The sequence below is a fragment of the Trichomycterus rosablanca genome, chromosome 2 (assembly GCF_030014385.1).
Source record: "Trichomycterus rosablanca isolate fTriRos1 chromosome 2, fTriRos1.hap1, whole genome shotgun sequence".
Classification (NCBI taxonomy): Eukaryota; Metazoa; Chordata; class Actinopteri; order Siluriformes; family Trichomycteridae; genus Trichomycterus; species Trichomycterus rosablanca.
Window position 1 is genome coordinate 23049219 of NC_085989.1, and position 67664 is coordinate 23116882.

At 37.6% G+C, this 67664-nt stretch overlaps 2 protein-coding genes and 1 long non-coding RNA gene across 3 annotated transcripts; 1 reads left to right on the forward strand and 2 right to left on the reverse strand.

The window, feature by feature from the left end:
• Positions 1–1975: 1975 nt before the first annotated feature.
• On the reverse strand, positions 1976–10704 carry fscn1a (fascin actin-bundling protein 1a). Its single transcript, XM_063012728.1, has 5 exons — positions 9746–10704; positions 6150–6306; positions 5662–5783; positions 5320–5487; positions 1976–4014 (listed from the first exon to the last, which is right to left on the reverse strand). The coding sequence occupies exons 1-5, from the start codon at positions 10566–10568 to the stop codon at positions 3809–3811; spliced, it is 1476 nt and encodes a 491-aa protein (XP_062868798.1). The 5' UTR covers positions 10569–10704; the 3' UTR covers positions 1976–3808.
• Positions 10705–13870: 3166 nt separating this feature from the next.
• Positions 13871–29460, reverse strand: LOC134306967 (uncharacterized). The gene is made up of 3 exons (XR_010009592.1): positions 29402–29460; positions 19608–19703; positions 13871–14022 (listed from the first exon to the last, which is right to left on the reverse strand). It is a non-coding gene; the product is annotated as an uncharacterized LOC134306967 (long non-coding RNA).
• A 13078-nt stretch (positions 29461–42538) lies between these two features.
• Positions 42539–46028, forward strand: actb2 (actin, beta 2). The gene is made up of 6 exons (XM_063012739.1): positions 42539–42616; positions 43747–43876; positions 43966–44205; positions 44529–44967; positions 45051–45232; positions 45312–46028. Exons 2-6 carry the CDS (start codon positions 43754–43756, stop codon positions 45453–45455), a joined length of 1128 nt encoding a protein of 375 aa, XP_062868809.1. The 5' UTR covers positions 42539–42616; positions 43747–43753; the 3' UTR covers positions 45456–46028.
• Positions 46029–67664: the final 21636 nt, after the last annotated feature.

Below are 67664 nucleotides of genomic sequence, written 5' to 3' on the forward strand. Positions count from 1 at the left end.
TAACCTTATATACCTACAATAATTGTATAATCAGTCTATCCATTAAGCTAATGGTCAGTGATATACATAGTGCATGTGTGGGGTGATCTGTGGACCACTAGAACCTTCATTTGTTGACATTGCTGCCATTTCCTGACCTGTTTTTGGCCTCCAAAATGACAAAAGTGAATTAAAGGCCTGCTCTGATGGATGGATTTTTATCAAGTTAGTCATCTCCTGGGGCAAAAAGGGGCCATGCCATGTGGACAAAAGAATTGTCTCAAAACTGGATTAAATAGAATTGTATTAACCAGTTTAAATGCTCATTGTTTTCTGGACTCTGGATTTCTTTGTGCATCTATCTGTGGCCACTAATATTCTTTATTTGCAGTAAATATACAGCAATTTGTGATTAGTCAGAGGTCCTCCCTCTTTCAAATGTGGTGGATGCGCATGAAAACTGCTGCTACAGCAATACTTCACCACAAAGGCCTCATTGATGAGAACAACAGTGGCCAGGAAAGGAAAAAGTGCTCTCAGGAGATATCTCAGTCCTGAATCCCTTCAAAAACACTTTTCACCACCCATTGGGCTTTGGTGGATAGATTTCCTAAATAAACTTTGAAATGTCCAGATAAAGCAGTTGTCAGTAAAATAACACTCTGAGCTTTAATTCTTGACCATCTATGTTTATAATGAATTATTTTAAATATTAGCATGCAGATGTATTTTTATTTTAATTGACAAAGACTTTTATCCAAAGCAACTTGCAATTTAGAAAGGATATAAACTAGTTTTCTACACCATATTATCAAGGAACAGAGGTACTGGACCAGTTACTTGGCTCTGAATCTTTTAATTGATACCTCCCATACTTTGTAGGCATCAATTAGCTCCATTTTTAGATCCCTGGTCAGCTGCTTAGAGAAGCCTATGGTATTTGAGCATAAGCACAATGTTTTCATTTAGAATTTATAATGCTCAAGAATTGTCAGCAGCTGAATTGTCAGAAGCAAGTCATGACCTGCCTAACAAATTATTTAAGGCCTAAATAAAACTGTGATTTTACAACTAAAAAGGAGTCCAAAATTTGGAAGATTACATAATTAGCATTTTTAATAATAAATAAATGTTGCATTTAGCATTAAGAACATCATACCAACAGTCAAACATGGCGGTGTGGGTGTGGTGGTGGGGGGGATACTTCGCTGCCTTACAGTCTGGGCAACTTGCCATAATTCTGCTTTCTAGCAGAAAGGGATAATGTCTAGTCATCAATCTGTGGTCTGAAGCTTAAGCACAAAAGCAAATTATTTGTTAAATGGCTCAAAAATGCTGAGTTTTGGAGATGTCTAGTAAAAGTCCTTTATTGAACCTTACTGAAATGCTGACAAAAAGTGAAATTGAAGCAATCCTGCAAAAAGTGGCCCAAAACGTCTCCACAACAATGTTAATGACTAGAAGTATAATGCATAATACCAGCTAAAGTGGGTGACTATCACTGTACACTTTGGCAACCCCCACTTCATTCATTAATAAAAAAAAAAAACCTATAGGACCCCCACTGTCCAACACACAGTTAAGTGTGTGGTACTGGTAGAAGCATGTAAGATAAAAGCTCTTTTCTTTTTTCATGCACAGACCGTTTTAATTGTCCCTTTGCAAATGAACAGTTTTGGTCACATGATGCTGGGTGCCTTATATTTAAGCACTATTTTTGGCATTGACACAGTTGTTTAAACAGTCCCAACAACACTGTTACCTGATGTCAACATCCTCTGGCATTTTTTGAGTATTTTAGATTGAATCCATTTGCAAAATGTAAAATTTGGCTAAAAATACAATATTAATAAACTAATTAATGCCCAAGAAGTATATACACCAATTTGCTTTAAAATCGGCAAAAGTTTGTTTAGTGTAAAGTGTAAAGGATGTCTTTTTTTAATTTGGAATATCACATAAAATGCCACAAGTAAATAACACTAACTTCAATCTCTTAACTGCTGAGCCAGTAAACTGCCAAATGTATTTATTTATTAGGATTTGAACGTCATGTTTTACACTCTTTGGTTACATTCATGACAGAAACGGTAGGTACTGGTTACACAAGATTCATCAGTTCACAAGTTCAATATCAATCACAGCCATGGACAATTTTGTATCTCCAATTCACCTCACTTGCATGTCTTTGGACTGTGGGAGGAAACTGGAGCCCCACTGCCAAATAAATGACCAAAAATAATGACACACTCATAATTTGTTTCATAATCAAATTTATGATATTTTCTTTGTACCCATGGCACATGAAAAAACAACCATAATATAAAAACAATATAAAAAGAGAGGCCAGTTAAGTTTTAAGAAGTACACCATGTCTTTCCAGTATAGCCATACTGTATTTTCCATGTAAGGCACAGTCATTACCACGCCCCTATAAGTAGGTGTATTCTCTGTAATGACAAACTAATGTGAGAGTGGAATATGTGATTTTTATACTTACTCTACAATGTATGTAAGGTTTGAGGCTGTAATGAACTATATTATGTTGACGTATGACCAGGCCGGTTTGATGTAAACCTGAAATTGATAAGCAGCACCTTTTACTGGAACAGTTTGTTCACTTTTTAGTAAAATGAGCAAGTGGTAGCAGCTTTGTGCATGTTTATATAACCACATATTATATATATCATGTCTTAGGGTTTATGATAATGTCTGTGCCTTATTTAAAAAAAACCTTTTTACATTTTCAAATTCATCTATGCCACTTTTACAATAAACACAGACCATCCTACACTAACCCAGTTTGATCAAGCAGAACTGAGGCCTTAATTAAGTATAAATAATGTTGACCTGCAACAACATACCAGATCAAACGGATCAGTTACATCACTCTCACATCTAAACAGCATTTTCATATGACATTGTAGTTACAGACATACATTTTAAACACTTTCCCCATTGGATTCAAGATCTGTCTTATAGCTGAGATGAAGCAATGTAATATGTCCAGTTCTTGTTGTTTTTGTTTATCAGGGAACAGGGAATCTAATGGCACAATCAGAAATCCAGTACACATTAACACTTTTTTCCAGCACATCCATTCTTCAAATTCAGAATCAAACATCAGTGCTGTAAACAGGACATTCCAGTGGTTAAAGAAAACACTTCATGATGGTGTTATATATGTCTGGACAGTCATAAATCAACATTCATTCAACTACACATCAATATTGCCATTCATTTTCTGGTCAGTGTGGTACTAATAATTGGCAATATGATAGTGAGGGTAAAGACCACACAGCTGAGATTTACAGGGTTTCTTTGCAAAGGCATTTGTTAGTGAACATTTTCTTAAATTGATACGCATCTAAAGAAAGCTCATGCACAACTGTGCAAACAAGAGGAATAGGGAAGGATTACAGATACCCCATCCAACAGTTCTCTCTGAGGAGACCCAGCAGACCTGTGAGAATGTGGCTCCCAACACACTGCATGTACACTCTTCCTCAGACCTACTGTTTAAAACTTTATTTTTAGTTAGATACCGACAAACCACAGCTTTATTGTTGCACTGTAACAAATTAGAGACCAGCTAAAACATCATTTTAAGCACTGGCAATGAGCCGTATTCTTTGTTTATAATCGCTAGTATTGTATGGCACTGGTGCTGGAATGTGTGCAAAGATATTCACTTTAAGAGAGTCCATCTAACCACCAAAAGGAAACCCTTACCCTCGTCTGCCCAATTGTGCTTGTGGTGAAAAATAATATTTAAAATGTAAAACAGAAGCAGAAATTGAAATAGAACATAGCGGTTATTCAAGTGCTTCTAATACTCCCACATAGTGGAGCTACAGAGGTCATCAGCATTGGCCTTCAGAACACCAGCATGGTCTCCCATCAGGTACTTTCCTTCACTTGACTTTATGGCCACCTTGTTGTAGTCGCAAAACTCCAAGAAGAAATCTACCGGGTCATCGCTGCTGCTCAGAACTGAAGACTCACTACCAATCATCCAGTACTTCCCAGTGGAATCTAAACAGAGACGGGAAATACAAGGTAAGAAGCTTGTTTACAACACTATGTTAAAATGGACAGTGACAACATTTCTATTATATTAAAATGCTGTTTAGTCAAAGTAGATGCTGTTTGGTGGTCAGTTGGACTGAGTAATAGAATGGCATCAATATTGTGATATATAAACATGATTGTTATTTTTGAGTCATTGCAATTTTTTCAGATGGGACACTTTTGGAGCAACATTCCCCTGTTGTTCTAAACTTCACTCTCTTTAAGAATTACCACCTTTGGATGTCATTAGTGTGCCTACAATTCCTCACACTTAACACTACATTCAAAACAACTTAATATGAGCCTCAGCCTACCCCACATCAGATGAACATTATTATTTCAAATATGTCAAAGGTACTCAAATGACATACTGGGCTAAATTTTGCTAAATGCAACCAACTGCACCATTCTACATCCCTCCAATGCAACAAGGTCATTTATTTTTGGGTGTAACTGAAATTAACATTTAACTATAAGTGGGTCAGATTGGAGATAACCTGCATATACATTCAGTGGATTACACAGTTGTGTTTGTACAAAAATGTAATTACAAGTATTTAGGATGGAATTAACTACTAATCCCAAAAACAATTTAAATGTACAGTAAGTCACATGTATAATGCCAATTGTTATTTCTTACAGAGTACAATGCAGCATAGACTGGTGCAAAGCATATCCATTTCCTTTGAAAGAATATGGTCAGCTATTATACAGACATTTAGCTAATCCAAATTTTATTTAATTTTATTTCTTATTTAAAAAAAAAATCACATTATAAAACTATCGTTGTGTAATCCATTCTTTGCTTCTTGTTTTTTTTACTAATATTTTATATTGAGCTATATTATGCTTTAGCTCTTTAGTCTAATCACTGACCAGACATCTGAGGAAACTTGACAGATTTTGGCTTATAAGTAGATGGAAATTCATTCTCATTAGAATAGAATCAAACTCTGTTTTATACTTGTCAACACTGTCCACTAGTCTTAGTTGTGGCTGTAAGCTATACCCCTTGTACTGGAGCCAAGCACTCTGGCCACATGACAATGTCTATCTATCATCATGAACACGGGAAATTAACCAACAAAGAATGAACATTAACAAAGAACCCACTGTCCTCAAACCTGCTGCAGTCACGACTGCAATTTTGCATAGACGCTTGCGTTACATGTCAAAATGTTGATATCAGGTATCCAATGATACACATAGCTCTGAGATGATCATTTAAGCATTACAAAATGTAAATTCTGCTAAAAGAACAAGCCTTACCTTGAAAGCTATAGGCTCCGTCACAGAACACAAGGCCAAAGACATCATAGGAAGAACGGTTGGAGTCGAGAGTACCAGTAACCTTTCTGCAGCCTATGAAGCCATGCTCTCCCCTTAGCACAATCAGAGGCCTGTTAATCAGCTTAATCAGGAACTCCTCAGTCTCTCCTAAACGTCAAAATAAAGAAATGCCATTTTTGATTCCATGTTTAAAGTTTTAAGAATTTTATTTTTTACATCACTTGTAAGGTGATCCATGCTATTTAGCATTCATTCAGATCTTAAACTTATTTTATTCAGTATAGGCTTTTAATCGTAAGCTTCATAATAGTTTGGCCTTACCTGCAGAATCAATGGTGGCAGCCAGCTGCCCATTCTTTTTGGCTGCCACATATTTTACATTGGAGGCACGGAGGGTAATTTTCTTGCCACGCCATTCAATGTCAAAATAGCAGTTTGCCGTCCTGATTGCAAGGGAATGATGAAAAAGAGAATATAAATATTAAAAACATAGAATTATTAATCATCCTCAGCTAATCCTTAAAGGCCTTATACACACTCTTATATACACACTGACCATAACTCACAAAGGTAAATAAGAGCATGACCACACACAAGCACACAAATAGCTAGTCCTTTTCTTAATAATGGTGGGGGGCTACACAAATACACAAATCGTTGTTGTAAAAACAGAAGAGCAAGGGAAATTGCTTAAGAACAACAATTGCAGAGTACCATAGCCTCCAAAATGTTTTATTAGCCTTCAGTAGGGACAGAAGGTCATTTATCACTTACATCATACAACAAGGAAATGTTGTACCCAAACTCACTTAGTAGAAGCAGTGCATTGCAGTCCACCATTAGCAGTAAGTGTCCAGTACTTTCCAGTGCAGGTCCTAAAAGCACACTTCTTTGTGTCTTTACTGATCTCCATCTGGAACGTCTCTTGATCACTTTCTTCATCCTGGTTGGCAGAGAGATCCATTCCTAACAGACAGAAAGGCATCACATTGTAAGCCTAATTGTAACGTTTAGTCCTATTTTTCAAACATAGGCAGTGTCCTTAACCACATATTATATTTAAAGCCATGTGATAGTTACAGAAGTGCTTCTGTAACAACTACAAATGTAATACTACCAAGCAAAACACCAGTGACACCTGGTTTGTTTTTTTCTCTATTTCCAGTATTTTTGCCTCTGAAAAAATAAAAGCTTATAAAATGTAAATGTCCCAAATCATGATAAACATTTTTTAAATAAGCCATTACTCAACTGAAGCACACTAGCAACCCTTCCTTCCTTTTATTTCCTCATACATAGGTGCAAACACACACTAATCCTACTGAGTTAATCCTTTTGTGGAATTGTACCACATTCACAAATGTTCAATGGGAGGCAACAGCTGTGACTCAATCTTTGAGAATGTATCCGTTTTACAGAAACCAAAGAAATGCAGACCACCATTTATCTGCTGACTCTGCACTTAATCATTAAAGGGCACTTACAGACCCACTAGCTAGAGTTTAGGTCTGGCAGTTACTGCAAACCCAGACATAGAGAAAGGCTGATGTCACCTTTTCCGATAAACAGCAAAATCAGTACACTTTTAAGAATTTAATTTTAAGGAAACATTTTCAGCAATGAATATACAGTATATGTTTCTGGTTTAGCAAGCAGACCTAAAATATTTGTCTGAAATTGTTAAGCATTACTGGACAATGCCTGGCCTCTTGGAAGTAAGATTACATTTCCACAGAAATATGCAAGCCTGAATGAGCAGGGAAAATAAATGGCCCCAATGAAAACCACATGGTTGCAAGGGAAAAATCTTTCAGGGAGAACCAAGCTTTAAAACTGCTGTTTGCCAAAGGAATATGTTCCTGATCATTCTAAGGCATTTGCAGTTAGCTTTTTCTGCTGCCATTTCATTGCCGTAGCTAAAACTTCCCTACCCCCAACACTAATTCACTCTCACAGATGCCCAGTTGATCCATCCACACCATTCCAACTGGAGCAGAAATGTAGGAATGTCACTCAGTGGGGGAAAACCATAGACCTCAAAGAGATGGCTTCCAGTGCCACCGATACATTTGCTGGTTGTGCAACAGATGGGCATGTTGGTTTAAACTACCCCAAACACATGGAGGGGACAATTGTCATAACAAGCCAAAAAAGCTAATCAGCTCACCATTTGTCTTGTCAGCAATGTAAACAGTGTTGGAGACACCAGAAATAAAAAGAACAAAAGCAGCGAGGAAATCATTTCCACATTTATGGTGGATTGCCAAAATGATCTGAAAAGCATTGTAAGAGAATGCAGCAGAACATGGCTGAGAGGAAACGCCTAATCCTTTTTCAGAGATGAGCTTAGAGACAAACTGCTCGAGCAAGCCATGGTTATTGTGTGATAGAAGGCTGCTTTCTGGAAAGACACCATTGTTCTGATGCCTACAAGGCCAAGCAGCTGGGGTGCATAGGCAACCAAGGTCTTTGTTCTCTCTCAGCCACACCACCCTCCACATGCCTTAGTGTTCTGCTAAAAAGAAAAAAAATCTCTGCCTCCTCTTTACACAAATCTGCAATCAAGCAAAAGCTGGAACCCTACACAAAGCATCACTGAGCAGTTAATCATCATGGCTAAGCACCTTTTAGTAGATTCATAAGCTCAAATGTCCATCTAGTGTCAAGTTTAAAAGAGAGAAGAATTTGAACCAAAGGACAGCGCAAGTATCCAGATAACCCTATAAAACTTGGGAATCCTAATTCAATCCAGATGTTTGAGAATGAACTCACAGCAATAAATCTCACTAAAGAAAGAAAAGGTTGTTTTTTCCAAGCAAATGCAGTTAAGCAGTTGGACATTACCAGCACAAAAGCTGCAGACCACGTGCTAGCCATGTTCTTTGCTTGGCACGCCTCCCTGCTACCAACCATCCTACCAACACTGAAGATCCAGTGCAAATTTTGCCCAGGACAAGAGATCTTTGTGTCAAAAACACATCCATTAAAGCTTTGTCCGGCATCCCCAGAATCAGCTGAGATACAGATGGAGTGAGGGGTCATCACATCAAAACATTATGACAACTTATCAAATGCTACAACACAATCAAATCCATTATTTCAGCCTTTCCGCTTCAAATCCACTCCTCTGGGTCCACTGTAATGGCTGCTCTCAGTCCTAATTTCATTACAAGAAAAGGAATCCTCCAGAATGCAGGCATTATGAAATTCCATGAGAAATGCGCATGCCCTAGCATTGATACTGCCCAACATTTTCAGAGAAGTGATAGTTTTTTTGCCCGTCATCACCATTTTAGGCAGAGAAAATACAAAATGGATGCTCTAACTGATATATTTTTAGAGGCACAAGAATTAATCCAAAACAAATGGACTGCATTAGAGGTGGAAGGTATACTGATATAAAAATATCACCAGTTTGACACTGTCCTTGAATAGATATCTTCAATACAGTGATCCTACTACATTTGAAAGTCTTTATATTAAAATATGTACAAGCTGATACATCCAACTAGTTACAATTTATAAAAAGTGTTCACCTTGTGTTGGTCTACATCAAGTTGATGTCAAGTGTGCAAACTGGTCACACATAGAAAGTGGGATATATTACATTAGCAAATCTTGCCATGTTACGATTGACATCAATTAAACTAACCAAAGAACCCAAAAGAGCAGTTTACCATTTACACACTTGTATATACACTTGTTTCTAAAAAATAAAATTGAAAGTTACCTACAACAACTGCTTAGAAAGAAAGGATATTGAGATGTACTTCAAGGGATATCCCAATCTAATTATTTCTAGTTTTAATCCAATTTTAATGCTGAGTATTGACTGATATTGATCCAATACTGACACCACAGTAACAGAAGTTGACCCTGCAAGGATTTAATGCATAATTGTAAATGCATGATGGAGTTAGCATCTGCATCATCTTAGTCAAATCTACTCGGTCACTACATAAATGTCCTACATGTCCTTTCTCATTTTAATTGAGTCAATCTAGCAATTTCGACCAGTTATCAAGACTTAGCTGGAATATCAATCATAACATTCATTTTTCTTTTTAAAATGTCAAGTGTGCTGTAGAATGGCTGAACCAGAGTGGACAAACATTGACTTTAGTTCATATCAGCCACTATTCTGCAGCTGCAGCCTTCCTTTGGCAGTGCCACCCATTCTTTTCAGTCACAGTGACCACCAATCATGACGCATGTCTATAATTAGACATTAAAATGTATATAATTATGAAAGAATAATGTTTCTGGGTAGTCTACTAAATGCAATTTTATTTGTATGGGTTACATTTGTCACTACTGCCTATTATATGCTATACTGATTTAGACATTGGAGGCACATATGAATTCACATATGAATAATAGGGAATCACTGAAGTGTCTGTCCTACCTTGCCTGGTAGACACATTCCTGTCGTTGGCAGCGGTTAGCACCACCTGAGGGTGGCTCTGTTCCAGGACAAACAGCTCATCCTTGCCCACCTTAGAGCTCTTGCCAGCTTTCATGGTGCCACTGGGCCCAGATGGGGCCAGATACTTTCCCTCTCCATCCCTAAAAGCGACCTTTCCAGATCGGAACTCCAGAGTGTACCCGGTGCTTTTGTCAGGTTTCTGCGCCAGGGTACCATCGTTCTTGAGGAATCGGTTATCACTGGTCTGCAGATGGTACTTCTGATCGTGAAAGACCAGAGTGATGAGGGAGTCGACACCCCAAGGCACGTCGCGGTCGATGGCCACCTCGTCATCCTTGGTGCTCAGGTGCGCGTACCTCTTGCGCGTAACGCTGAACAGATTGAGCTGCGGGTGCATGGCGATGTGCACGCTCCATTTCTCCGCATGGCCAGACGTCTGTGCGAAACATGTAATGCGGTCCTCGGTGCCGCCCAGGTAGCGCTTGTGTGGATCGGACTGCAGGGACCAGCGGCCATCGTCATGCGCAGTCACCACGAAGCGGCAGTCCTCGTTTGGCGTCTCGCTGTCTCCAGTCACGTTGCCGTCCTTATCTGCAGCAATGTAGCGGCCCAGATGGCTCTTCAGAAAGAACACGTTGGAGTCATCACCGTCCTGCTCCAGAGTCCAGATCTGCTTCTTTTTCATGCTCGTGGCTGAAGCGTTGATTATAAAACCAAACGCTTCAGCAGTCAGATATTTGTTTCCACAATTGATAAGTCCAAACTGGATAGTAAGCATCTCGCTGGTTCCATTGGCCGTCATGTTGGCTGCAGATTGTGGGAAGTTAGATTTGTTCTGGAGATGAACTCGGTATGATTTTTCTCTGCTGCAGCACCACTGATGCCCTGTGTGTGTGATTTATTTAGCTCTTTGTTTGGGCTGCACCGCGCGCTCTGATCTGTAGCCACTCAGCGCGCGCGTCCACGCGCAGCTGAAGCTTTTATACACGTGAGTGATGTCAGGCGCACAGCCCCGCCCCCTTCAGTCAAACTCCATCAACATCTGTACTCGATACTTTTAGACTAATACACTTACAATGCAAATGTTACATTAATGTTACAATGTTACATTTTCCATCACTGTTTCCATAATCACAATGGCATAAACTTATACTTGTTTTATTAACATACATTAAGATTTATTTACATTTTCAGCATTTAGCAGATGCTTTTATCCAAGCAACACACAATTGTGGCATTAATAGGAATTGTGGCAATTCGGCAGTGGATAGTGCTTGAGCCAACAACTGTCTGATCACTAATCCAGTACTTTAACCACTGTTCTACCTCAGCATTGGCTTGCATCTGCTAAAAGCTGTAAATGTAAGCTTTTGTAAATGTAAATGTAAGAAAAAATAAGCTGAATTCATCATGAGTTTAATTATCTTAATCTCATACAGAGCATATCAATCAAACCTTTATTTAAAATGCACTAATTCCTCAGAAAATAAAAACAACTTAAACGAAATTAGCTACAAATTATTGTCTTTTCTGCATTAAGTGTTTTGTACAGCCATTCTTTGCAAACATACCAGCATTAAGTCTTCTTTTACTAAGCTTAGGACTAGAAGTAAATAAAAATACAATGCAAGAAGAGCATTCCCCAATTAACAATCTCTTCAGATCCAGCAAGATTCTGGACTCACTTCCTTCACAAGTTTTTCGACTCAGTATATCATGCTTTCATTTGGGTTCTTTGGGTTTCATCTGGCATGGGACTGAGATGGCCACATTTTGTGATCAGACAGATTTGTGTGGATTTAGATGTATGTTTTACCTAACTAAGTCCATAATGTGAAGGCCTTTGAAGGCCAATATGTTGCTATATTTGAAGTTGCTATATGCCAACTTTGCAGCAATAGTTTAGGAAAGGCCCTTTCCTGTTCCGGCATGACTGTGCCTCAATGCACATAGCAAGGTCTATACAGACATAAAAAAAATCTTGGTCCAAAGAAACTCCAGTGGCCTGCACAGAGCCCTGACCTTAGCCTCAGTTAACAACTCTGAAATAAACTGAAACATCAATTGAGGCTTTCTTTACCAAACAACAGTGTTGTTTTACCAACATCAGTGCCAAACTCTACAAATGCTCTTTTCACTAAATGGGCACCGTCTGTTGTTTTACCTCAAAAAATTACATACAAGTCACTCTATTTTAATACCATCTGTTGTACTGGGATGTCTAACAAGCTTATGGTCAGATGTCGAAATACTTTTGGCCATATAGTGTATCACAAAGCCTCAACCATAGTTATCCGTGGGAATTAGGTTATTTTCTGTATTACCAGTATAAATATATAAGTATAAATACTTCCTAGCAGAATGTTATGCATATTATAACTTTAAAAAAATGCAAATTATGATACATTAAACACTTAAAAAATGTCTACTGTTTTATTCAGTTAGTTTTAAAGACATTGTTTGGTTTCAGTGTTTTATTTTAGATTTGAAAAATGTTGTTAATCTTTTGATAACTGCAGTAATAATACAAATATGTCAGTAACTCACTATATAAAAATGTTGGCTGTTATGGCAGCGTAAAACAAGTATAGTTTTATGCAAGAATTTGGGCACCACTGACCAACTAACCTGAAACTACAGAAGTAGGTTAGTATGCCTCCAGCGCACAATAAAAGTGCTTAGGTACACATTACAGCCTTCTGCTATATCAGTAAGAAATTGGACAATGTAATTTGTCTTGCATGTGTCTGCACAGCTACAAAAATGTAACAATTCTTGCACTGATATTGTTCAGATTATTCTGATATTGTTTCAGAGAGTTGTATGAGAAACAATATGGAATTTAATAATGAGTGGTGGAGATAAGGAAAGATGATTTTAACACTATATGTGCTTTAGCACTTGCCTGTCCTGTTCTGTGCTGCCATTTCACATTAAAGCAGAGCAAGTATTGCTCCTGTTGCCACTACCCATACGGATAACTGGGGCAGGTCTAGTAGGGTTGAAATTGTGTGAAAAAAAACTTGTTATTAGACCCATTGTAATGCCAAATAAACGTTGTAGTGTATCTTGTGTAGTCCTATTTGATTTCCAAAACAAGTATATGCACTACATGTGAATGCACAACTGGATACACAACAGGTGCCACGTAAATCTAAACTGATTGCTCTTTATATAGCTTGTATAGAGATTTACTAAGTATAGAAGTATACTAATTTTACTGTTATGTTACTGTTATTTACTATTATACCTAATTTTTAACCCACACTTCAATCCACCTCTGTGTCGAGGTTTTGTAGCAAGTTAAGCATGGTTAACTTTAATATCTCCTGAAATATTGGCAAGCAAGAGGAAACAAAACTCAGACTGTTCCTCTACACAAAGATCCATTCACAGCCTAGGCCTAATAGAGGGATCAGGAAGATCTAGTCAAATAAATAATGCTGGCAGGCATTCAGTCAACAATTACATGGAGCCAAACAAATTTACTTTTTTAATGTTTTACCACTGCTCTATCCTCATAAGGGTCTGGTTTACCTGAAATCACTGGGCGCAATGCACTTACATACCCCATACAGGATGCTAATCCATTGTGGGGCCTCGGCCACCCAACCCAGTTTCCTCCCACAAGTCCAAAGACATGCAGTCAGGTTAATTGGAGCTACTAAGATTGCCATCTGTTTGTGTTTGTGTGTGTATGAATGTGTGTGTGTTTGCCCTGTGATGTACTGGCAACCTGTCTGGTTTCCTACCTTTCGCAGTCAATCAGATTCACTGTAAAACTGAATAGGATAAAGCAGTGGTAAAACACAAAATAAATGAATTAATTATGTCTTATAGCACCTACAGCAGAGATTATAAGTTTGCATGATTAAGTTACATTTATTTGTCTTAAAGCAACTTTACAGAATGCAGTACTGAAAACCAAAAAAACTCTGTTGAGCAAGCAGAGAGCAACAATGACAATAAAAAAACTTTCCTAAAACTATAGGGAAGAAACCTTGAGAGGGTGGCCTGGAGGATAATTAGAATTAATTAGAATTACACAAACAAGTGAAAACCATTAAAAAAATTAAGTTCATCATCTTTTCATTTCAGTCTGTGGTAGAGTAACATCTAATAGTGAGTTCTGGACATTGTGAGTACAGACACGGCAGATTCCCATCATATCCAGCAAAATTGGCATTGTTGGCATGGCAGCCTCAAACTTGCAGGTTTCAACCTCAGGTGGGTAAAAAGATTCACGTCAGAACCACCTTGGGATAAAAAACAGAAGATGTAGTTAAAATGTGATACAAACTCCTTAATAGAAGGATGTCAATTGTACAGAGAAAATCACGAGACTCTGGTACTCCTAATTATTACAGCATAACTAAAAGAGAGAACTAGGAGGTAATACAGCCATGAAGGCTTTTACGAGACAGCCCTCAAATTTTGCTTAAATATCCAAGTTCTGCTCCTCTGTCAGAAGTTGGAATGGACAGTCCCAATCTAGGAGTCAAAACCCTGCGTGAATGAGTATGTTTTCAATGTGAGTCTGAAGGCAGAGGCAAGGTGATTAATCCAAAGCTGTGGGGCTATGTAAGAGAATGCTTCTCCTTCTGTTGTAATTTTTTACAACCCCAAATCAAAAAAAGTTGGGACAGTATGGACAATGCATATAAAAAATACATTGTTTCTTACATTCGCTTTGACTTTTATTTCATTGCAGAAAGTATGAAGCCAGGAAATATCATGTTTTGTCTGGTCAGCTAAATTTCATTTGTTAATATATATCCCGTCCTGGATTTCAGGGCTGCACATATTGTTGGGTACAGTCAGTCAGATAACATTTAAACCAAGAGAGCAGTCCTTTAACATCTACTGTATTTTCTAGTCCATCCAGTAAAATATTATGATCTAAAGTATCAAATGCTGCACTAATATCTACTTAAACAAAAAATAGAAATGTATCCATTATCAGAGAACATTAATAGTTTAATAGTTTAATAGTTTAATTAATACTCTAATTAAAGCAGTTTCAGTACTATTGTTGGGTCTAAATCCTCATGAATACTTTTTTATGAATACTGAATATGTTTCATGAATACTGTTGTTGGGAATCTTTCTGGAATCTTGGAGACGGGAAGGTTTGAAATAAAATGATAGAAAAAATTATAGCACATGTGGATCATGTTTTTAAATCAGGGGTTTAATAACTGCACATTGTGTATTTAGTCAATGCAGTTAGATTAATTTTGATTTAATGAATTTAGTTGGATAGCATTGTTGGATAAACCACTATCATCACTCATGCAGGTCAGGCACTAATATTGGTGATAGAGTTTCCCTAAAATTTCCCTAATCAATTTTGCTATACAGAGCAAAAACATTCTTATTAATAGTCTTTCAGGGATTACTGAATGAGCAACCACCTAGGAGTGTCTTGAGGAAGAGAGGTCTTTGTTCATGATTGAGCCAGTACAGTTACCATGGAAACAAAGCTTAAAATCTACCATTCTGAATAAAGCCCAGCTACAAACCCATCCACACCCACTGCTGCTAACAGGTCTATAAAATAAATTATATGCTTTCAAGTTTGTGGCAACAATTTGGGAAAAGTCTCTTCCTGTTACAGAATGACTGTGACCCCAAGGAAGGTCAAAAAGACACTGTTTGAAAAATTTGGAGTGGGGGAACTCCAGTGGCCTGCAGAGAGCCCTGACCTCAACTCTGGGCTAATCTGGAACCTTTTGTCCAACATCAGTTACTGACTTTACGCACTCTCTTTTTGGCTGAATTGTTGTGGAAAGTCTTTTGTTGGTGGGAAGGGGGGGGGGGGGGGGGGTAAATAGATTTAAATAGACTGCCCAACAAGCTCATGGTCAGGTCTTTCCATACTGTTGGCCATATATTGTATGTAATGCATAAAGCCCTATCTAATACACAGCCGTGAAAATCATGTATCACACCAATTTGTTACTGTTAAGCCCTTGAGGCCCTCAATCCTTAACTTCTTAGATTGTAATTCAGACACAGTTTCTCATAAAAATTCAATGGCTGAAGTATGTAAAATAACATCCAAAAGCCAGATGTATTTTTCCCAGGTAGATTTACATCTATGCATTTTGCAGATGTCTTTATCCAAAGCAACTCACAGCTGAGCTGAACAATAAATGGCTTTGCTCAAGGGCCCAACACTGACAGTCCCAGAGCATTATACACTGAGCCACCACCATCTGTCTGTGACAAAGAATGAATTTCACAAAATATTTACAAATTATAGAAAATGTGACACATACAAGAAATATAAAAAGAGGCTGACTATTGCAACAGGACAATATAAAATTTACCATAAACTACTTCAAAAACTGCAGTCCCCTGATTTGAATATTGTAAATGTTTTGGTTGATCTTTAACATGTTTTGCATGCAAACCAACAACTTAACATTTTTTTTCAAAACTAGAAGCATTATGCAAAGAAATGTGATTGATAACTTCTAAATAAGGATAAGACAGACTAATAGCTAAATGCAAAAGTGTTGATAATGCAAGATGTGATAAAAGCCAAAGGGGTATTACCTAGTACGGTGTCCAAACATTTTATTAATGTGTCCAAATCTTTATTTGTATTTTTATACTTTACTTTAGTTTGTTCTAGAATATTTAAGGGAAAGAAAGCTGTTCTGAGCTCGGATAAATACATTTACTAAGATAAACACAGCTAAAAAGCAAACTCATTACTTCTGAGGATGAGGATGATGTCTTGTGTGGTGTTCAGACATTGTCTTTTGTGACCAATAGCAACAGCATACAAACCCCTGACTGGCTCAGTGCACTGTCATTACAGGCTGTCTGCCAAAAAGCAGATTTGTCTGAGGTAATCCTATAGTTTATCTTTCTCCCTCTGTCAGTCTCTACCCACATTATTTGTCTGGGTGCTGTGCTTATCCTGCATTTTTGTCTACGCTTCTTGCTTTTTTCACCCTGACTAAGGGGTGACTGTGTGTGCTTTGGGGAGGAGGCTTGATGCCCTGCATATTGATGGTATGTTGCAGCACTGCACCAGAAGAAACCTGGCACCCTGTGCTGGAGGATGCAGGCTCCACCAGCAGCCACATCAATCACATTTACATGCATCTGCTTCCCAGCCAATCAGGAAGCCAGTTACTGTCTCACCCTTTCTTCTGACCAAGATGAGGCAGCAAGAATCTGTAGGCCATTATGTTCCAAAGGCTCTTTGTTTGCACCATGAGGACATTTATTTATCTCCTTAATGTCAGCCTCGATTTACCAGCATAGCCTAGATTAAATTAATGTTGGTGTTCTGCCGCGTATTTTCTGTCATAGGATCATAATATGTACCTAATCATGAACAATTTGACAATGTGTAGTGTTTCATCTAAAAGTTTTCATGGTATTCATATAAAATTACACCATTTTGGATTCCCACATTAAAATGAAAAAGTCTTAGCTAAGTTAAACATTATCTACTTACTACATTTTACATTAACTAAAGTATGCAAACCTTGTTAATTAAATTCCTAATACCATGATGATCATGGAGGAAAAGGAAGCACTGTTTCAACTACAGTATAATGGCTGGCCTAGTGTGTCTAGCTAGCCCTAGTGGTCAAATGTTGTAAAATCCACACCATGGCATAAAACTGTTTTCCAAAGACTTACATTTGGCTCGAACGATGTGTCTAAAAAGTAAAGCAATGAAGCAGTGTAAGTGACCAGAAAAAAATAGGAGCTTGAGCCAACCACTCCAGTTTTAATTCCTCTAGGGTATCAACTGGTTTGATGCTATCCATATTGTTGTGAACTATGTCTGCTACCGGATACACAGTGGACATAAAAAGTCTACACACTCCTGCTACAATGCCAGGATTTTGTGATGTAAAAATAAATACTTTTAGGATTTTTTTCCCTGTATTTTAACCTTTATTGTGATTTATAATCTGTGCAATTTAATTGAAAAACCAACTGAAATTTTTGGGTGAAGGGGAAGTGTAAAAAACGTACAGTAATGTGGTCACATAAATATGCACACACCTAAGGTTTTGATTTTATGTGTGTATGGTGTTTTTTTGGTGATACACATACATCAGCAACTGATCTTTTGACTCTAAAATTTAAAATCCTGCTTATCCCTCCACTCTTATGTCTTCCATCACTAGCTATTATGCAGGTTTCCACACCATAGCAGATACTGTGTTTGTCTACATGATGTACTCACTGACTGAATGACCTACATACACTAAAAGGCTCTTTATGGGTCATGTGCTGCTGTGCATTACTTCATTACTATGCAACATGAAGATTTGCAAGAGACCAAGATTAATTCACATGGTTTGTGTGGGTAGTTAGGATTTTATTGTTGTTGTTGTTGTAGCTCATTAGTTAAATCAATTAACGGTTGAAAATCCTACTCCTTTTAATGTGCTTGCATAGAAACCTGTCACCAAAGCATAGTGGGGTAGGTTAGAGCAACCAATCCATCTTGTTTATATTTTATTTATGTTCTTTATGTTTGTGTTTTCTTTTTGTTTTAAGGAAACTGCAGAACCCAGAAAAAACACGGAGGTGATAATATGACAAACTTCTTAAAAACATTAAGAGGGGTGTGAGGATTGACAGGACCTTGGTGCTTTGCTGCACCCACACTACCTGTTGCACCTTTTGCCATTCCACACAACTTTAAAACACTGATTGCTGTACCATCTGTACTACACAAATCAATTGCTTGGCCATATTTGCCATTTAACAGGCCTGCACATGAAAGATGTCTTCTTGGTTTCCACTCCTCTGGCATAGGAAGGTCATTTAAAACATGGCTTTTTCAAGCAGCTCCTAGTTCCTAATTGTTTTGTATGATCAAACTACTGATCAAATACTGAACTTATCAGTGAGTAAAGAAATTTAAAATTTACTTCACAAAATTAAGCCTGGGTAAAATAGCTACTTTACATTTTCAGCATTTAGCAGATGCTTTTATTCAGAGCGACTTACAGTACTGTGACAGTATACAGTCTAAGCAATTGAGGATTAAGGGCCTTGCTCAAGGGCCCAACAGTAAGAACCTGGCAGTGGTGGGGCTTGAACCAGTGACCTTTTGATTACTAGTCCACTACCCTAACCACTAGGCTACAACTGCCCTACTTCAGCTAAGCAGATTTACAAAGTTAGATTTTAAAAGGGATGGTTGGTAATAATTTCTTTTCAGGTTCTTAGTTTTTTTCCACCTCAGACCAGGTGAAAAAAATCAGACCAGCCTGATTGAAAATACATAAATACGTGATGAGTGAATATGTGATGCCTCAAGATGGGTGTATTCTCCCCTTGCAAATGATAGAGTCCAAGATTATAATAACTATAATTACTGTTAATGTAAACACTACTGGATCACCAGCTTCACTGCATTACAACTTGCAGAACAGTCAGTAATTAATGAGAGTTTTTTATCTGAATAATTCTTAAATCCTTTGTCATTTGCACACTTCAATGACTTTTTCAGATGCCAAGACAATGTTCCAGCTCAGGATATGAGGTAAGGGGGAAGGGAAATTTTACTTACATGCTGTCCCTCCAAAAAATTACACCTCTTTATATTTATATCTAATTGTCGTTAGAATATTTGAAACCCTGTAGGAGAGAGAGTAAAAAGCTAAAGCCAAAATTTAACAGTAAGGCTTTGCTGCACAAACCATTTTCTGGGCGTTCACTTCACTCAACAAAAGGATACTAGGGACCCCTGGAAAGGGGAAACTCTCCCCACCCCTCTCCCCACAGCTGGGTTGAAAGGTCTCGGTCTTGTGCTTTTTCTCATTGGTGCAGTGTGTCTGCATGGGGCACTAACCTCTCTTCCTCTCCATCCACATTCATCAGGCTGACAGGAAAAAAGGCTTTTTTTCTGTCTTGTCCAAAAGCAGCAAAGCCAGCAGCCAAAACAAACCTTACAGAGGGAGAAGGGAAGGGAGAAACGCTGTCCTGTTAAATACATCAGCCCAACAGCAGCTCCCTAATCCACACATTTAGGTAGTGGGGCAGAAGAATTGAAGAAGCATTGGGGCTTCCAAAAGTTGTCTAATGCATGAGGCTAATTAATGAGATGTTTGGCCTTTCAATGTAGTAACAATTTAAATGACAGTTGTCCTGGTAATAAGACTATTTAACCAATAATACTGTGAATTACTATTTTTCTGTCTGGAGATATGACAGCTGTAACAGTATATGTAAGTGTATGATTATAGAAAATGCAATATACAATTATATGGTCACCCTAATAATTTAAGTGAAAAGCTAAAACATAATTTAAGTGAAGAGTAAAACAACTCAAACCCCAGATCAGAAAAAGTTGGGACAGTATGGAAAATGCAAATAAAATAAAAATGCAGTGTTCCTTACATTTACTTTGACTTTTATTTGATTGCAGACAGAACCTGAGATAGTTCATGTTTTGTCTGCTCAACTTCATTTCATTTATTAATATACCTCCATTCCTGCATTTCAGGCTTGCAACACATTCCAAAAAAAAGTTGGGACAGGGGCAAATTAGGGCTAGTAATGAGGTGAAAGAACTAAATAATTATGTAATTTCAGAGAGGTGATTGTAATGCTTTGGTACAAAAGCAGCATCCAGGAAAGGCTGAGTCTTTGATTAGCAAAGATGGCCAGAGGATCTCCAGTTTGTCAACAAATGTGTGAGAAAATTACTGAAATGTTTGAAAACAATGTACCTCAAAAAAAAGAAAGGAAGGGATTTGCATATTTCTCCCTCTACAGTGCATAATATCATTAAACAATTCAAGGAATCGGGAGGAATTTCAGTGCGTAAAGGCCAAGGGCGCAAGCTTAGGCTGAACTGATCTTCGATCCCTCAGATGGCACTGCATCAAGAACTGCCACTCAACAATAGCTGATATAACCACATGGGTGAGGGATTATTTCGGCAAACCTTTGACAAGCACTACAATACAGAGTTACATGCACAAATGCCACTTAAAACTTTACTGTGCAAAAAAAATAAGCCTTATGTTAACCATGTCCAGAAGCGGCGTTGACTTCTCTGGGCTCGGAGGCATCTAGAATGGACCATAACACAGTGGAAACAAGTATTGTGGTCAAATAAATCAGCATTTCAGGTCTTGGAAAATTACAAAATTTACTTATAAATATAGCAAACCAAATATTTGATTAAATGCCCCATAGAGTTTAAAATTGATTGGTTTCTAGCACAGACCTGACTTTTCAGTACAGTCTACAAATTCTCAGTATGAGAACTATTGGTAAATCAATTTCAAAAGCTTAACTTTAGTCTGATTTAGTCAATCCAAAACCACTTTCGATATGTGTTTTACGTAATCACCCTGCTGGAACCTAACTGCATTATTCCATCCAGCTTTTGTAATTCACAACAGCCTCTATGTCCATGGCGATTTAAAGCTTACTTGTCTGAGAACATCTGACCTTTTGGACATATTTCTGCAACATCAAATTAATAAATTAAATTTCTGTTTGTATAAAGGGCCAAGAAGGGCCGTACCTATACCACATGTACCCTCAGACCTAACAGACATTTAAATTGCTTTCACTATTTCGAAATATACATATAAATATAGAATTGTCACCTCAAATTATGATTTGTTAATGTTTTTAATAAAATATGTTATAAATATGGTATAAAACAATGTGCTTGTAGAACTATTTGTTACATAGTTTTTTTTGTGTAGACTTAAAATGGTATTTTCATGGAATGATTTATGTTCCTATAGGGTCAAAAGAGTTCAAATAAATTATTAAATCTCTACCAACAAATGGTAAAAGCCACGTCCCCAGGCCCCTCTTGATTGCATACTTTGCTTCTAAGAAAGAGATTAAGTTGCACTGAGAGATAAGATAAAGTGACTCTCCTGTATTTAAACACACACAACAGAAGGATACCAAATGCCATGCAGACATCAGAAGAGATAAGGAATTAAGGATAAAAAAAGAAAAACAAAGTGCTACTTGAAACACTTGATTTATCCAGGAACACCTTGTGATGAGGTACTGCAGCTGTGGAGTTTGTTTCGTGGGGGCAGTAATGTGGCAGCACACAAATACCTACATCCCAAACATTAAAAGCTAGTATGGGTGATCCATCAAGCCCCCATAACCCCCGGTGTGATCTCCACCATAGTCTCCTTTAATCCCATTAAACCTCCACCACACACATAAGAGGCTGGGGGAGTGCCTTCTACCATATTAAGGGTGATCCCATATGGTTTATGGTGAGTAATTAGAAGCACACAGAGTGCTGCCTGGGGGTTAATTACTAAAGATTGCATTACAGTAATTTTATCTTAGTCATGTCTCCTAAAACCTGGGTCCATTTGAACTTTCTATTTTAGGGAGACAAAGCCATGTGGTTTGATTTGGTCTAAACTTGTTAAGCCTTACCTGCAGGGTTGGTTTAATCTTTCACACAATATTTCTTACATAAATAAGTAAAATTGACTGGTCCAATTAAGGTTTAAGCAATGGCCACATTTTCTGGTGGAGTTAAAATCAGGTGACTTTGAGCAACTGCATTATGTTACTATAAAGGGACTGTAGTTGTAAAATTAGCTAGTGACCTGGGCATTTGTGTCCAATGTGACTGTACTTAATAATCATTCCTCTGTTTTGCTTTCACAAAAAAAAAAAAAAAAAAGAATAGTCCACAGTCAGCACTCTTGTTTTCTATTGGCTTAGTTCAGTGGTTCTCAAACTTTTTAGACCGAGTACCACCCATTATCAAACCGAAACTTCCAGGAACCACCTATGTTTCTCATCACAGAACCACATAAGGCTCACATTAATTAGGTGTGTGTGTGTGTGTGTATATACAGGGGTTGGACAAAATAACTGAAACACCTGGTTTTAGACCACAATAATTTATTAGTATGGTGTAGGGCCTCCTTTTGCGGCCAATACAGCGTCAATTCGTCTTGGAAATGACATATACAAGTCCTGCACAGTGGTCAGAGGGATTTTAAGCCATTCTTCTTGCAGGATAGTGGCCAGGTCACTACGTGATGCTGGTGGAGGAAAACGTTTCCTGACTCGCTTCTCCAAAACACCCCAAAGTGGCTCAATAATATTTAGATCTGGTGACTGTGCAGGCCATGGGAGATGTTCAACTTCACTTTCATGTTCATCAAACCAATCTTTCACCAGTCTTGCTGTGTGTATTGGTGCATTGTCATCCTGATACACGGCACCGCCTTCAGGATACAATGTTTGAACCATTGGATGCACATGGTCCTCCAGAATGGTTCGGTAGTCCTTGGCAGTGACGCGCCCATCTAGCACAAGTATTGGGCCAAGGGAATGCCATGATATGGCAGCCCAAACCATCACTGATCCACCCCCATGCTTCACTCTGGGCATGCAACAGTCTGGGTGGTACGCTTCTTTGGGGCTTCTCCACACCGTAACTCTCCCGGATGTGGGGAAAACAGTAAAGGTGGACTCATCAGAGAACAATACATGTTTCACATTGTCCACAGCCCAAGATTTGCTCTCCTTGCACCATTGAAACCGACGTTTGGCATTGGCACGAGTGACCAAAGGTTTGGCTATAGTAGCCCGGCCGTGTATATTGACCCTGTGGAGCTCCCGACGGACAGTTCTGGTGGAAACAGGAGAGTCGAGGTGCACATTTAATTCTCCCGTGATTTGGGCAGCCGTGGTTTTATGTTTTTTGGATACAATCCGGGTTAGCACCCGAACATCCCTTTCAGACAGCTTCCTCTTGCGTCCACAGTTAATCCTGTTGGATGTGGTTTGTCCTTCTTGGTGGTATGCTGACATTACCCTGGATACCGTGGCTCTTGATACATCACAAAGACTTGCTGTCTTGGTCACAGATGCGCCAGCAAGACGTGCACCAACAATTTGTCCTCTTTTGAACTCTGGTATGTCACCCATAATGTTGTGTGCATTGCAATATTTTGAGCAAAACTGTGCTCTTACCCTGCTAATTGAACCTTCACACTCTGCTCTTACTTGTGCAATGTGCAATTAATGAAGATTGGCCACCAGACTGGTCCAATTTAGCCATGAAACCTCCCACACTAAAATGACAGGTGTTTCAGTTATTTTGTCCAACCCCTGTATATACAGTATATTAGTGATGGGAATTATGGCTTCTTGACGGGAGCTGGATCTTTTGGCTCGGTTCCTTTCAAAGAGCCGTTCAAAAAGTGACTCTTCACGCTACTAGGTAAACTAGGTAAGACACCCTCGATATTAACATCAAATTTGCATTAAATGTAGGGCTAATTCAAACATCACTTAAATAAGAAAGATTAATTTCAAAAGGCAAAAACACTACAGGGAAGAGGCAGACTGTGGTTGCATTTCATTAAGTTTCAGAAAAATCCTCTCTTGTACAGAGATGTGACTGTGTTTGTTTCTGCTTTAAAACATAAGCACATTGAAATAATCAGATTTAACAGAATTAAACAAGTTTATAGTTTATTTCTCAATTATTTGTAATTATACTACCAGCTCTCTCTCTCTCTCTCTCTCTCTCTCTCTGTGTGTGTGTGTGTGTGTGTGTGTGTGTGTCTCGCTCTCCGCAATACTGAAAGTGTTTCGGATTTGAATATCGACAATACACAGCCTTTATTACGATTTACGATTAATTCCCCTTTACTGATGGAAGCTGAATGGGTGGATTACAGCCGATAAGAATTGTGCAGAAATAAAAGATTCGGCTCCTTTCGTTCATTTCAAAGATCCGTTCAATAGAATCGGCATGTGAGTGAGTGGGATGCGTCTGTTTAGCGGAGCAGCCAGGAACGAGATCAGTGAGCTTCAAACGCAGATCTGATCTGATAAAAGCGAGAGATCTACTGATAACTTTACTGATAACTTTACTGATAACTTTACTGATACCGTTTCGGAAATTTCCAGATGGAAACCGCGAACGTGAAGTATAGACGTAATGAAGTACGGTGTCTGCGTAGCCCCGAATATTTTAAATAACACATTAGTTTTAATACGATTTGTTTTAATTCAACTGATTTTATTAAAACAGAATTATAAGAATTTTATTAGTAATTTACACATTTTGTTATTTTTTTATTTATTATTATTAAAAAAATTTCGGTGCATGTAATTACTTTTCCGAGATTATCTGGCGTACCACCTCGTGCTGCTTCACGTACCACCAGTGATACGCGTCCCACAGTTTGAGAACCACTGGCTTAGTTTATCTAGTTTATGTAGCCAAACTAAACTCATGTTAAAATTAATAAGTAATTAATTTGAAACTAATTAATTTGAAATTAATTTTTGAATGGTTAACAGTACACTCATTTCTTTTTTATACTTCCTCTTTCAAGTGAGTGAACTCATTTCATTTGCATGCAGTGTGAGCACTGCTGAGGTCCTTATCTCTTAGCTGTAACTTTGATACTAATCATCCATTAAGTCTTATTATAAGCTTAGTCATAAAAATCCTCTGTATGTCTGAAAATCTTTCATGGCTTAATAACAGGTTTAAAAAAAGAAAAAAATCCCACTTTAGGAGAACTTTATCGTTCCTGAGCACCTTTTCCGAATGGCTGACAGCCCTGTCTCGACTTACACAAAGATCCTCTCTGCACTCAAGGTCATGCTTACAGTAGCTAAACATTTAGAAGATATTATATTTCTGTTTTTGTAGCCCTTTACATTTTAAGATTTTTGTAAAATGAAATAAAAACAAGAATCTGTGATTTGTTAATTCTCTTGAACCTTTATTTAAAGTACCAAGAATCTGTTTCTAATTCTTTACTTATCAGCTTAATTGTACTTTTGTTTGTAAAATATAAACAAATTTAAAATTTGATGTCATCAACACATGTTCGAGTTGCGCAGTGGTCTATTATGCTAGCCCACCACCGATGAGATCCGTGTTTGAATGTCAGTGGTGCTATTGGCTGGCCGGTGATGATGGTCATAGCCCTGTAATATATTGACACCCTGCACCCAGTTTTTACCGGTGGAACCTGACCCCCAAGCCAGAAGCACTTTTAATCACTTGTGAGCTGAGGACACTAACTGTTACAGCTTTGCAAGTGAATTTATTGCCCATTATTGCTTGAAACCAGACTTCAGCTACTTAACACCCTGTGGTTGCTGTTGTCTGATTCTGCTCTTTGTGTCGCATCGTACATTTTTAACAGATGAAAAATCTTGACTGCAGGCAGTCCAGTCAAGCACATGCACTTTGTGTCTACACAGCCACACTGTTGTAGCATGTGCATAATCCGGCATGCCATTGTGTTGCAGAAATTACCATGGACCTCTCAAAAAAAGCAGCATGTTTCTCTCTGAAATCCCAACATACACCTCTGTGTCAGTTGTACCTTCACAAATAGTATGCACTGATGAACCCCCATACTATGACAGATATTGACTTTTGCATAGTTACAGATAACAGTTTGGATGGTACTTTTTGACTTTGACACTTTCCACTCTCAGTCTATCTGAGATGAGGTCAGGCCCTGAGAATTCAGCAATGTTTCTGCACAGAATTGATGTATGGATTTCTCTTGCCATAACAGTGTTCCAGATTTTTTTATGCAGCTGTGGGTTGTTTTAAATTATAACAGTTTCCAGAAGTACTTCCAAACCCATGTAGATTTATTTATTAGAGCAGGATGAAGTTTTCTCAAGCAAGTGTTTTCCAGCCTTGCTCTAAACTGACTGGGATCTCTGGTTTTCCTAAATATTTTTTACAATGTCAGTGTTGAGCCATGACTTATCATTGAGTGCAAAGACTGATCGTTTAGTGGATCCTCCTTTTATATTCAGTCATGCTGATTACACAGAATTACACAAAAGTAAGTAACTGAAAAGTTTTTTGAACTTTTACTCCCATTTTGCATTAAATTCAAACTTTGTATTAAAAACTGGACTATTAACCTGTGCTTGAGTAACTTTAAGGTGTTGGAGGGAAACTTAAACTTCTACACTGAATTTGTGGAAGTTTCTAATGATGGAGAGTGTGGCATGTGAGAAGATGCTGGGTAGATTGAATTGGACAAATGACAACATCATGGAACAATGGGATAGTTTCAGTAGAGACATATCTGGAGGGCACAACCCAACCTTGTAAAGACACTGATGAACGGACATAACAGTACCAGAGGCGGTGTACAACTGCCTGATTTGTCAATGTGACTAGCAGATGCCTTGTTTTTTTTCTATTACAATCTTCAATGCCTGAGTATGCCTGTCTGGTTGTAAATGTATTTGTGTATTTGTTCTTTTGGTTTTTTTTTTATTCTTGTTTGCTGAATATCATTTCATGTAAAAAATCGAACAACATTTAAATTATAAATTTAATTTTTTTTACTTAAATAAAGGTGCAACAGAATTAACAAATCACATATTCTTGTTTAATGGCATTTTACAAAATGTCTCAGCTTTTGACTATTTTATAGCAAGACCGTTTACATGATATTCATGACATACATAATATTTTTGGTTATACATACATTAATCATATTTCTGTGAATATGATATAAATAATAGAATGGTATAAATTGATTGGTGAACATGTGCATTTATTAACAACAATCAGTAAACTGGTACTATTAAGGAACTTCTGAACAAAGAAAGGGAGTGTTCAAATGCAGTTTTAAACCTTCTGGTCCACCTTCTGGTCATGTTGAGTTACTACATCATTGAAAACGGTAGTGCTACAGCAACATGAATACTGGGAGGTTTTATTTGTTTGTGCTAGATGCTCATTCACAGAGTTGCCATTATATGTCTACCTTAGGTAAATCCTTGTACTGACGTTTCCCCCTACGCAACATTAAAATGATTATACTCATTAAAATCAGTGATTAAGCTAATTAAGTACACTAGAAATGTCTGGATTCAAGTTGTAAGAGTGGTGTAACGGCAAACCCTAGCAAATAGGGTTCTGGCTTCTAATTTCAGTGCAATTAATTAAAATTTATTAACATTATCAAATTCACACAGTCATTCACAAACCCAGTTCCAGACTGGGACAGTAAAGAAAAACAGTGCAATAATTTGCAAATTCTATATGGCTTGTATTTAGATAAAAAAAAAAACCCAATACAAATACTGATCATTACAGAGCACCCCATGCACTTAGAGGTACTTTAAAGTGAAGTGACTTCATGTTATGATAATGCCTGTGCTATGTTTAAAAATAATAAACTTTTTACTCAACTCATGGCATAATGTTTCTGCTGAAACTAGCTGCTCGACTTTAATGGTAAGGTTTAAAATAAGGCAAATGTAAATTCTAAAAGGCTGGCTTTCATTAAACCTAACTAAGTTTAATTGATAAAGTATTATCTCAAGTTTAATTAGCTAAACTTCCTTACCACTTAATATAATGAACTGTTGATTGAGTAACCAAGTGGGCAATGAAATTTTCAGTGGGTTAATATGGGTATTGGATAAATTTGCTCATTATAAAATGTTATATAAAATGTGTTTTTTTTATTGAAGTTTCCCCTGTATAATATAGTGTTTGTTAATTACCTTTTAACAAAAGGTAATCTACCTTACTTTTTCAGCACTACTGTTTGCAATCTTGGAAAAAAGAAGACATGGATAAGCTATTAAGTTTTCCAAAGAGCTTTTTGTCCACTGCTACAAACAGTTTGATCCTAAGGCCTTTTTTAATCAACCTGCCTGTCTGCACCCTTGCACTGCCACTACACACCCCCTTCTTCTATCCACACAGTCTCTTTGACTCCACATGTTCAATGAAGTATTTTAGATGCTAATGATATGCACTGGGCAAACAAAGAGCTGTGTCCCTCCTGGTGGGCCCTATTTTCTAACTGTCAACAATTCAGAGAAAAACACACACCACCTGCAGTTCTTTACCAATTATTAAGTGTAAAAAGTAGTTCTACTATTTTTTCTTGTTCGGTTACAGTTACTGAGCACACATCATACAAGATAGATATTTTGAGAAACAGTTTTTAAAACTGTGCTTAAATGATCAAATATATTCTGGTAGTAATGTAATTCTTAAGTATTTAATAATCATTTGAGTAATTACCTTAACCCTGATCCAGAGGCTTATCTTTTATCTCGTGCCATCTGGTAAGAATAATGCCTAATTAACATCTGGCACATATGGTCATACACACACCACATTATTGACACTTTATTGATACCAAAGACCCCAGTCTGCAGTAGGGTCTGGTCTCCTGCCTTATTGGCAAAATGTCTATTGTATGTTGATTAGAAAGCAGGGGCCAGATGTTTCTGGAGGGGAGATGTACCGTGAGATGGTGTTGTATCCTGGAAAGAGTCCTATAAGCACCACCCACTCTGCTCCCGCTGAGCCAGAATCATTGTGATATGAGACAGAGACTCACTGCTACCCATCTGCCCAGTTTGCAATGAGATGCATTATCTAATTCATTGGTAAAACAACAATCTGCTCCCTCTGGCACCATGGCTCTGTTCTATCTGGAATCTCATCATCTTTCATCATAGGAAAAGCATATTGTCAATTTAACCACCTCAATGTATGGAAATAAGGGCATTTAAAAAATAATATAGTAAGCAAGAGCATCCCTATTTTTAAAACATACATCATGGCACACTGTTAAAAAACTAAACTCTGCCACCTACCTTTTATACAGTGAAACTTCATTCAGGCCATGGCTTCTTTTTCTTTTCTAAAATGGTGCCAAAAGTACGGTGGCCGAGAAGTGCAAAACAAATTTACATTTCAGAAAACAAAATTACAAAAAAACAAAAACAAATTTACAACAAAAGCAAAAACAAATTTACAAGTGCTCGGGTACCCAGTGTTTGTAAATTTGTTTTGGCATATGTAAAAGTGTTTCAGCACTTGTAAATTTATTTTCGGCATATGTAATTTTGTTTTCTAAAATGTATATTTGTTTTGCACTTCCCGGCCGCACATTTCTGACGGAAAAGGCAGGGACAATAAACCGGAAGTGCGTGTTGCTTACCTGCTGTCAATCAAACTGTTTCTCAGCGATAAAGTGAACGGAGTTTGTGATGGTGACGATAAACAAGGTTTTGTCTAGTTTGTGGAAATCATTTTATCCAGTTGACCCGCTATTGTTTTTCTTGTGGAAAGTTTTGTGCAGATGTTTAGACGTGGCGTGTGCATCTCTATCTACCGTCCGCTCTTCTAAACATCTAAGGAATTCCCACAAGAACAACAAAAGCGAAATAATGAAAATAATTAACACAAAATGGACAAAACATTGTTTATTAGGGACGGAACATTTGATACCGAGGCTTTAAAACTTGTTTCACTTTTGTAACACTGGACTCAGTGTATCGGAGCTTATATTAAAGCAGCATGTGCGGGACTGATGAAGCTTTGTGCTGTGTTTTATCTCACTCACTATATAAGAGACAATCAAACCAGGGTTACCCACCGTCCTGTAACATACACAATCCTGCTTTATCTGGAGACTAAACGCCGCGTTCAGTACTGAACTGATACAGGACGCTTTGTATTTTTATCAATGGGAGACTGAGGGAATTATATTAAGTAGTGTTCACTTTTATTCTTAGTAACGGTGTGTGTGCGCTGGTTATAGCAGCAGGGGGGGACCTTACACAGTCATGAGAACAAAGGTTTTATTTATGGTGTTTAACATTTATTATTTTCATTCTTTATAATAATAAGTCAGAACCATATTTTAGGCAAAACAACGCACTCCGCCCACTGTGCTACACATACAGCGGTTTATTAAACAGGTTATGTCACGTTACTAAGAATAAAAGTGAACACTACTTAATATAATGAATTAAGCAGCAGTTTCCTTCTGTTTCATACACCACACCGTCTCCCATTGATAAAAATACGGAACAAAGCGTCCTGTATCAGTTCAGTACAGAACGCGGTGTTTAGTCTCCAGATAAAGCAGGATTGTGTATGTTACAGGACGGTGGGTAACCCTGGTTTGATTGTCTCTTATATAGTGAGTGAGATAAAACACAGCACCAAAGCTTCATCAGTCCCGCACATGCTGCTTTAATATAAGCTCCGATACACTGAGTCCAGTGTTACAAAAGTGAAACAAGTTTTAAAGCCTCGGTATCAAATGTTCCGTCCCTAATAAACAATGTTTTGTCCATTTTGTGTTAATTATTTTCATTATTTCGCTTTTGTTGTTCTTGTGGGAATTCCTTAGATGTTTAGAAGAGCGGACGGTAAATAGAGATGCACACGCCACGTCTAAACATCTGCACAAAACTTTCCACAAGAAAAACAATAGCGGGTCAACTGGATAAAATGATTTCCACAAACTAGACAAAACCTTGTTTATCGTCACCATCACAAACTCCGTTCACTTTATCGCTGAGAAACAGTTTGATTGACAGCAGGTAAGCAACACGCACTTCCGGTTTATTGTCCCTGCCTTTTCCGTCAAATATGTGCGGCCGGGAAGTGCAAAACAAATATACATTTTAGAAAACAAAATTACATATGCCGAAAATAAATTTACAAGTGCTGAAACACTTTTACATATGCCAAAACAAATTTACAAACACTGGGTACCCGAGCACTTGTAAATTTGTTTTTGCTTTTGTTGTAAATTTGTTTTTGTTTTTTTGTAATTTTGTTTTCTGAAATGTAAATTTGTTTTGCACTTCTCGGCCACCGTACAAAAGTCATACTTTGGCATACTTCGTATTCTGTAAACCCAGTTCCAAAAAGTAGAAAATGTGGGGTGGTAGAAAAACAAACATCAAGCAATCATTTGCAAATCAGCTAACATCAGATTTTTGCACATGTATGCTTAAAATAAATGTATTGGGTGCAAGAAATTTCAAGAAAATTGGGACAGGGGCGTGTTTACCTCTAATTGTTTGAAAACAAAGGACCCCAGTTGTTGTCACTGAACAATCCAGCTGCTTACCAGTCTAAGTCTATTGCTGTGTATTGCATTTTATAATCTGTCACGTTTTCAATGGGAGACAGGTCTGGACTGCAGCCAGTCCAGTTTAGCACCTGTACTCTTTGACTATAAAGCCAGCTGTTTGTAACATGTGCAGAATGTGGATTGGCATTGTCTTGTTGAAACAAGCAGGGATTTTTTTTAAATAATGTTGTCTGGATGGCAGCATATGATGCTCCAATATGTGTATGTACAACAGTAATGAGAAAGACTAATCTCTGGTTATCATAAGTATTTGGTTGCAGTTGCTGTTGTTTAAGGTGGCATAACCAATTATTATGTATAGGAGTGTAATTACCTAAAAAACAGTGTTCACACAATTTACCAGTGTGTTCCCTTTTCCTTTAATAAATCAAATTATTATTTAAAACTAGATTTTTGTTTACTTTGTTTGCTTGTATTTGTCATAATATATGCTTCGAAGATCTAAAACAGCAAAATATAAGTGTAGCAAAATATAGAAAATCTATAGTTAGCAAATACTTCTTCACAGCACTGGATGTGTGGAAGTGACAGAACCTAAAGGCTTATTATATAGAAAACCCCATTTAAATACTTAGAAACTTTGTTTGTATTAGTAGTTTCATTGCTATTGTATTTACTTTGAAAACATCTAACAATGTAAGTAATGTTATTGCATCCCAAAACTTTGCCCTATAGAATTATAAAATTATTAAAAAATAGATTTTCCCAAAAGAGTCTTATCTATTAAATGTAAACAGGACAGTACTTCATTAAAACTAATAAATCTGTGATTTAATGGGCCTTTACTTAAACAGCATGTTGCTATGTGTAAGCTATCATCTCACACAGACAGTTGTTCCAAACAGAAGTGTATATCATTTATAACCTGCATGCAAGCACTTCTGTGGCACAGCAGTCTGTTGTGCTGGCCCACTTATGTGACGCTCTTGGCCAGCTGGGGTTCTATGCAGACATTATTGGCTCATGTCTCAGGGGTAACATAAGCCATGCAATAAATTGGCACCCTGTCCAGGGTATTCCTGCCTTGCTCGAAGTGTTTCCCGGTGGAACCAGACATGCCACCCTGGTAGACTAATGCCACTATTATGATGTTGACTGTGTGAGCAGTCATGTTGATATATCCCACATCTAACTCTAGGTTAAGGAGACCGTCCAGACTTTCATAGTAAGATTTCCTAGTTTATCGTAATTAGCAATTTTCCTTAATCTTTTCTAGTAAGAGGTTTAAAGTTCTGAGTTAGGTGTGGTTTCGATGAACATATAATATATCTCTAATTCTACTCTGACCTCACTCTGTGCAGGGTGTGTGAGAGAGTGAGCGAGTAAGCGAGTAATTGAGTGTATAAAAGGAGATAAGAGATTTCAGATGCAGAAATGCTACCAATCCCCTAGTGACACTCTTCAGACCTTCAGCCTTGCCTTATTTAGGCACCCAGAGCACTTATGGTAAAGGGTGAAGTGAGAGCTTTGGTTTACCTGTAGTACATAAGACATCCAGGTTAAAGTGCTTAATGTAATTGTGATTTCTATGTCTAGCTTATATAAAACAGTATTAGAGTAAAACAAGCAACCACGTAAGTGTAAAGGCTATGTAAACCATGTAAAGTCCACAGGATCAGACATGTATTGAAAGAGATGTACTGTTACCAAGCGTGACACCTGGCCAAGCCTCTGGGCCTTCCACCTTCTACCTTACATTCTTTTTCCTGCTGTTTTCATCATTTATGTAAACAGATTGGACTGCCTTTTTAGGTAATGGCTGTCACAGACTTCTGGGGACAGCACTGTATTCCCCTTCCTCTGTTTTGTTACTCCCACAGCAGTCTAGGCTTCATCCCTCTTTCTTCCTCTGAGATTAGAGCCATTACGCTGACCAAGGGCAGCTCACTTCTAGAAAAGAGATGTAATTGTTTAAAACATTATTTTATGGTATACCATTCCTAGACAGCCTCAATGGTCATTGCATGACATGCAAATAAAGTCTCTATAAATATGTCAACTGATTTTCCGCACATAACTGAATATTTTCTCTTTTTCCAATGAGAATGATAAATTACAAACAATTGCCCAAGTTTAGACTCCCAAAGCCTAGGGTGATGGTGCGAGAGAAATAACAGTTAGGAAGAATGTCTTAACAGATTGGGAGAGGTGAGAAAGGCATGTTATGTGGTCGGGAGCTACTACATTAGGTACTAGGTGCAGTAAACCAGATGCCAATTTTTGCATGCCAGTAGCCCTTGTTTACCTAAGATATTTCTGACTGACCCTGGATCAACTTGAATGTGGGCTGATCAGAGTAGGATGGAAGCAATGAATGATAGAAAAGCAAGTCTTACTGCACAGGATGAATAATGGACGAGACAGATCAGACAGAAAAATGGCCAGACTACCAAGTATCACTTATTAAATACCCAGTAAACCTTAAAATCCAGACCTTATGCTATCTCTTCACTAAGTTTACATACATGTTTCATACATGTTTTCGGACAGAAATCAGTTTTTACACATTTAAGCTAACCAGGTACATCTGGCCAGCCACATGATGCCTCCTTTAAATAGAAGGGGGACAAAGAATTTAAAACCAATATAGTTTAGAATAATTAAAATTGTCAATAAAACTTACAATTGAAGGAATACTTAAATCACACCTTGTGACAGACTTATTCACATCTATCACATGTGCTTAGTGTGAACCCACTCTCATCAATGTAGAAAACAGAGCAACAGTGCTGGACCTGACAATTCAGTTGTTCTCTGGCGAATGCCAATCAAACTGCACAATGCTGGGCTTTGAGCAGAGGTCCCACTAGAGGATATCGGGCCCTCATGCCACCCTCAAAAGCATGCATACCAGTAGCCCCCTGGAGGTCATTTTGTAGGGCTGTGGCAGTGCTCCTCCAGTTCCATCTTGCACAAAAAAAGCAGATACAGGTCCAGCTGCCGGGTTGATGCCCTTCTACGACCCATGTCCTTGTATCTCTATGTTCTTGAGATTGTGCTGGGAGACACAGCAACTGTGAGACCTGAATGGACTGCAGATACCGCCTCATGCTACCAGTAGTAACAAGGACACTATAGCAAAATAAGAATAAGTCAGAAAAGACAATGCGACAGTAATTGTATGTGGCCACCATTCACTTTTTGGGTCTTGTTGTTGCCTCTCCAGTGCAGCTGTTGTCACTTTCATTTGCACCAAAGCATGAAATTGATTCACAATCGTCCATGCTTCCTAACTGGACAGTTTAATTAACTTGGTGTTATACTTTGATGATCCCCTAAAGTGTTCCCTTTTTTTGAGCAGTATACGTGCCCCAATTTAGAACATTTTTAGTAATAAATATACTTATGACACTTAAAATGTATTACTTAACATAGTAAGCAATAAATATTTTTTATAAACACTTTTTTTTCTTTAGTTAAAATTGTTTTTACTTCGAGTTAGTATTTGACATTTGACAAGAAAAACAAGACACAAAACTTTATTTTTAACAAAACAGGAAATTGAGATTTGTGTAAATATGCTGTGTTTGTGTAAATATATCATTTTTGTGTTTTTTTTCTACTATATTCACACTACTAACTTGAATTAAGTTAAACTAAAGAAAATGCTGGTTAAACTTCAGAAATATAGAAACTTTAGAAAAGGAAGTTCTAAAAAGCTCTATACTTTAGCATTACTATTTCCTTTTATACGTTTAGTCACAGGAAGTAGCAGGATATTCAACTGCTTGATATTAATTTTAACAGAAGAAATCTTATAATCATAATAATAATAATGTAATGTATAATATAAAAGGACATTATAAAACGACAAAACAATAAACAAGTTTAAAAACAGCATGTCTCCCAGGGTGCTTAAATCCTGGGACGAGAGAGAAACACTCCTTAACCCAGAGAAACGCCCTTTTCTAGCAAAACACAGCGGTTGCACTGTGTACTCACTGAGCCTCCATGCTTTGATGACTAAGTTTGGCAATACCTACCTGCTGCTCCTGTCCATATATGGAACCTGAGACATGAGAAAAGTAGAGAAGCTCCACCCAAAAGATTTCAAACAGGCAATTGTTTGTCATCTACAGTGTGAGCATGGGAGGGCATGGGAGTGCTAGATGTTCAAATGAGAATTTAAGTGTTACTGAGAGTGTACACATGCACACGTGCTAACAAAACTTTATTAAAAAGTCAGTAACTGAAAGCAATAGCACACACAAAAAACAATGTTATTTACTAGCATAGACATAAAGAAAATACACTGAGCTAGCCACCTAAGCTGTCTCAATGCCTTAGCATAGCATTTTTTCTGTTTAACAGCCAAGGCAGACTATATAAGGCTAAGATTTTACTGTTATTTAAGGACACTTCCTACTTTCTTGCAGACTGCTGGTGCCCTGTGTAACTTTTTTTCTACATAGCAGTTAGAACAGGCAGCATTGTGGCTTGGTGGGCAGCTCTGTCGCCTCACAGTTCTGGTTTTCTCCCATAAAAAGTTAGATGAACTGGAGATACAAAATTGATGCTGTTTGACATGGAACTTGAACTGATTAAGCATGTATAAACTGTAACCTGTCTTGTTGTGAATGTGACCAAAATGTAAAACATGACATTAAAATCACAATAAATAAAAACAAAAAAATTTAATATTAGTTAAAACGCCTTATTTTTACATAACCATGCAAAAATGAATTAGTAAAAGATTATTACAACATTGGGCAATAATGACCAAACTTTATGCAGAAAAGATCAATTGAAAAAAACACAGCAGCAGTGTGAAGGACAACACTCATTTACACCATATTACAGCTGCAGCAAAACAGAAGTGAAAATCTGTTTTAAAATCTTCAGCATTGCTTATCAAGCACAACTTCATTCACTTGGCCCAATAGTTTCAATCTGATTTCCTTGAAAGTCCCATGTGACACAGGCCTTGAATTCTTAACATTGTTACCATGTGACACACTTAAAGATTTCCTTTTATGGTGGTTGCTGTTACATCGACCAAAGGGCGAGGCTTCAACACTGCCGAAGTGCAGAAATGGTCTGAAGCCAAGCCATTTAGGAAATAAACATAATGTACCTATCACTGGATAGGGCAGGACAACAAAAACACCATATATGTTTTTAGCTTGTGCCACAGCCTAATGCTCATAAAAAGGCTTTAAAAGTACAAAACTGTGCCATGTTTCATCCACCTGATTTTGCACTTTTAGGTAAACAAAGCTTGGTCATAGTGACAAGATGTTCTGTTTTAGTTTATTTTCTTAAAATAGCACTAGGCAACTTTTCTTAAAATCACAAGTAATCTACAGATGTAAGCCAGGGCCAGTACAAACACACAAAGTACACAGGTGAGGTAGTTGGTTGAAGTGTGATAATTGAAGCAGTCTGTGTGTGTAGTGTAGTGTTGTCTTTTCCCACTGCAATGTGAGGCAGCAGATTATGGCATTTGAGAAAGCAGTTGGCACACGCAGCTCTGCATTCCAGTGCTGGCTGGGACCTCTCCCGGCTATACATACTTAAATGTGATTTCGTGTAGAAACTTGCTAAGATGGTATCCCTGAGAATTTCACTTCCTGTTCACAATGCTGTAGTCATTTCCTTATTTGGCAGCTGAATGTGGCTTAAATCTGGTTCTTTTTTTCTTTAATATGTTGAGTGAATGTCAGTATTTAATTTGTAAGATTATCAGATCTAAATTAGGAAACATTAAAGCATGACTGTGATTAGAAACAAGTATTTAAGAGTAAGCTAACCCTGATATCTGGTACTCATTATTAATGTTAGAATCTGGATCTGTAATGTTATGTCTCAGAACAGGGGATAGTTTGGAAGGGAAATGATGCTGGGGATGCCACATCTTTTGGCTCTCCCACACAATTATATCATCTATATCATATAATCCCCAGGGATGGCCAGCATTTTATACACATGAAGCCCTGTGATGCAGCTACTCTAGTGACCTAGAACGTAAGCACTAGTTTTACCGGTTTTATGTGATGTCAGTTACTGTATCATTATATAATTTCTCTTTGTCATTATAATAACTGGATTGATAGTCACTGATCTGAGTTATGTCTGTAAAACTATTAGTCACTGAAGGTGGATTTTTAAGACACTTGTTAAACTCTCATTTTGCAGAATGATTTAATAATTTAGGACATGTTACCATGAAGTTCCCAGAATGTTGAAATAAATAGACTTTGCAGGACTTTTATTAGGGCTTCTGTATTACAGGAATAAACATACAGTTTGGTACATCAAATCAAGGCTATAAACATATCTCCCTCAACATTTAAATATGCTCAAAATGTCCCCCGCCCAGTATATTTAAGTAAACATTATAAACATATTCCACTGACTATATTTGCTTAATATAAGGATGGCAGGACCCTCCACCAAGTGTAGACCCATGTTCAATTCATGACTACACCCTGGGAAACCGGACCCACTGTGACCCTGACCATGATAAAGCATCAGTAAAACATAAAAATGTAATTTCTTATTAGCAGTACTAGATATATATGATTAACTAAATATAAGATATACAGCTAAATATCAGCTATAAAACAACAAACAGTAACCTCTTTAAATATTTACAAAGAGTATTAAAGGTAAACAAAGGTTACAACGTTCTAATGTTTTGTTAAAGGTGAAGCAAATATAACTGAGTTAAACAACAAAGTGACAAAATGAAATTGTTCTGCACCTAAGGATTATTCCCACAACAGGGGTTACCCTCTATGGAAGCCCCAGTTTGCTGACATGATCTGCACTGATCCACCTTTACAAAAGAGAATGCTTTAACTTAGCATGCAGTTGACACAATGACTATCATGCTAAGATGGTAGTGTGGCCAACAGTAGCTCTTACTATTGCAAATAAATTGCAAAGAGCATCAAAACTTGGAAGTGTCACCATTTCATCGACAATGTAAGAAGGCCAAGCTCCTGGGATGCTGACATTAGACTTTAAACACCCTGTAAATCCTCTGTGCTTAGAAGAGGAAGTAAAGCAATGATATGTGAACACATAGGACAGAGCTTCTGATGTATAAAATAACACATAAGAGGAAGTGTTTTTTGTAGTCAGTCATTTCTTGTTTTAGGGACTGTGTGAAAGTATATTATATTTGTTGTTTAAAAACATACAGTATCCCAATTTCACGTAAATTGCAAATTATTGTGATTAATCTGCTAGGCCTGACGTCAACCTGAAGTCACTAAAAACTAGAAAATATATTAACCTATTTCATCACATGTTGGTTAAAAAGGTGAAGAGGAAGATATTAATCCATCTTGACCATAAATTAAAGCCTAAGCTAATCAGAGAACAGCTGGTGGTATAAAATGTGACTTCCTTTTCCTGGTTTAATTCACTGGTTCTATGTAGCCAGTCAAGAAGCACATTTAAGTGATTTAAAAATCAATGAATTGCCAATCAGTGTTCCATTTACCATCATTGGGGAAACGAAACCACTAGCCGTCTGGGATGCTAAGAGAGCATGTAGGTATTCCAGGAGGAAGGGGGTAGGGTGGAGTTGTGCTTCTGTGTAATCCTTACAAATGCTAATGGAAGAGTAGCCTAATTTCTGTGATACAGACAATGTAGGAACACAGGTCTTTATATACTATTCTTAGGTTTTTAGACATATATTTTAAGTGGTTATTGTGTAATAAACATACATACATACAGTGTATCACAAAAGTGAGTACACCCCTCACATTTCTGCAAATATTTTATTATATCTTTTCATGGGACAACACTATAGACATGAAACTTGGATATAACTTAGAGTAGTCAGTGTACAACTTGTATAGCAGTGTAGATTTACCGTCTTCTGAAAATAACTCAACACACAGCCATTAATGTCTAAATGGCTGGCAACATAAGTGAGTACACCCCACAGTGAACATGTCCAAATTGTGCCCAAAGTGTCAATATTTTGTGTGACCACCATTATTATCCAGCACTGCCTTAACCCTCCTGGGCATGGAATTCACCAGAGCTGCACAGGTTGCTACTGGAATCCTCTTCCACTCCTCCATGATGACATCACGGAGCTGGTGGATGTTAGACACCTTGAACTCCTCCACCTTCCACTTGAGGATGCGCCACAGGTGCTCAATTGGGTTTAGTCCATCACCTTTACCTTCAGCTTCCTCAGCAAGGCAGTTGTCATCTTGGAGGTTGTGTTTGGGGTCGTTATCCTGTTGGAAAACTGCCATGAGGCCCAGTTTTCGAAGGGAGGGGATCATGCTCTGTTTCAGAATGTCACAGTACATGTTGGAATTCATGTTTCCCTCAATGAACTGCAGCTCCCCAGTGCCAGCAACACTCATGCAGCCCAAGACCATGATGCTACCACCACCATGCTTGACTGTAGGCAAGATACAGTTGTCTTGGTACTTCTCACCAGGGCGCCGCCACACATGCTGGACACCATCTGAGCCAAACAAGTTCATCTTGGTCTCGTCAGACCACAGGGCATTCCAGTAATCCATGTTCTTGGACTGCTTGTCTTCAGCAAACTGTTTGCGGGCTTTCTTGTGCGTCAGCTTCCTTCTGGGATGACGACCATGCAGACCGAGTTGATGTAGTGTGCGGCGTATGGTCTGAGTACTGACAGGCTGACCTCCCACGTCTTCAACCTCTGCAGCAATGCTGGCAGCACTCATGTGTCTATTTTTTAAAGCCAACCTCTGGATATGACGCCGAACACGTGGACTCAACTTCTTTGGTCGACCCTGGCGAAGCCTGTTCCGAGTGGAACCTGTCCTGGAAAACCGCTTTATGACCTTGGCCACCATGCTGTAGCTCAGTTTCAGGGTGTTAGCAATCTTTTTATAGCCCAGGCCATCTTTGTGGAGAGCAACAATTCTATTTCTCACATCCTCAGAGAGTTCTTTGCCATGAGGTGCCATGTTGAATATCCAGTGGCCAGTATAAGAGAATTGTACCCAAAACACCAAATTTAACAGCCCGGCTCCCCATTCACACCTGGGACCTTAACACATGACACCAGGGAGGGACAACGACACATTTGGGCACAATTTGGACATGTTCACTGTGGGGTGTACTCACTTATGTTGCCAGCTATTTAGACATTAATGGCTGTGTGTTGAGTTATTTTCAGAAGACAGTAAATCTACACTGCTATACAAGCTGTACACTGACTACTCTAAGTTATATCCAAGTTTCATGTCTATAGTGTTGTCCCATGAAAAGATATAATGAAATATTTGCAGAAATGTGAGGGGTGTACTCACTTTTGTGATACACTGTACATGTTTTTGATGTAAACTTATTAAAATGGTGTTGAAGGGTGGGGTATTTGTCCACAGTGATTAATAAAAAAGGTCCTCACTGGAGCTGTTGCACATTCACTGCAACAGAACTCCAGACAGACATGCAAAGAAAATAGCAGTGGTAGTAATTATAATTTTCATAAATTAAAAGCCATAATTTCAGTGTAAGGTAAGAAATCACTACAATGGCTAGAATACTTACTGCTACGGGTTTGTTTTACTTGCTTAGAGCACACAAATTTATTCATTAAAGCCACTGTGTGAAGGGGGATGGACTTGTGGGATTTTTGGGGGCAGTTTGGGGGAGGGCTGCCAAAGTTTTTTCCTGCAGCCATGAGTATCCTTTGTGGCTGAAAAATATTTAAACCATAATTTTAAAGGGTGAAATGGACTGGCAAACTACCATCACCACATTTCTCTTATTTAACTGTTATTAAAAGAACAGGGCACAGTTTATTTAATTATAAAGTAATTTTAATGCTAGAGTTGCTAAATTGAATTGGTTGGGTTCATGAGATGACCAAGAAACACATAAACACATGAATGCAAAAGTTTTGGTCACAATAGGACCAGTGATATGTTTGGATTTATTAAAGTGACATTTGAAAGCAAAAAATTATTCACGTTGATGAACTGTTTTTGTTTATAACTACAAATTACAAATGCCTTGACATGTCCATAAACATCACACATTGGTTACATAAGCTTGCGAAACCTTATCAGAAAGCAGTTGACAAGAAAGTATTGCCTTGTATAATGCATTACAACTGGATATTTACCCAATAAAGTCAGAGATATGAGCACTTTCAGGCTAAAAAGGATGGGCCAGTGTAAAGCCATAAAATTAAGCTTCTACCCAACATAAGCTACCTTTGCACTCCATATTACCTAACCTGTTCTCTCTTGGAAAATGATTATTTGCTCAAATCAAAGTAAGACAATGTTTTAGTACATATACATGTATTAATACAAAAACAATTTAAACTGGAGTTTACAGACACATGTGTGGTGTTAATACAAAACCTCAAAAGAATACACATCATTGAATGTTTTTGACAGTAGATAAGCAATTTATCTTTGTCTTGAAAATGGCTAGAACTGTAAAGGGACATTTCTGATTCCCAGCAGGTCTAAACTGCCATGCAGAAATTATAAACAGTACAAAACCAAATCCAAGCTTTCATTGTATTCTATTTTACCAATAGCATGCCCATTTAGCCTATGTATCTATGTACTACTATTTACTTATGAACCATTTTAAGTTTAAAGGCTGCAGATGAAGTGAATTATATATTTTAAACGAACATGATACAATATATTAGGGTTAACTAGGCCTCTTTTCCTCTAAAAGCCTAGCTTCCCCTTCTTTCACTCTCAGGTTGCAAGAAGCCAGTGTAGCAATGTGCACGCGACAGCCGGGTTGTGTGACACCGGACCAATCAGAGCGCTAGGCTTCGAAAGTTTACCTTTTATGGCTAGAGCCGGGCGTGCAGAGCAGTATAAAAGCTTTTGCCCGGCTCTCCCACCTCACTTTGAGCTCCTCCACACGCAGCTAGTGCGGGATATCATCTGCCCAAACAATTTTCTTAAGCCGAGTAACCACAAAATCTAAGGTAAATATTTCTTTAATATGTATTAATGTATCTACATTAGAACTTATATTATAAGATTTTTTTATTTAGATGGATTAAATATTGTTTATTATTTAAAAGTTTATTGAGTGAACGGTGTTTATAGAGTTAAGTATGACATTTGCATTTCATGCCCGCATTTTTATCTGTATATAAATGTTAAAACATTGCAACAATGCAGCTTTCAATAGGTTTGGTATTTCATTTGGCTTTTATGGCTGTGCTATAAGCGAAAAGGTTGTTTAAATTAGTAGTTTGTTGTTGGCTAGATTTTAACAAGAGGCACGACGAACTGCCCTGATTTGGAGTTTCTTTGTGGCCTAACTGCTGTAGGGTGTGACCCATTTTGCACGCTGTTCTTAAGCTAGGTAATATGCTAACTCGTTCGCTATCTCCAGAGCCAGTCGCCCTTCAAATGTTGCATTAAAACTAAGAGCATGTTTGCTTTTATTTAATTTAATTTACCATTAATGCTTTAAGAGGTATAATCAAGCTTTGGGGAACGATTACGAGAATTAAGAACCGCCTATTCTTTGAATGACTTCGACAGTTGAAGTTCAAGGTGTGGCTCATTATCCAATGGCCTGTTTAAATAACGGTTAACTTTCCTTTTGACTGTTTGAGCCTGTCATGTATTGCTGTTTGTACAACTATTTCTAATTAAATTGATGTTTTAATTAAACAGATGATTGAATTTAGTTTTTGTCTGGTCAGCGTGTTAAACGTCACGACTGGCTGCAGAGCTGTGACGCAGTAACGGTAGCAGGTTAACAATGTATTTAAACGGTGGTATTAAACTGCAGCTGTAGTAATTATGATGTATTCAGGGTGTGTGGACATGGATCACAAAGTCTGATCACTTTTCTCGAACCTTTCTACTCTGGCTAGATGCTACACCACTACGGTCACAAACTGCTCAAACTATTGCCTTTTATGGTAATAGCGAGGAAAGCGGAGGTACTTCCTTTGTCTGGCTAATCTGTAGTAGTATGGCGTGAGCGCTAGCTCCACCTGGTGGTCAGAAATTAAAATGCAGGGCGAAACAGGAAGTGTGGTTTTTAGGCTATCACGTGTTCGCATGTCGTTTACTTAGTTACTTATTGCTCTTCCAGTTCAGCCATGGATGATGAAATTGCCGCACTGGTTGTTGACAACGGATCCGGTATGTGCAAGGCTGGATTCGCTGGAGATGATGCTCCCCGAGCTGTCTTCCCATCCATCGTTGGTCGCCCAAGACACCAGGTTTGTAGTTGTAATTTACCATTTTTAGCTGCAATATTAAAATGTTTTTTTTGTATGCTAGTACTAACTTGAGTGGTTTATCGGTTTAGGGTGTGATGGTTGGTATGGGACAGAAAGACAGCTATGTTGGTGATGAGGCCCAGAGCAAAAGAGGTATCCTGACCCTGAAGTACCCAATTGAGCACGGTATTGTCACCAACTGGGATGACATGGAGAAGATCTGGCATCACACTTTCTACAACGAGCTGCGTGTAGCCCCCGAGGAGCACCCTGTCCTGCTCACTGAGGCTCCCCTGAACCCCAAAGCCAACAGAGAAAAGATGACACAGGTTAGCTAAGTGATAAATGAGAACATCTGCTCCCTTGACCGACCTTTCGAGTATTACTGTTTCTCCAAGTTCCTTTAGTTTACACCTTCATTCATTTTCTCTAGGCTGTCCTCTCTGAAATCCTGAGTTTCTCATCTGTTGGAACCAGCAGGTTATTTCCTGTTTTCCCTGCCTGGTCTTTATGCACTTCTGCTGTTTTTGCACCCCCTGTGTTAATTTCACCTTTTTTTGCAGTGTCTTTCTGGCTTTAAATTTAACTCTGCATGGTTTGTGGAGGTGACCTGTTTCAACTAGATGATGACCATTTTCTCTTTCATTTTTAGATCATGTTCGAGACCTTCAACACCCCGGCCATGTACGTTGCCATCCAGGCTGTGCTGTCCCTGTATGCCTCTGGTCGTACCACTGGTATTGTGATGGACTCTGGTGATGGTGTGACCCACACCGTGCCCATCTACGAGGGTTACGCCCTGCCCCATGCCATCCTCCGTCTGGACTTGGCTGGCCGTGACTTGACTGACTACCTCATGAAGATCCTGACTGAGAGAGGCTACAGCTTCACCACCACAGCTGAGAGAGAAATTGTCCGTGACATCAAGGAGAAGCTCTGCTATGTTGCCCTTGATTTTGAGCAGGAGATGGGCACTGCTGCTTCCTCCTCCTCTCTGGAGAAGAGCTATGAGCTGCCTGACGGACAGGTCATCACCATTGGCAATGAGAGGTTCAGGTGCCCTGAGGCTCTCTTCCAGCCATCTTTCTTGGGTAAGTACAAACTTCAGGCACAGGTCTACAAATCTTGTTGCTCAGGTGCCTTTGGACCGTGTCTAATGCTGATTTTTCCTTAGGTATGGAATCCTGTGGAATCCATGAGACAACCTTCAACTCCATCATGAAGTGTGATGTGGATATCCGTAAGGATTTGTATGCCAACACTGTGCTGTCTGGTGGTACCACCATGTACCCTGGCATTGCAGACAGGATGCAGAAGGAGATTACTTCCCTGGCCCCTAGCACAATGAAAATTAAGGTACGTTTGGTCCACTCGGATTAGAAGGGTAAACGATAGCAGGCTTGATGTGTGACTAATAAATCCAATATCATTGCAGATCATTGCACCACCTGAGCGTAAATACTCTGTCTGGATTGGAGGCTCCATCCTGGCCTCCCTGTCCACCTTCCAGCAGATGTGGATCAGCAAGCAGGAGTATGATGAGTCCGGACCCTCCATCGTCCACCGCAAATGCTTCTAAACGGACTGTTACCACTTCACACCAACTTAAACTGCGCAAAGAAAACCCGAAACGACAACATTGGCATGGCTTTTGTTATTTTTGGCGCTTGACTCAGGATTTAAAAACTGGAACGGTGAAGGTGACGGCAATTTTTTTTTTGTTAGTTTTTTTGGCAGATAAACATCCCTGAAGTTCAACACATCTGAGGACTCAAAGTACTTTTTGGTTTCTTTTTAGTCATTCCAAATGTTTGTTAAATACGTTGTTCTGAAACTTATTTGCCTCTATGAAGGCTGCCCAGAGAGTGGGAGCATACTTAACATTGTAGTATTGCTTGTATGTAAATTATGTAACGGAAAACAATGTCTGGGTTTTTGTATTTTTCAGCCTTAATTTTGGTTTCGTTTTTCTCCTTTTGTGTTACAAAATAGAAATACAAAGCTTACCTTTTCACAATGTAAAGGTTTTCATTCCCCTTGGGCAAATGTATGAGCTGTAAGGAACATGGTGGTGCCAGATACCTTGTGGGGCCAACTTGTACACTGACTAAGTCAAATTCAATAAAAGTGCACATGTGTAAGACATCCTCAATTTGTGTCTTGGTCCTTTTCTAAATGAGATTTTACCATTCAGGTAATTGTGACTAATCTGTATATTAAAATGTCTACAGAGCAAGGTTACACTTAAGTTAACTTTTTATTAAATTTTTACTCCTCATCCCTGGGAAGAAAATGTAGACTTAAGACTTTGTATCTACAGTTGGAGTGTTTTTGGCTCATGACTTTCTTGATGCATTTAAACAGCTTTAAACTTCAAGACAAAAGCACAACATTGTTTAAATACAACTTTGCATCATTTTCACTTTAAATGATTAGCAGCTTGGGTAGGTTTTAATCATACACTTAGCACAATATATTTTGGGAGTCAGGATTTTGCCTGGAAAATCACTGCAGAAATGTCAAAAGTGAATTAATGCCCTAGGTAGCAGAATAATCAAAAATCTTCATTTGCTCTGAAGTGTACATGCTGTTTTTGTGCGATTAAACAGCAGATGGCGCTCTGACCCTCTAGAACACAGCTCATGGCTCCAGGAATGCACAGTTCTGGTATAAATAAAAGATGTTACACTGAGATGATATAACGGTATACACGTTATTAGAGTTGTTAGTTTAGGCGGTGTCCAATGAGCAGAAGTTTCCCTAGTCACTAATTAAGTGGAAGGAGGTAAAAATAGGTGCCCTAATTGCATGTTTACTCTGACTACTTGAAATCAGATCAAGTGGTTGTTGGTGCTGAGTCTAAATGTCTACATAAGCAGTTATTTCAAATTATTTTGTCTTTTCCCAGACCAGACCTCTGGTTAAACAAAGAGCTTTGTGTTCTGTGACATTTCTTTTATCCCCCTCCTAACACTTTTGTCCAGCACCTCTAATCCAATCTGGGCAGCTCGGTGGGTAGCACTGTTGCCTCACAGCAAGGAGGTCCTAGGTTTAATTCCTAGGTGAAGCAGTGCAGGTCCTTTCTTTGTGCAGTTTGCAGTCTCCTCGCATCTGGGTTTCCTCCCACAGTCCAAAGACATGTAAGTTAGGTGAATTGGAGATACAAAATTGCCTGTGACGGTGTTTGACTTTAACCTTGAACTGATGAATCATGTGTAACCCATCATGGCATGAATGTAACCAAAGTGTAAAACATGATGTTAAAATTCTAACAAACAAGCAAACTAATCCAGTCTTGATTTAAATATACTGTATGTAATAACAGATTTCTATTTCTGGATTCTATCCAGAAATAATGGTTCTTGGGTATCAAGTGAGCCAGTGTTAGATATTTTTAAAAATAATTTAAAAACAGACTTGAAAATTCGTAACCAGAGAAGTTGAGCTAGCTGGTCAATAATGGTCATATTGATATTGTGGAATATTTAAATGCTGTAAAATTAGTCACTGAGAAGTCTGGTAATAAAATATTTGTGTAGACATTAAAATACTACCATATGAGTAGCTAATGAACTTGAGTGGCTAATTTTAAATAGATGTAGAATACTTTTTTTTTTTTTTTCAAAATAGTAGGGACACTGAACCAAATAACATACTAATCAATAGTTATGTAGCAGAAATAAAATATGTTCTGGTTTATTTTAAATAACCTAAAGGGTACTGGTGACATTTATTTTTTGAAAAGGATTGGCCACTATGAAATAAATCACTGATAAAATGATTGCAAACAGAGACTCCAGTCCTCAAATCCCACTCATGTTTAGCTGTAACAAATGTTTAACAGGATATTTACAGTGAGCCAGCATACTAGTCAGTTCAACTTTGCATAGTTAGGGTGGCACAGTTGCATAGCTGATACAGTGGGTGCATCTATTTAGAGTTTTGCATTTTCAAAAGTTAGTGAGAATGTAACCCTGTTATCGATTGACAGTCTATTCAAAATGTGTTCCTACCCTGTCCCCAAAGTGTCGTGGCCACACTGGACCTACAGTGACACTGACAAGGATATTTCTTATTTATCATCTATCTATAAAGTATAGAATTTCTAATAAAGGAATAGATGAAGTAATGTTCATAAGGAGTTTGCAGTATTTTGTTAGTCCTTACAAAGACTAATGTTGAGCAATTTTATATTCTATATAAATTATTTTAATTGTTTAAAATCACACATTTGCTGGTACGAAATTAAATCATAGTTATAATTTCTTATGGGTGGTAAGAAAAATGGGCTTGCTGATTATGTTTGGCTGTCTTAATGTTTAGGATGATATTGCTCTGAAACAAACAGCATAATATAATACAGAGCACTAGGGATCAGAATATTTGCTGAGCTATAGCAGATTGAGCTTTATGAGTCTAAGACATTAGCAATAACAGCCATCAATTGTTATCCTTTTTTATTTTTAAACATGTAACCTTATGTTAAAACGTTTTAACATTTTGGCATAAAATTTACTGGTCATTTTGGCAGAAGAGAACACCAGAAATACTAGTAAATGAGTAGCTGTAAAATGATGGAGCTGCAATGCTATTAAATCTGTTGTATTGCAGGAGCCCTTCTGGACTCATGGCAAAATGAGCCCTGGTGGTCTCAGAGCAATTTTGCAGAGTGAGACCACAGCCTACCTAGTAAGTGTGAAAGCTCTCCTTCAGCTTGAGGCACTCTGACAGGGTACTAACATTTCACTGTCACACTTTCAGGCTCGAGTAGAAACTCTGGACTCATTTTGCAATGCTGTAGTATACTATACTAGTATACTTGTGTTTAATTTCTGCATTTTGTAATGTTTTATTCCTGCAGTCTTGTCTGCTTTTAGTTCTTTAAAGAGTGTAATATTTTTGTCATATTCATACCATTTGTTTATTTGCCCTTTCTTACACATCAAATTAAATTGAAAATTGGGAGTAAAACAGAGCATGCACTAGAGTTAAGGATTATTTTAGGACTGTTGCTGTGCCTTATCTAGTCTACCAGCTGTACCGTTAGGCCACGCTCATTCAACAATATATAAATGTCAAGTCTGTATGTCTGTCCATGTCCCAACGGGCATGGACAGACATATCAAATTATCTGTGCAATCTGAGAATGAATTCAGGTTTTCTTATCACTGTAAGTGCTATGCAAATTTCTAAAATGAATAAAGAGAGTCAAAACACATCTTATGTGGAAACAAAGTACACACAAAAAAACACTGAGCGATACCGAGAGTAACCACTGAATGTTTGGTAGAGGCAGAATTCTGGTGCAGCAATAAGAGCTAATGTTTAGCCAGTCAGACATTATTCTTTCTTTGTGTATGTTTATGTCACTTCAATGCTTGTTCTAATAAAACACAAATGAGAATCTAATCAGGTCATAGTCTGGCCACACAGAATCATATTAACAGTACTAACAGAAAAATACTAGCTTTGATTCAGCACTATGGAGCTGAGCTCAAAACCTCTTTAAAAATGCTTAATATTAACTTAGGATCAGTGCTCAGAAACATATTAAATTTATTCTACTGCTACAGTCAAAAGTTGGTTTACTTGCAAGCAATGTAAAATACTATTATATTTCATTGTTGTTAATTTCACTGTTAATACACCCTCTTGGAAAGGCTTACTTATTTTTAAAGGAAAGCACATTTATGAGAACATGTTGGCTAATTTATGTGAAATTGAAATCCATCAGTTTCTAAAATACTAGGAAACTGTACTTGTGACCTTGTATACACAACACCAACCCTGACTGAGGAGCTCTGCAGGCTAGCACATGACTTTTACATGATGTTTCTGTAACTATTTTAATTATGTATATTTTTAACATTTTAACAGGTGAATTCACACAGGGATCAGTATCACATAAGGAGAATCCCACAATGATCTCTATTATTCCACATTAACCAGCCAGATGAGGCTGCAATTGTAGCAGTAATAAGGAATCCCCATGGCCCTCCCACCTTTAGACATAGCCAATCATGTCTGAGTAGGCACCCGGCCTGCCAACAGCAGAGCTGAGATCTTAGCAGTGGTGGGCTAACGTGTTAGACTGCTGCGCCACCCAAGGACCCACAAACATAGTTAAAATGAAACATAAAATCCCCCTTCTATACCATTAACAAGAAAGGCTAGATAGCACATAAAATGACAAATGTTGGTTGATGACCCTCATATGTAAAGCAATGCTCTTTCACAGCTGCAGACTGAACATTGTAAATGTTGATGAAATCTCAGGGTAATACAGTAATGGCTTCAATATGGATAAGATGCCATAACCATAGCATATGTTTTGGAAATATGCCGTGCATATGTTTCAAATGCAGTGCTAATTCACTGTGTGCAAGGTAATATAAAATTACGTACTGCATCTCTCCTGCTCTGTTTGCACAAGCTATCACAGAGGCATTTCTTTATGGTACAGCTTCAAACAGACACACATGCATCCTCAGTGTTTTCAGAATCCTCAATTTCCTTCAAAGGCACTTCAGAGTCAGTCAGTGGAAATTCAGCAGAGCGGGAAACATCTTGACCTGCAAGATCTGACTGGAATTGCTGTCAAACACACCCACTGTTGGCAGTGATTTTTTTGTGACCTCTACTGTCACCAGCTGCTTAGCCTAATACTCTCACAAAGACTATTCTAACCCTGTCTAGAATTTATTTGATAAATATGTTAAAATCATTGCTTACACTAAGTAGCTAGCACTATTAAGTCAAATAAAATCTAGTTCTTACCCCAATAAATTGTGTGTTGTAATGTAAGAATCATTTATTAACCGAAATACACGTGTATAGCTGTTTGTTACTCCTTTGCAGTAGTCTTTCTGAGGCATTGAAGCCTCATTCCAGTCAATAATACTATTTGGCCGGGCCAAATAGTAGCCAGTACCCAATAGCAAGCCATATTTCTAACATGTGTCTCAGACAAAATATCCAATTCCACTTGTCACTGAAATTTCCATTTAAGTATTTAGTCAAATGTAACATGTAAAAATAAGAAGGGAAATCTGACTTTGGCTTAGTACTAAAACCCATGCTGCATGAAATCGTGTCTGACAAATGGGTGTGATCTGCAGCTTACGATTTATCTACAGTGTCACTTCTCAAAAGTCTTTAGAGGCATTAACACCCTATAAAAAGTAAAAGTTCTTTCCTGGCGATATAAATAAAGTTAAAATATGCTAAAAGGTCATTTTCATGTCTCTGACTTAGCTCACAGTCTAGAGGTGACAGTTAGTGTTTGTACACAAGCACAGATCACTCAGGCAATTTTGGTTTAACCAATGCAATGGGCAAACTATTTTACAGTAAATGACTCAAAATAAATAATATGAAAATTTATGATATAATATGATAATCATAAATTATAATCATTTATTATTAATGGCTACAAGACGGAGAGCAAACATTGCAGCATCTGCAAGTAACTCATATCCAACTCTGTGCACAGAAGTCAGCCTGTATGTCATTCCTTTGGCACTTGACATTTGCAAAAAAAAAAAAGACACAGGCTATAAAGCAGTTAATGGGCTTTTTGCACAAGCTAGAGAGTAGATAAGCTTAGCCAAGTGTAGCGCTCCACACCATACTACCAGTGACACCTGTAAAATGGGATAGGCACTCTCCTAAAATAATAGAAACGCAAAAAGGCTAAGCACGAAAGTGTATATGGGTGTGTATTATATCATGCAAGTTCTACACATATGATGAAAAACATGTTTCCTCTTGGAGCGCAGCCTCAGAAGATGGAGGCCTCTGAAACAATTACTGCTTTATTTGACTTTCTAAATCAAACTGTCAGAAACCTCTAGCCCTAAAAACTGAACTGCATATGCCCCGAACAGCATTCTCAGAGTATCATAAACTAGCCTTGCAGATTCTAAGCAGCACCTTAATGGGCCCTGTGTTACAGTGGTATTTCGGTTATACCCTGCTGCGTTCCAGATGCTCTGTTCCCTCACTGTAATCAATCACATGTTTAGAGACAAAACAGAGCTTGAGGCAAAAATAGAAAAAAACCTAATGTGCATTGGACCGCTTTACCACATTCTACTCATTCAGAAACCTGCACTGATCTGAACAAGCCTGTATCAGATGTAGAACAACTGTGAAATTGCACACCATGCACAAAAGAGCCTGGCTAATCCCATATTTTGGCAGCATTATATCTTCAGTACAAGAAGAGAAACAATTCAAATCAATAGACACAGTGATATTGCCGGGACATGTGTATTGCCATAAAATGTTGATTGAACATCACAGAGGCATATAGTGACAGGGAGCAGAGAGAGAGAGAGTTCCATTTACTTCTTTCTACACATACCTGGTAGAGCTGGAATATGTTTTTTACTGTCACTCAATATACAGTCTATACTACAAAAGCGTAGACTCCCTTCATCAAGTGCGTCTATTTCTGTTGTAATAAGCTTTCATTTTATTTGCATTTTGAACAATAGAGACAGCACTATAGTAGCAGGTAGTAGCACTGTGGTGTTGGTTTCGCACAGCTTTACAGTTTTACAGCTTCAGCTTAAGGTTTGATCCTTACCATTGGTTATTATTTGTGTGGAGCTTGGCACATATTCTGAATTGCCCTTAAGTATGAGTATAAATAAACAGGGGTTTGATGCCCTGTGACCCAGTAAAGGAACTGGCCCCCAGATGTTTTCCTTTTCCTTCTCACTAGCCAGAATTCCTTCACTTTCATGTTCTCTGGCAATCGTTGCACCAAGCAGTCTGCTGGATTAAAGGTTGGCATTTTCACAAACATAATGTGTCTTGATTAAATAACTGCAATCACGTGAACAATTTGTGTTGTTCAATGACACCAACTGATACTGTGTAAAAAGTAATTGCCCCCTTAGTTGCTTAGACTAAGTAGCTTCAAGAAATCAAAGAGGTTCCAAATAAAACAAGGCCTCACTTTTCTCAGAAAGCACACACACACACACACACACACACACACACGCACACACACACACACACATATATATATATATATATATATATATATATATACACTGCGTGGCCAAAAAAGGTCACCACCTGGATTTAACTTAGCAAATAGGTAGGAGCCTCCCATTGGATAATTACTGCATGGGTGATTATGTTTTAGCTGGCAACAAGTTATTTAACCCTAACTGATGAGTAGCTTCTCATTTGTTAAACAACCATGTCGAAAGACACATCCTGTGGTCGTGGAAAAGATGTTAATCTGTTTCAGAAGGGTCAAATTATTGGCATGCATCAAGCAGAGAAAACATCTAAGGAGATTGCTGAAACTACTAAAATCGAGTTAAGAACTGTCCAACGCATTATTAAAAAGTGGAAGGACAGTGGGGAAACATCATCTTCGAGGAAGGAATGTGGTCGGAAAAAAATCTTGAAAGATCGTGATCGGCGATCACTTAAACATTTGGTAAAATCAAATGGTAGGAAAACTACAGTAGAACTCAGGGAGATGTTTAATAGTGAAAGTAAGAGCATTTCCACATGAAAAATGCGATGGGAACTCAAGGGATTGGGACTAAACAGACTAAACAGCCTTAAGAAAACCACTTGTCAGTGAGGCTAACCGGCAAAAACGGCTTCAATTTGCTAGGGAGCATAAAGATTGGACTCTGGAGCAATGGAAGAAGGTCATGTGGTCTGATGAGTCCAGATTTACCCTGTTCCTGTTCGCATCAGGGTAAGAAGAGAGGCGTCTGAAGTGATGCACCCATCATGCCTAGTGCCTACCGTACAAGCCTGTGGGGGCAGTGCTATGATCTGGGGTTGCTGCAGTTGGTCAGGTCTAGGTTCAACAACGTTATGTGCCCAAAGAATGAGGTCAGCTGACTACCTGAATATACTGAACCACCAGGTTATTCCATCAATGGATTTTTTCTTCCCTGATGGCACGGGCATATTCCAAGATGACAATGCCAGGATTCATCGGGCTCAAATTGTGAAAGAGTGGTTCAGGGAGCATGAGACATCATTTTCACACATGGATTGGCCACCACAGAGTCCAGACCTGAACCACATTGAGAATTTTTGGGATGTGCTGGAGAAGACTTTGCGCAGTGGTCCAAATCTCCCATCATCAATACAAGATCTTGGGGAAAAATTAATGCAATAAATGTTGTGACATTGCAGAAGCTTGTGGAAACGATGCCACAGTCGTAATCATAGCTAAAGGCGGTCCAACCAAATATTACAGTGTGTGACCTTTTTTTGGCCAGGCAGTGTATATATGTATATATATATATAATTCTGTATTTATGTTTTTAATTATAAAAACTGTTGATGTTAGTACATACGAATTCAAAGAAAATAATTTGTGTACATTTAATGGTGACATTATTTTAATGACTAACAACTAATATGTATGTTATTTATCACTACAGCATACATAATCTGACTGGCATCATGCAAGTTGCAGCCATCACTTAATAGCAAACCAAGGAAAACCCAATGCTGTTTCACAAGCACCATTTCACCATATGCCATATTTTTCCTGAATTGCTGTGGAAACATAAGCTGCTTATAAATAGCCTATGTGAGTTTATATGCATTTTTTTATGCCTTACTCATCTGTTTGAATTTAGGTAGAGCTATTCAGATATATGAATAATGTGCAAATTTCATGTAAGGTAAATCTTCTTTGCTGTGTTCTCATCATCCTTTGTGATTTGGTGTGTAGGCAGACAGCACTTACCATTTCAAGCTGTTTCTGTAATCTCTTAAAAATCATACCCTGTAACAACCAAATGATATGCCTTAACATTAATATATCTAATGTATGTGAAATATTGGAGCAATCTTGCAAGTGTTTTTTTTTTAAAGAAGACAAGTGCATTGCTTACAATCTCTGTTTATAATTTTTCTCAAATCCTTCCCAACACTCATCCACAACTGTCACTTTCAATTTTCCTAATGACAGGCAGTAACTGCAATTCTTTTAAGTGGGGTTACAACATAAACATTGACCTGTCTGAACCTTTTTGTCCTGTGGTAAGCGCTGTCATAGTTGTGCCATCCATCTGGTACTGACGACTTATGAAAATCCTGGTAATTTAAATTTTGTCTGGGTATCAGGTTTTAGTCAGAACTGTTAGCAATGAACAGAAAAAGCCCTTTAATTGCTACATGAGGTAACAACAGAAAAAAAGAGAATAAAGGACAAGGGACGTTTATCGTTTTTATCAGTCATTAAGCACAACTAAAGGCTTTTAACTCAGCAATCATTTTAGCAATCTTCCATTTGCACCAAATGTAATAAGCAAACAATTACAATTGCAATTTAAAATGGGCTTACTATAGCTATAGCACTTAACACTTAATGAATCCACTATAAATACCAACATCCGTAAAAGTTGGGACATTGTGTTAAATGCAAAAAAATGTTTTTAATGTCAAACTTAATTGGTGTTGTATCCATAGAGGAATTTTGAACTTGCTGTTTGCTACACACTCAGCATAAACCCCTGCCTTAAAACGGTTGGTCTGAAACATGTTTAAAAAGATATAAAACACATTATTTATATCTACACGAACTGTACTCGGATTCCTATTATCTGGAATTTGATTCTAAGAATCGACTCTTCATGATGACTTCTAGTGTAAATGGTGTAAATTGTACCCAAACTCGAATTACGATTAATCAGGTGTGTGGGAACGTTTGTTAATGTTTATATTTTATTTATTTAGTACGCACTTGTAGGTAATATAGTTTTATTTAGGAGATTGTAATAAGGGGTTGTGTTTTTAAAATGTATGTTTATTCGACAGATGTTTCCCTCAATCAAGTCAGTTTGATGACGTTTATTCAGCTAAATTCAGTCATGAAGTTTAGTATAATGCTTTTTGTAAAGGTTGAAAATAATTTTGTTGGGTTGCTAATAATGTTAATAGTGGTGAGCATCAGTATGGTATTTTTGTACGGTATACTGTTAACTGTGGCGGCTGCTGGTCTTTCAGAGATGGGAAGCTCATTGTCGGCTTACATCATAAAATTTGTCAATTTATCTATACATAAATTCTGCCCTCCGTTCCTTTTCAAGAAAATGGCCTGTGATCCTATCGTACCAAGTAGGCGTCTTTTCCAGGGACTTGACCAGTGTCCTGAAACAAATACTATGAGTGTGTTTTATTTACACAATGAACAATGGAAATGGTCAAGTAATTTCACCAAGCAAATACCAAGAAATGGGTTGTAGTTTGTCTTTCGACTTCACTTGCAAAATCCGCGATGGGACTGAAGCTCCCAGTGATTAATGACATGTAGATCTCAAAATAGCTGTCAATCAAAACGGGATTCAGCCTTTCGACTGATCCTCCAATCATCTTGCAGAAGCTCCGCGTCCAGACCCGCCCACAGCTCCATTCACCCTCAGAGACGCTCAGCGTCCGAGGGCGGGACAAAATCATGGCATTTATCCAACAACGAGTTTCGAAGCAATGAAAAAACCCCGTTCCATGCAGTCCCATTGAAGTGAATAGACGCTCAGCTTCTACGGGCAAATGCATTGACGCTACGGGAGTTAACAAAATCGAGTCAGTCGATTTGTGATAAGTACATGCTCATGTTCATGTGTCCACATAGTTTTGGCCAGATAGTTTACACACAGAAACACAAAGTGAGGTACAAGTATTTAGCCATTTTTAATTTTGCTAGTTATTTCTTGCGCCAGTTCAAGAGAACACTCGGTCATAATTGTAAATCACTTTAAATAAGTGTCTGCTAAATGTAAATAAAATAAATGCACATTCAGAAAAAAATGCTGTAATAATATAATTTTGACTAATAAAAATCCCAGGTCTAAAAATCTGTAACCTAAATTTGACTTGTATAAATTTATACTACGTATAAACATCCTGAACGCTTCAATGTAATCATTAATTGGTGTAATATTCATTTGGTATATGTGTGGTTTTAGATCTCTAAATTACAGCTGACATCATGGTAGTTTCCTGACCATTTTAAATTTAAGGCAGGTTGTGTTTATCATTTGTTAAATGTGACATTTTAGCATACCTAAAATTAAAACCATTGTGAATCTTTTGCAGGATTTGCCTTGTGTGTATAAGCATTCTGTGTGAGTAAAAAACTGTATGATTTGCACACACTTGTGCTTGCACTTTACAAATGTGGCAGTTTCACATCATTTTTGAAAGGTGAGTTTACAAGATTATAATACAATAAATAAAAACATAGTAGGAGGTTTTGTAAAATATGATACCCTTGTTGTAGCTATCTACAGGGACCCATCCGAGTTGTTGAAGATAAATGATGTTGGTGTTTAAAAGTATAATATTATATAAAGTGGATATAATACACTTGCACAGTTCTCCATACTTGTCATTTCTTAATGACATTTCAAACTGTGGAATTTGCTTTGATATGTTTGTATAGCCTTCCCCGGCATTGTAGGCATTAACTTTATCTTTAGCTTGATTTTAAGATCTCCAGTCAATTGCTCAGATAAGCTCATGGTTGTAAAGTGTTAGCACTAGGTTTGAAGATTCAATGAATGACAGTTCTTGAACTGCATAATAGGTCTCAATGCCCAGTAAGTTAATTAGTTATTGAGAACTTATCACTTATGCATAAATGCAAAAATATTATAAATATAATGAATGAAATATAAATTGGATTGACATTTGCTAATAGTTTTAATTCATTTCAACTTACTTAAACTTCTTCAAATATGTACAGTTGCAGTGGTCATTTTCAACCCCCTCATGTTAAAAGGAATTATGGTGATGCATATAGAACTAAATGAAAATTATACAACTCACAATTATACAACATTCTTTGTCTCACAAAGCAGACAAAGAATATTTATTATACATACAAACAATCTTGATAACATACTTTGAATTTTGCATTTAAATGAAAAACATTTGACTTTTGTGCTGCAACTGGTTTCTTTAAATCACACCAAAGATTTTCTATGGAATTTAAATCTGGAGGTTGAGCAGGCCACTTCAGCATATTCCAGGACTGATTCCCTAACCAAGCTTTAGTTAACTTGGCAGTGTGCCTGGGATCATTGTCCATTATCATTAAGGTTTAATTCTCACCACAGAAGGCATAACATTTCACCTTTAAATGCCTTGGTATTTCTGTCAGTCCATGATGCCTGTCACTTGGTAATGATTGTCATCTCCTAAGGCAGAAACATTTTTACATTATCACTGACCCATCTCCAGGCTTGACTGTGGGGACTGTATTTTTCTAGTCATTGCAACTGTGAGTTGGCAAGCACAATTCAGCATACAACTGTACTTGTAATATTATTGCTAATTAAACTTGCATAGTTAATTAAGAACAAAACTAACTAACTAACTAGGTTTGTTCCGTACAGATGCATGGCTCAATACTACTGGTGTTAACAGTTTGCATAACATTGGTGGTGTTACCCATGGAATGTGAGTGGGATGCACAGCTGTGTGAGCCTGGAGAACCTTTCAGATTTGCCACCGACCCTCACTGGTGGCATGGAGGTGCAGAAGCTGAGCTCGAGTGTACAGGCCTCATGAACAAACTAGGTGATCAACCAGTGGACCACAAGACATGTGTGTACAGATATCTTACTTGATTGCAGGTAGTGTAACTAATATGATCCTTAGACTAACATTATTATATGCTATATCCTGAAGTTATTGTATTTATTGTATTGCATTTTATCAGATTGTTGATTTGTAACATAATGCAGCTTTAATAGTAAATAAGGTATACTGTATAATAATAATGTGACTATATTTTGGTGCCCTGTTATTGAAAAAATTTCAAGGCTTCACATACTTTGTGCGGATCAACATAGAGTGTGGCTCCAAGGTAACAAATCTGTTTACAATGCTTGCTAATCACAAATTTGGGAAGGTTAGCATACAAATCATCGTAAGCTGTAGGTCAATTGCGACCAATGCTATAACTGATAATAATTATGGAAAGACACAGTAAAGTGGCATTTAGGTAATGTCTTAGCATGTGCAAACAGTTTTTTATAACATGACTGAAAAAAGTGGGCATAATCAAAATCACATCTTAGTTTTAAATCAATATTCTTCCCTTTTCAGAGCTTGCAGCACTGTTTAAGAGTAGGGTTGTTTTCTTTAGAAAATGGATGATGATAAATCATTCGTAATGAGTTCCTGAGGAGTTACCTATTGCATCCTGGAGAATAAAGATGCAGATATTTTTCTAGGCTATTTAAGTAGTTCCCTAAGCAAAAACATTCTTTACATCATAATAAATGAACTATGAGGTACTTTGTTTTATGTCACTTTACCTTTTTAAGTGCATGTGTTTTGTGTGTGTAGAAGTCGTCACAAAGAGCTACACGGGAGGCATTGCTAAGCGGTCAGAACCCTGATGTGCTAATTACCTTCCAAGAGCCAATTAACCCAACTCACTTGAAATCCCAGAGACTGGAGCTGCTGCTCACCGCTGGAGCACTGCTTGATAACAGTATGTACTGTATGTGTATGCTGACATTCAGACTTTCATAACAGTTTTTTTCTTAGTTTGATATTGATAATAATATGACTTAATTGTGATATTTAATGAGAGGCAGTTATTTCTCTGTTGTCAAGTAAGACTCAAGTGTCAAGGAATCATTTTATCCAAGAGGCTTATATTTCTTATATATAATACTCCAAAATAATAAAGACAGTTGTTCTTATGCTGCCTTCCAAATAAGACAGGCTTTATCTCCAGATAAGAAACAGTTTCCAGTAATGCTCTTATCCTAAGCAGCATCCTTTGGTGATTTGGTGCATGTTAAGCCTAATCATGTAATAAGCAAGGAATAATGAAGGATGTGGTGTTCTAAAGGTTTTGATTTTAACCACCTCATTGTTTAGACAGTGTTGTTTACAGAAAATCACATTATTTTTTGTGATCAGTTGATCACTAATTAGTCTGACAAAAAATACTAACAGTCACTGTTGTCACTAGTTTCATGGATATGAGACTGTGTTTAAAGACCCTTTCATGGATTTACCAAGCATCTTCTAGCTTATGCTATGTCTATGCTCTGACAGAATACAATATATTCTGCTATTAATGTAAGCAGGCATTGCTGTATTTTTCCGAAACAGCAGATTTACTTTATGACCGCACTTCTTTGACAAGCGTAGAATAAAATAACATTTTATTAGTGTAATGCTTTTTACACATTGTATTTGAGTGCCTTATGCATCAGTGAGCTGCACAAGAATGACAGAAAAGTGGAGTTAGGAGGAAGAAACATAAAAAACTGAAAAGTTTCTAAATAAGATTAGCTGCTCATACTTAACTGAGTGTGTAGAACTCAACTAAAAATAGCATTATGTAGTCAAGCAGAATCAGCTTGTCATTTACTAGTTCACAAAAAAGTGTAGCAGATTGTAGTCCACTGGTTCAACAATTAGGGATAAGAGTTTGTAGTCCATAAATAAGAAGTAGTAGCTTATAAGTTGCTAAACCAGTGTAGCAGTTTGTATTTCACAGAAAATGAGACGCATCTTGTAGTCAACTATAAAGGAGTAGCAACTCCTTGCAGCTTTAGGGGACAGGAATAAAGGGTGGTGGATGAGTTGATCTTGTTGATGTGAAAAGTATCTTCAAATCTTGTGAACACCAACAGAAGAAAGCCAGTGCACCATACAGCCTGGAGGAGTCCCTGAGACATGTGTGACCCTCTATTCCACTGTCAACATACTTTAGTTATTTAGTATAGAGAAGATATCACTAATATCCCATTTCACCTTAAAATCTTCATAAAATAGTATCTAATAGTTCCTATATCTGTATAAATCACAATAATAGCTTATCATTTCTGTAGTAACAGCTAATTCTCTGGGACAACCCAAGGTGTAAGTTTAGTTTTTCATCAAATCTTTAAAGATCTACATAATAAAAAAATAATTGATGAATTTTAATCAACACTTGTAATTTCTCCAGTAATAAATATATTTGTGATTTATTTTCTTTATGTTGCAGGTAGCTGTGATAGCAACTTGTGTGAAATGTATTGGTATGTGCCAATGCCACTGTTAAAGGACACGGTCGTGTACAATGTCAAAGTTTTGTCCAATGGACTGGGTGTTTATAATTTGCCTTATAAAGTGTAAGTGTGTGTTAGGTTTATTGCTATTATAGATTTTAGTTTGTAAATGTATATGAATGTGTGTGTGCACAGCTTCACCTTTAACGTGAATGGCTATGTGCGGAGGAATGACCAAAAGGGGACTGAATTGTCTTTAGGCAGAGTGGTAAGTATAAATGATTTTCATGCCCTTCTCACTTGCTCCAGATTCTCATATGCCAGTGCACACTACAGAGGCACTCATTTTTGTGTCTCCCTAAACTAAAGCATGTCCACCCAATTCTTAATCATGGATATTTCATAGCTTTCATAGCTGAGATCTGAGTTTGAATCTTAGTGGTGGGATGGCTTTACATTGTATTGGCCATGAGTCCAGGGTGTTTCTGTCTTGTTCCTACTTTTTCCTGATAAAACTGAACCCGTCGCAGCCCTGACCAGGATAAAGTGATTAATAAAAAATAAATAAAATGAGTCCTTTATTGTTTTTTGGTTTTTATTTCCATTTTCCAACAAAGGTTTACCAAGATTTGTATGTAGACCTTCTAGCTCCTTTCTAATGGGGGAATCAGGCCTGTTTTATTTGTAGAATACAGTGGGGACCAAAGGTACTATAATAATCAAAGTTAAATCTTTGAAAAATACTCAAATTGTACATTTTCTTGGGCAAGTGAGCACATTTGTGAAATGGACCAGGTCAATTCCTTTGTACAAAAAATCTGATTTTCTTGCATTTCATCCTTTCTATGTTCAGATGACTCTGAGCATGTGAATTTGATCTACCGATCAAAAGCATGTTTAAAATGAACAAATTTGTAGATTTTATTCACCTGTTATTAATATAATCATATCAATAATAAGAATAAAAATTCTGAAATGTATGTAAATTTAAGATTGAACTTTTCAATCAAGTTGTTATTCTGATTTTACACTGCCTGGCCCAAAAGTCACTCACTCTTGCACTCACTATTAGCTTTGATTAAGGCATGCATGTGATTAAGCCATGCCACTGTCTTAACAACCTTTTGTAATGTAATGGCACAACATTTATTTCCATCCAGAGTTTAATTAGCTTTTGGCATAGATCTTTTATTGACGACAGGAGAGTTGAACCACTCCGTAAAATCTTTCCCAGCACATTCCAAAGTTATTCAGTAGGGTTAGGGTCAGGACTCTGGTGGCCAATTCATGTGTGAAAATGATTGCTCATGCTCCCTGAACCACTCTGTCACAATTTGAGCCCAATGAATCTTGGCATTGTTGTCTTGGAATCTGCCCATGCCGTCAGGGAATCAATCTTTATGCTCCCTAGCAAATTGAAGCCCTTTTTCACAATTACCCTGAATAACAAGTGGTTTTCTCATGGTCACACAGCTGTTCAGTCTTAATCTTTTGAGTTCTTATTGCATTATGCATGTGGAAATGACCTCATTCTCTCTATTAAACTTAGCTCTGGGTTTTACTGTTGATTATTTGGGTTTTGACTTCACCGAGCATTTAAGTGCACTCTGATCACAGGCATTCAGGATTTTTAATCTTTGCAGCAATCATCCAGTAAAAGGGTCTTAAGTATTTGTTTATTTAAATCCAAATGTTGTCTTGTTTGGCCAGGCAGTGTATAATTTGTACTAAAACATAGTATAAACTAATGCATAATAGAAGCATTAGTAAGGTTAATTAGTAATCATTTATCTAGTATTGATTTTTGATGTAGCCATACTGTGCAGGCAGATTAGCAAGACATTTGTCACCCACCACTTACAATGTGTCTGGAATTTTAACTGCTATAGCAAAATCCCATTTTAGCTACTAAATGATCTTATGTTCATTACCTAATACCATAAAAGGTATTGAATACAATGAAAGGTCCTTTTTGGCTTTATTTTAATTGTGGAGATTTAAAAAAAAATAAAAATCAGAGGAACACTTGATCATCACATTATAACACCAAGAAAGTTAAATTTCAGGAATAGCAATCTGTCCAGTTAGGAAGCATAAATGATTGTGAATCAGTTTCACCTGCTTTGATGCAAATAAAAATCACAACAAAGGCACTGGAAAGGCAACAGCATGACCCCCAAAAAATTATATTGCAGATGGTGGCCACAGACAATTACTCTCTCCATCCTGACTAATTCTCCTCTAGTTTTGCGTTTTGCTAGTGTCCTTGTTACTACTGGTAGCATGACCTGCAGCTCGGTCAGGTTGCACAGGTAGTCTAGCTCCTGCAGGATAGCACATCCATACGTGCCGTCATAAGAAGGTTTACTCCCAGCACAGTCTCAGAAGCATGGAGGAGATAACAGGACACGGGCCATTACACAAGCATAGCAGGACAGGGCGATTGCTCTTTTTTTGAAACAGTGATGCCTTGCTTGATCCAGTTTGGTATTCTGCTAGTGCAGATGCTGGGAACCTGGGAACCTGGCAGACATAGCCAATCATGTCTGCCCACTCTGCAAACAGCACAGCTAAGATTCAAACCCAGATCTCAGCTTTTGTGTGCTAGCATAATAGGCCTCTGCACCACCTGAGCGCCTGTAAATATAGTACACTACTAAATTGTATATCTGTGTACTTGTGTGTCTGTGAGTGTTTATATAGATCCCCACTCTAGAGGACTGAATAACAGTGGACAGTCCCTCCAGGCCGCAGTTGGCTGTAGATGGCCGAGCTCCACTTCTGGTGCTTTCAGGGTTTTCTAAATTAAAAGCCTTTCTCATAAGTGCTACTGAGTTTGAACACCAAGCACTCATCGAGGTAAAAAAATTAATACATTGCAGTGATCATTTACAGTGCTGTAAAAAAGTATTTGCACCCTTATAATTTAACTTAATTGTTCTCACACACACACCAGCTATTATATTAAGTTCACCTAACCTTACCTCTCCCCTCCTCCAAGATTATTGAAAAGGGAACCCTATAGAACCCCCTTAATGATATTATGTGAGTAGGGAACCTTGCTCAGTGTTGCAGTGACACTAACACCACCCAAACACCTGGTCAGTAGTGGTTTACTGATTGATGGAGTAAATGGGGTTGCCAAGTGTGGAGAGCTACAAATTGGCTACATTTAGTAATTGCATTCCCACAAAAGGAATTTATATAGTAAATATAGGTCTTTATTTAAGCAATAGAACACGAGAGGGAGTGTTTTGCCTTTGGCTCGTGCCTGCGACCAAATCACAGCCGTGATGTTATTCGCGATAACACACGACCTCAAGTGTTCTATTGCTTTTATACAACAGTTTTTACAAAATAAAGAAAGAAAATAAATCAAAGAAGCCCTGAATTTCATAATAAATATGCTTTAATATTGACAATACCTTCCGCCAAAAAGTAGTTCCACAACGAATTTAAAGTTTAACACTACAAAGCAGACATCCCAAGTTGCAAAAACTCATTTCAGGGAGGTAAGAACAACAAGAAGAAGAGGGCAAGAACCTCCGAAGGGAAAAAAGAAATAAAAAACCTCTCGCACACACCAAAGGATATTGGTGAGAACAGAACTTTTAGGAGCTGTTAACTGGGCTATTAAGCTAACTGTTCGCATTACAAACACATTAATGTTCCCTACATAGTGCACTAGATTGTGTATCAGATCACGGATTTATGTTCCCTACAAAGTGCACTAGATAGTGAATTAGAAAATTGGTTATGTTCCCCACACAGTGCGCTAGATTGTATATCGCGAATAACATCACGGCTGTGATTTGGTTGCAGGCACGAGCCGAAGGAGAGTGCAGTAGATCATCAGAGCCGTGATGTTATTCGCGATAACAAACGACCTCAAGTGTTCTATTGCTTTTATACAACAGTTTTTACAAAATAAAGTAAGAAAATAAATCAAAGAAACCCTGAATTTCATATTGAATATGCTTTAATATTGACAATACCTTCCGCCAAAAAGTAGTTCCACAACGAATGAGTTGCTGCTATGCAACAGTAGAAATTCCCTACCCTGCCTTAACACAGTAGGCTAAAAAAGGCATATAGTTTAACACTACAAAGTAACGCTAGTTTGGAATAAAAATAATAAGCGAATATAAATAAGCGAAGATGAAAGGAAAAGGAGAAAAAGCTAAAAATAAAATTAATTAAGAATTAAAAGAAAGAATTTAGTTATTTATTAGAGTTATTGCGTTATTTGTATATGTTAACAACCGGCGGCTTGTGTGCATTAAGCTTGTCGTTACTGGCAACGCGTCAGCGGAGTAATACAGTTGTGGTGTGAAAAGGCCGTGCTGTTATCACAAATATCAGCACTGTTAGAACGCTTCTCAACCAATCAGATTGTAAGGTATGTTGTATATAACTGTTGTATAATTATAAATAGTAAATAAAAGCCATAATAAATAGTAGACAATACCATGAGAACTGTTATATACAGCACAACTGAAGGTACTATAAAGCAGACTGACCTTTCTGTAGGCAGAATGAAACCAGATTACCCAAAGAAAACCCACACAGACCCGGGAAGAACATAAGAAACCTGGCCTATAACATACCCTCAGAGTGCTACCTAGCACTAAACGGACACACACACATACACTCTAATGCCCAGTCGTTGTGGTGGATACATGATCCAGTTTTATGGTATTAAATACACGTAAAATCCAAATGTATGACTCTATGTTAATAGATACACTTATGACAGTCACCCTTGTTATGGGTAATGATACAAACCCCTATATCATGACAGTTGTTGGCTTTTGCACCTTTTGCTGACAACAGTCTGGATGGATCTTTTTGTCTTGGGAATGGTAAACTACATGCCAATTTTTCCAGAAAACAAGCTAAAACTTGGGGCCCACAGAGCTCTGCCGCATTTTGCATAAAATTGATGCATGAACTTCTCTTTGCTTATTTGTTAATACAGTGGTGGACTGACAACAGTTTTACGAAGTACTCCTGAGGCCATGTGACTATATTATTGTTTTTATTGCATTTTACCAAATGTCTGGAACTTTTGGTATTGGTATATTGGTATAATTTTTTCTTTATTACGCTCTATTTATAATTGGATGTTTTTAAAAATCTTAATGTAGAGTTTTATATGACTTTATTTAAAGTAAAATGTTTCAAATAATAATAATATAAATATATAAATAGAATAAACCTGTTAACTGTTGACATCTTTTAACAGTTAACAAATGTAAAATCACAGTTTTTCATATGACAACATCAAGTATAATATAGCTTAATACTAATTATGTAATAATTTGATTGCAGCCTTCTCCCAAATAATAAAGACTAAAGCTAAAATCATGTGTGTGGCTTATGTAATAAAGTTTAGTATAGTTACTCCAGCAAACACAGAATGCCTGTGATCTTATCTAAAACAGAAAACTAATTATTGGTTTACTAATTATTGTTTACTGGAAAAAAATTGTTACTTGAATACCAATAAATCAACTTTTTTTTTATTTCTAATACATTTTTGTAAGTAGATTTGTATTTATAGTTTTTGTATCTTAAAACTCTTTGTGTGTGTGTGTGTGTGTGTGTGTGTGTGTGTGTGTGTGTGCGTGTGCAGGTGTCCATACAGAGTTGCAGCTACGATTCCTTCAGATGCCAGACTGAGTTTTCTTTAGTGATCCATATTCATCCGACAGAACCAGCTACTATATCGCTTTATCGGAATCTACTCACTCTTGCCTCTTCAAATTCCTCCATCAGGTATAGCACTCGAAGTGTGTTTGCCATTTTAGAGAAAATAGGGCGGTGGTAGCCCAAAGGTTCAGATTTTTAGGTAATCTTTTTATATATTTATAAAAATATATTTTTATATAGATATATACAGTATATACCTTATATACCTTGGGGGTCAATTCTAATTATTGTTTTGTAATTAAAAAAAGTTCAAGAAAAATGCAAGAAATTAAGGGGTCATCACATTGGACCATTCTAGTACGCAAACCTGTTTTGGCACAATTTTAATGCCCTTCCTGATGCAGCACTTCTTATTATATTCAGGCTTGGGACCAGCACAGAGAGCTCACTGACAATTACACCTCCCAGTGGCTAGGCTGTTTGACCATCCTCTCCCCTCTCCAGACATACCAGTCTTGTCTGTGTAGATGACTGATCGGCTAATAGCATCTATGAAAATTGAACCCCGGATGTCAGTGATAGTGGGCTAGAGTTTTTACTGCAGTGCCTGGGCCTTTATATTAAGGCCACAGAAATGCTTTTAGCACAAATACAAATGACAGTATATAAAACAATTTATTTGAATGTGTACACATACATTTTATGCAGGAGAAACTGTGGGTTTTTTAAAACATTTATATAACTCGGTCTGCTAAACAAAATTATAGCATTGCATTTTCCTAAAAGATTTAATCCATTGCTCCCTCTAAATTGAGCTGAATTTCCCAGTGTGAACATACATATGCAGAATACATTCTGACAGCTCAACACTCACACTTCCTCTTATATCTCTCGAAGACTCATGGCAGCAGCTGCAGAGTTGTGTGTGTGTGTATCACGAATAGTTCCTGTGTGTGTTCCTTACAATAACACTGAGTTTTTCTATGTGCTGGGAGGAGGCTGGCAGAAAGCAACACTGTACAGGGCGCACATCTATGGTAAACCACCAGTCTACTGATTTTAATATTACAGATTTTTATTAGACCATGTTCATACAGCAACTAAAAAGTATTGACACA

Bases quoted from the DNA above. Each gene is read 5' to 3' on its own strand.
- actb2 (XM_063012739.1), top strand. From the start codon at position 43,754: ATGGATGATGAAATTGCCGCACTGGTTGTTGACAACGGATCCGGTATG. The intron at 44,968-45,050 runs GTAAGTACAAAC...ATTTTTCCTTAG, and splicing joins CTTCCAGCCATCTTTCTTGG to GTATGGAATCCTGTGGAATC. The intron at 45,233-45,311 runs GTACGTTTGGTC...ATATCATTGCAG, and splicing joins CTAGCACAATGAAAATTAAG to ATCATTGCACCACCTGAGCG.
- fscn1a (XM_063012728.1), bottom strand. From the start codon at position 10,568: ATGACGGCCAATGGAACCAGCGAGATGCTTACTATCCAGTTTGGACTT. The intron at 6,307-9,745 runs GTAGGACAGACA...TCTGTCTGTTAG, and splicing joins GAATGTGTCTACCAGGCAAG to GAATGGATCTCTCTGCCAAC. The intron at 5,784-6,149 runs GTGAGTTTGGGT...CCTTGCAATCAG, and splicing joins CAATGCACTGCTTCTACTAA to GACGGCAAACTGCTATTTTG.